The sequence below is a fragment of the Nylanderia fulva genome, unplaced genomic scaffold, assembly GCF_048542155.1.
Source record: "Nylanderia fulva isolate GAGA-0341 unplaced genomic scaffold, ASM4854215v1 Scaffold16, whole genome shotgun sequence".
NCBI classification, from domain to species: Eukaryota; Metazoa; Arthropoda; class Insecta; order Hymenoptera; family Formicidae; genus Nylanderia; species Nylanderia fulva.
Window position 1 is genome coordinate 3200537 of NW_028189835.1, and position 50535 is coordinate 3251071.

General features: G+C 41.3%; 1 protein-coding gene across 2 annotated transcripts; it reads left to right on the top strand.

Moving 5' to 3' along the window:
* Window positions 1–6121: 6121 nt before the first annotated feature.
* On the top strand, window positions 6122–42641 carry Cph (BCL11 transcription factor chronophage). 2 transcript variants are annotated; one of them, XM_029314921.2, is made up of 3 exons: window positions 6122–7326; window positions 26445–26894; window positions 36787–42641. In XM_029314921.2, the coding sequence occupies exons 1-3, from the start codon at window positions 7290–7292 to the stop codon at window positions 38973–38975; spliced, it is 2676 nt and encodes an 891-aa protein (XP_029170754.2). In that variant the 5' UTR covers window positions 6122–7289; the 3' UTR covers window positions 38976–42641. The 2 variants fall into 2 exon arrangements, with proteins under 2 accessions (XP_029170754.2, XP_085336937.1); XM_085480811.1 differs by lacking the exon at window positions 6122–7326 and adding an exon at window positions 9211–9697.
* The last annotated feature ends 7894 nt before the right edge of the window (window positions 42642–50535 follow it).

Consider the following 50535-nt stretch of genomic DNA (forward strand, 5'->3'; position numbering starts at 1 on the left):
CGATAATATCAATACATGCATATGTTCATAATCAATTAAAACAGTCAATGCGCTTAATTTATGTCTCATATTTTTCAGATATTGCGAAAAATACGATTATACCAACAATGTTAATGTATATTTTCAAAAATAGCGAGATTAAAAAAAATGACAATTATATATCAGATGTATCGAGATTTCCAGTGGTCGTCTGGTTCGATGACCTCCGAAACTCGCGCGAGTTTCCGCTGCGCTGGGCGGCGCCGTTGATGATTGTCAAAAATTTGCTTGGCGGCTAGTCCGGGGATATCCGGTTACGAGAGGGCCCTTCCAGAAATATCTCGCGGACGGGAGAAAAACGATAAGGCGATGCGTGAAGAGCGCAGGGTGGTCGATTTCCCGTGCGTGCGTGCCGATGGGGACTTTCCGGGAAAAATGGGCCGAGCGCGCGCGCATGATCGGGGCCAACCCTTGCGAAGGTCCAAAACTTCTAAACACCCTTGGCAAGGGGTCCGGTTATATTTGGTAACTGTCTCTTCTCGAGCACACACATGCCGCAGTGGCGTAGCCACGAATGGAGGATGGTGGTCATTTGCCTCCTTTTCAAAGAGGTCTTGCCTTGCTTGTCGAAGACAGCAACAAAGAAGATGCATTTAAATTTTGGATACTCTCTGCATTTTTTTTTTTTTTATAATCTCGGTGCCTTCGATTGTATTTTTTCTCTCTCCTTTAGGTATACTTTGAAATAAATCTTAAGGCTACCTTTCAGTATTCCGTTTAAAATTTTATCAAAGTAAATTTTCTACTTTTTAAGTTCTCGCAAATCCTTATTAGGAAATTGTGCATTTAAAACCTAATGATTTAAATATATGCACTGGAAAAGTAAAATTTGTTGTCGTGATTGATGTTGTTGTGATAAAAAAATATATTCTGAAACAAGGCGGCATAAAATCCATTTAATTCTATGCCGATGCAATAATAATTTTTAAAATTCTTCCAAAATTGTGACCGCGTATAAATAATTTTTTCTCAACTCGTCAAGATAGAATAAAAAAAATATCGCTATAGGGCGAACGACCTAGTGACCATCTTTGGTCACCGATATACGATTAGCAGCGCCGGCGCGCAGTCGCTTTAGGGTAGCTGTTTTGCTTTTATCTTCGGACCTTCTTGCGGTGGCATCAAGGGAGGTCGAGGAACGAGCCGCGGGAGCAGGGGGCGATAAACTCTCACGGAAAGCTGGACGCAACGAAACCATCGAACCTCCTCCTCGTCACCGCGTCTTAAGCAGTCGTCGTAGTCGTCGTCTTCGTCGTCGTCGTCGCCGTCGTCGTGGTCGTCGGTGCGAGGCACATGTGCACGTCGCCGAGTCGCCAGACAGATCTTTTTTGTTCCGAAGTAAAAATAATCTTTAAAACCCCGAACAGGATGCGTTGTTAGGGCAGGGATCATGGGGAGAGGAGTCACCAAGATGGTCCACGCAGCCACGCTTTTTTCACCCTTTGGACGGCTCGTCTCCCTGTAACGGGTGTCCGAAATTAACGGAGGTTCCCTCGTTCTCGTTTGCGCGCCGTTAGTTTCGGAATATGCGTTTGACCGCATCTGTCGGAAATGTAGCTCGGCTTGTTGATCGTCGCGGAGAGAGAGAGAGAGAGCGATAGAGATGGATGAAAAATTATGAATAATGTAGAAATTTGTCCATCATACATGATTGAAAGCGAAGCGGTATTTGTTGCACGTATTTGTTACACGCGGCAAAGAATTAGCTGAGAAGCCGCTGACATCTCGCAACTGGTGACCCATTGTGCTATCGCAGATCGCCCGGTGGTCGTATCGGCGACACACTTCGCCGGGCGCGTGACGAGTACCTACATTATCGCGGGCTGTTGGTATTGTTTGACTTAACTACGAACGAACGCATCGATGTGCGGGGAGCATATATCTTCGCATGGCAAACGCCGATTCGTAGTGTAGTTGCGACGCAACGGAAAAAAGATGGAAAATATATCGAATTTCTCTAGAAAGGACAATTGAAAAAGCGGAGAAAAATTTGTTCTATAAAGTAGAACTCTCGCACGTTCCTCGAAATCGGAAAAGTCACAAATAGGGGAAACGAGATAATTGAAGAGCCAAGTTAATTCGTTTCCTTTCGGTGTGATTTATTCATTGTTCGAAGTTATATTTTTCAGTTTTTTATTTAGGTCATCAGCAGCAGCTGTCAAATATATAATAATTTGTGGATATTCGATATTCAGAGTCTTTAATTGAGTTTTTAATTTTACAATTTTTTATGTGCTCTGCATTTCATATAATTAATTAAAGGACTGTTCTTAATACTATTTAATATCGTGAACCGTTCTTGCTTCTGAATGTTGATCGAAATTCTCGTCGATCGAAGCGTCTAAACACGAATGAAAAGTAAATTGAAAATTTGAGGAACCATGCATTATCGAAAATTAGGGATCGTCCTCTCCCGGAAGTAGACCTTCTTCATCTATTTTCTTGCAGGTCACGAAAGGAGCGACTCGCGCTCTGCCTCGCACACGGGGGAGAAGAATCGCAGAAACACGCACGAGAGCCGGGACACGCGGAGAGCGCGGAAAAAATTCTATGAACTTGCGGTCGTCCGGAATACAGTGGCCCCGCGGTAATGAATGTGGGAGTTTCACACGGGTCAACGGATCGCTGCCTTTTCTAGGGATACGCGCAAGGTGCACTCTCTTGCAGTGCATTCTCTCTGCCTCTCTCTCTCTCTCTCCTTCTCTACCAAGACGAGTCAAAGCGTATCCTAGCGTGTGTACCCATAATAAACCGCTTGATAACTTATGCATTCCGAACGGACGAGATATTATCTATCTAGCGCTGCCGTAAATAAGATATACACAAACTGGATGCGCCGCCAGTGTAATAAATTCGCCAAACAAGCGTCGGATAAATGGTCCTCTCGACGATGATGTCCGCGAAAGGCGTTCGCGAAACTGCGCGGCGGAAACTTTCTTCGTTCGCGCGATCTGGATTCGTTCATTCAACCAGATGCACCGAGAGAGGAGACGTTCTCTGCTGCTATTGCATGATGCACCGAGTAAACCGGTACATATATAATCGTGCATACAATGTACGAAGGTACCTTATAATAGATTAAGTCTTCTAAAATACATTCGTGCCACGAATCTGATTAATCCGAAAAAATGATCCATCTATCGATTTTTGGGGACGTTTTTTTATACACGAATCGAAGATACGACTGACATTTTTACACGGCGCAAAAGCCGTGTAATGGAAATGCATTAACCTTCGACTGCAAAATACCACGGGTTTAAATCCACGACGTAGACACTCGCGTGTCGAGCCCCCATTGCCCTTTACTCGTGAAAACACTCGCTACTTTCCGCGCCACGTACGTTCGATAATCGTGGTAATCGTATCCCGTTCTCCCGAGATTAATATCGATTAGACGCGCAATCGTGACGCCGCATTATGTTATGCCCGCCAAAAATTCGACGTCAAGTTTTTGAATCCAAAAGAGTCTCTTTCCAGTTGAAAAAGATTGCAAAGATATCTCATCAAATTATTCGGAATAAAGTTGAAACGATTAAAACGACTTATACTCTTGCCCGCAGCTTTTGACGACTTAAACTATCATCGGTGTGCTTTTACAGCCATATATTTCTCTCTCCCCAATAATCCTCAATTATATTTGTCGATGAATAACCAAGATGGGTTTCAGTCTCGACTTTAAATGTAAGGTTCACCGAGTTAATCGAAAAAGTAGATTAAACGTTCGTGCTCTCTGGAACCTTTCCCGTCCTTTCCCAGATTGGCCGGTCGAGATACGCCGGACGGGAACACTGTCCAGGAGCCTCGAAACACTCCGGGCTCGTAGCAGATAATTTTTTAGGGTTGTTAAAAGTCACTTCGGAGAACGCCTCCCCGTGGAACGAGCCGAGGACAGGCCGCGTCTGGGAAGCATTTTCGGCACCCATCTTCCTTCCTCTCTCCCATCTCGTACTTGGACACTCGACTCGAGGAAAGTAGGAAGAGGGAGTCCGCTAGAAAATTAAAGGGCGCACCATATCGCGCGGTCCGTCACTGCGGATGGAAGAGATGAGAAAGCGAGACGAGACGTCGTGTATGGTATATATATATGTGTGTGTGTGTGTGTATGCACGTAATACGTAAGATATATATATATGGATGCGTAAGGAACGAGCTGTACACGTTTCCTTTGAAACTTTGAACTTCCTATCGCGACCACCGCGTCTCTTTGTAGACGGATGAACGTCTCCCGGATCCAGGATAATACGAGGCGTTCTTCGCCACGTCTCTTTCCATTCCGCCTCGTCTTCTCTCTTTCCCTCTTTCTTCCTATTTCTGCTCCGCATCTTATCCCGCTAGCCTAGTCGGAGGATCTCGATCCTCCGGCGAATAATCCCGGAACGTGGAAAGATCCGCGTCGCGGATATCGATCCCACAAGTAGAATGAGGGGTTTTAGTCGCGGAATAATTAATGTGAGAGAACAGGTACTCCTGTGTGCTCCTCCGCTTTCTCTGTGATTCGACGCTACGTGTTTACGGCGAGTTCGAGCGACGACGAGCGTGCTCCGTTCCTACGATCAGTCCCTGAATCTGTCTGCGACTCCTGTATTTAGTGTCATTATTTCTCTTTTTCGTTCTAAGATACGCGATGACGAAGCAATCACGATGCAAGAGTTGAAATTAATTTCGAGAAATTAATTTAATCTAACGCACTATAATAAGCACTCGAAAATCTGTCACAATATCATATACTTCACATTTATATTTCAATACTCATCCAGATATTTTAAAAGCCAACTTACAATCTCTTAACGTATACGAAAAGTATGTCAAATTGTCACAAGAATTTAATTGAATCTTGAAATATATTTAATCATATAAAATAATATATATTATTATAGTTTGTATTTAAATTTTCCGATCAAAGAGGACCCAGAATATATTGTGTACGGCTTCTATCTATCCGGGTTTATCTGTTCTAGATAAGTAATAGGATGCAATCAGTTTAACAATTTCCGAAAAGTACTTAGTAAAAGTACTTTGTACTGGTAAAAGTAATTTGTCACGCGCGACGAAATTCTGCTACAGAAACTCATCGGTGGGTATAACGAGTGCGGCAACGATCAGCAACGAAAACTTGGCATCTCGCCAAACAACATTAATACGTTCGGAAATTACCGCGGTAACTTAAACGCTCGGTCAGCATTAACCACGTCGTCGCCACGAAGGTTATACGCTTTGTCTTACATTTTTTTAAATAAACTTTTGCATTCGCGAATCCACCAATTGGAGATTGAGAAAAGCGCAGGTATATTGTGTCAAATGTACGCGATACAACTTTATAAAAATTAAAACGAAAACAAATTGGATATTTATTTAATATCGAAAAAACGTATAGCAACTGTCAGAATTAAGAACACAAGTAGATTATCAAATATTTATACTTTCCGATCGAAAACAGAAGAAATAAATGCGAAATATCAGCTTAACGCGTATTTCCTAATTTTTTTTTTTTTCCATTTCCGGAAATTCCACATGTAGAAGACGAGTTTCCGCGCACCGGATGCAGAACCGTTGGTTCTAACGAACGAACGCGTCGGAAAAATCGTATCCGCCGCGTTCGCGAAGAAAGGGTTGCGTTTTGGAAAAAAGCGCGTCTTTCCCCTACCACTCTCGCTCCGGAGATAACCGCGCGAGAGAAGGCGCCAGTCTCTCTCGCTCCTTCTCCTCGCGGTTATCTCGCGAGCGACAAGGACGAGCTACGCCGAGTGTCTCGGTGAAGGGTGAGAGGAGGTGAAAGGGAGAGGAACGGATCTGGCAGCCAGACGGTAGACGAGAAGAGACGAACGTGCGGGCGTGTTTGCGCGGCGAGATCCGAGTGTGTGTACAAGCGCGAGTGTAGCGAGAGATAGCCGAGTGGAAGGGAAAGAGAAGGAGCGAGTGCGAGCGGGAGGGGGAGAAGAGAAAACGGAGGGGTACGCGAAGAGAGAGAGAAAGAGGGAGGGAGAGAGGGAGAGTGTTACCCCCACCACGGGGGGAGGGGGTGAAAACTACCCCGAGAGCGCGTGGGGTGTCCGGCGCCGAGGCAAACCGAGCGCGTCCGAAGCGAGCGCAGTGCCCGACACACACCAAGTCCCGGCACGGCACACGACTAGAGGCGCGCACAGTCCGGCACAGTCCACTCGGCGATACGACCCATGCTGGACCGTCGTCGTCGCTCTGGTCCACGCCGGCATCCAGCACCCGCGCCGTCACCAGGCCGCATCACGTCAGACGATGCTGTTGACGTTGCGAGTCGACGTCGCGTCATCCCCGCGATCGCGCGTACTTGAGGGACTATCGCGGGTGCACCCGCGAGTCGGCAATTAAAAATAGAAAAGACGAGAAAAATAGGAGACCAACGTAGTTGGATCGTGGAGAAGAAGGATCCGTGGACGAACGACGACCTCTCGGAGAACTCTCCGGTTCATCGAACTCGCGGCGCGACGCTTTTGGACTTGTTTATATTTACCTTTTTTTTCCGAACTCCCCGTCTTCTCGTTGACCCGTGAACCCGACAAGACTGGAGACGACGCGAATCCAGTGACTGTGAACACCGTTCGCGCGTGCAAAATTTCGGCAGACAGATATATATATACATACGTATATTGTGCGGATAGACCTGCTGTCAGTCGCGAAGGTGCCTCACCGTTTCGTCCACTTTGGCAGAAGCCAAAGCTCACCTGTGCGGGGGTTCGTCGTAGTTTATAGTCCGCGTTCAGTCTCGCTCCGTCTGTCATATGTCGCGCGTTCTATTTGTCGCGTTGGTGGACGCGGAGCAGTCGCGGAGGAGCGCGACCGACGAGGAACATGAGGACCGACATTAGTTGACGAATAAGTGTGTTTCCGGGTGACGAGTGTCGGATAAACGATACGATTTCGAGGAGAGACGGTGGTGGTTCTCGGTACAAACCTCATCTCCAAAATCGGATGGACAGCTTCGCGATAGACGAGAACGCGCGGCGGAGGTGAGAGGGAGGAGGGCGGAAGCGTGACGACGGCTGCCAAAAATCCGGGGGTCCTTCGTCCTTTGGCTACGGTTCCGTCACCCACGCGCGCTCGTCGCTTCCTCCTTCCTCATCTCGTCCCCGCGGATGTGATCCGGGAAGATATAACCCGCCGTCAACAATAACAACAGCAACAACCCCTTTCCGTCCCCCAGGAGCCCAGGCTCGAGTTTTGCTCTTCCGAGAAACAGTGCTACGCGACGAGAGTCGAAAATCGCAAACGCCACCATGAGGATCAAAATGCCCGCGGTCAGGATCGCGCAAGGTGAGTGAAAAAAAAAAAAAAAGGAAAGGAAAGAATCGCATTCCCAGGGAATTTAATCGACCGTCGGGGCCGACGCGACCGTCTGACCGCGTTCGCAGGTGTTTACATCCCGCGATGTATACAAATCATTTTTAAAAGACCTCGACGAGACGATCCGAAATCGTCGTCGTCGATCATTATTTTGGCTTTGTATTTAATCGAGTGGTGAGGTTCGTATCGCGAGTGTGAGAGGTCCTCGATTAAAGGGTCAAATTCGCGGAAATGATTTACCGTGTTTATTATCGCGCGGTTAAACGAAGCTGCAAAGTTATTTTAAATCGTACGAAGCTATACGTCTGCTTTACGACATTTTTCTCACCTTTAGGACGCAGCTGCTCCGCTTTTTGCCACCTAACGCTGCGATTAGATTAGATTCGATAATGTATTTCCGTTATAGCTCGCTATCTCGAAGCCCAAATAGTTTGGCGCGAATGTTTACGATAATTACAATTTAATTGTATTGTCGATAATGTCTGTAAGAAGAACGAATGGTTTGTTAACTTTACGAATAATTGTTTGCCTCTGTCTGTAATCGAAATTAGAAGGAGACAAAGAATCGGAACTAATCGAGTCACTTGTAATTGTAATATCTGTCGAAAAATAATGGGATGAAAATGGGATTTTCTTTCCGTCTTACAAGATTTTTACTCTACACGCATCGATCAAACATTTATATTTATTACGTTAGAAAGATATCTTTTAGTTATGGAACCACCCGTATAATTCATGTATTTTATTCCGACATTTCTCTCCCGACTTCTTTCAATATATTTATTTTACATATCGAAATTATAAAAGCAACGTTGATTAATGGAAGGGGATAATTATTCGCGGATTCGATCGATCTGTCGTCGTAGTTAGATTTCAAATTTTCCTCTCTCTCTCGGTTGTTAACCGCCGTCGACAAATCCGTTGCCATTTGTAACGAGAAACTCTCGACGCTCATCGACGGCCCGCAAATCCTTCCACGGCGATCGTAAATCGTTTTCAATCGAGTCACGCGAGTCCGGTACGCTCCACTTCGATCCCAATCATTTTATATATCCATTCCGATTCCATTGACGTTGCCCGCGTCATTTACGTTTACGCGCGAGAGAACGGTGAAAATAAAAGCGGACATTTTTTTTGAGAATCAATCTTACTTCGCGATTAATCCCCGGCCGACAAGAGCGACGGATAAAATAATCAAATGCGGTAGTCATAACGCAAGTTTTCCGCATCGAGTCGGCATTCCGGTCACGATCCGGTAATTAACTCGGCAAACTCGCGTCACGATGAAGAGGGCAACCTGTCGATGAGGTAAACGCGCGCCTCGTGGCTCGGCGCGACGAAAGAAAAAAGGGGAAAAAAGTGAAAAGGATCGGCGGTCGCGTGGCTGACGACGGAGGGAAGGTAAAAAAGCTACGAAAGACGCGAGAAAGTTAAGCGGGAGAGAGAAAGAAGGACGGAGAGAAAGAGAAAGTGTGCGAGTGAGTGAATGAACTAGGGGGAGAGAAGGAGCTCTCGAACGAAAGAGGGAAAAGAGGGATGGAAGGCCAACGTCTTCGGGTAACTCGTCGTCGGCTGAATTTTTAATTAGTCCGCGACAGCCCCCACCAGGAGAAGAAAGTGGAGGCGGCGAAGGAGAAGGAGGCGAGAGAGAGAGAGAGAGAGAGAGAGAGGGGTTGAGCTAGGAAGGGCGGCATTGTCATGCGCGCGTTTTTCAGAGACTTTTCCACCCCCGCGACTGCTACCCCCCCGTCGTGAACCACCCGCCCCCGCGAGGCACCCCCTCGCCCCCACGGCGGCGGCGGCTCCGTTTTCTTAATTACAACTGCGATATTCTTTAGTTCGCGCGATGACGCCGCCGCGAAAAGATACCGGAATATTTCTCGGCCACCGGATTATCCCCTACCCTACATTATTTTTCCATCTCGACCTGACTCGACTTTCGTCACCGGGATAACTAGAGAGGATCGTGCAAGACGCGCCGGGTCACGGCTTGTTGTAAGACGAGGAGGACCGATAATCCCAATCGATCGCTCGCGAGTAGGAAGAAGGAGACACAACTCCGATTCGCGAGTTTGCGTATCTACCACCTTGAAATCAATCGGAAGGACGGTATCAGTGTCGGGAGATGTGTACGGTCCTTTTAAACGCACAATCGATAGACGACGCATCTCTGCACAAAATTCCAAGATGTCTTTCGTGGAAGCGACCTCTCCAAGGGACGAGATCGAGAACGTCGGTATTTATCCCTCGATTAATATTCATAATGACTAACAAGATGACGTTTGTTTCACCGAACGACATCCATCGCTCGGCGATCAACGATGACATCGTATGCGTCAAGGTGAGTTCTCGTTGTTGAATTGACGTTAAGTGACTTCCTTGTTTGAAACGATGATCGGGAGTAGCTGGCAAAAATTTTGGAGCAGAATTCGACGCGGTCGTCACCTCGAGGGCTCTCGGGACTTTAAATTTGTGTTTGCAAACTCGGGATTATCCTCGAAGCGACATCGAGTGTACATCGCTCGCTTACACCTCGATTACCTGCCCCTATCCCGCGTGTTTCCCTTCCACAAACGTATCCTATAGACACGCGGCGATAAATAGATCGCGCGTTACTTGTCAAATATATATCCTGTCGCGCGCTCATCTGTAACGAGTATGCAAAACGGACGAGTGTTTACGAGTTATCTGGTCATTCGAATATGCATTCTCGCAGAGTCGACGTCGACCGTCGCGAGAAACGTCGCTGATTTTTTTTTTTTTTTTTTTCAAAGTGGAAATATTATGGAAGTTATTGATAGAGCGCGAAGTCTGATACCGCTCAAGTAATTAAAAGATTTCAAATCAATCATTTATACGGTGTAAAAAATTAAGTTTCGCTTGCATAATTTAAACACTTTTATACAAGGATTTTTTGATGAATATTCTGAAATATATATTGAATCTTCTAATTGGATTTATGTTCAACTGTAATTTATTATATTTTTAATTCAACGAAATCATTTCCTAGTTCATATTTCATTTCTACCAAGAACTTTCGGTGATATTTGAATGTTACATGTGCCACATGGCAATAACACGCGAGCGTTTTTATATATCATATATTTGTATATACTTTGCGATAATGTTTCTTAAACATCAGTAGAAAACGACATCAAGGCGACGTATTTTTAGGTACGAAATTATATATGCCGCCATGCAAGAAAATCCAATGACCATCTTATTTTCTGTTTATCGCACGTGTTTTTGCACATTTTGGATTACAAAACAGGTCACTGCGAGACGCCTAATGCTCTGTAAATCATTCGCCATTTGCGTTTTGTCTTTGTCCACGTAACGATAACCACATAATGTCCTAGTCAATAGAGTCGCCACAGGTATTCCGCATAATCCGGATCGCAATAATAACGCGATAAGCCTTCAAGTGTTAACCTTTAAAGAGAGACGGAACGATCAGTTAACTGACCGGCCCGCATAGTCATTCATCGCCGGAAGATCCTCAAACTGACCACGCAGATTTTGCGTTCACTTGTGGTTGAACGACAATTATCGCATAATTTAGACACGAGCGTGTCGTTACGATTGTTCATTTTTTTTTCTACTTTTCAACATCGCGTAATCTGAATTTCAACTGCTATCATTTTTCAATCACTATTTTCACGAGTAGCAAAATTGTATCAAAGCAAAATCATCGTTCTCGGAATTTTCTAAAATTAAATTTCATTGCACTAAGGACTGTAAATGTGCATTATATATAACATCAAATATTCCAATACAAATCTAAAATGAAGCAGCTACAGAGATGAACCTTTCGATCGATATTGAAACATCGATAGGAATATTGACGTTACATATAACGCGCGTATATAATTTGAGTCGGTATAATTTTATACAATTATATAAGAAAATTGTAATTTTATTACGATAAAAATGATTTTCTTACAATGTCCGAATAGTTACATGTTTTCAGTTTATCTATGAAAAAACACTACGATAGGAAAGTTGCTGTAGACAAAGCTTGCGATAATAAAAAATGTATATAAATAAAAAAAGATGTAAAAATCTCTGAAGTCACCAGATGATAATTAAAAATGGTAGTAATTTAATCAACCAACTCTGGCTATTTAATAATCTTTATTTAATATTCACGACGTTTCGGCCATGGGTTTCGGCCCTTATCAAGTGCTAAAACACAACTAATAAAAAAATGAAAATACACGTGAGTACACATCTTCGATACGTCAATTTGAAGCTAAAAGATTTTTGTCTGTCAATGCTCGGTGAAACGACGCGCGGCCGAGGTTAATAACGCAATTACGCCCGCCGACTCTCGCGAGAGGGGTTTCTTGCGCGCCCTATATCCAGTCCCGAGGTACTCACGAGGATGTTATTTAGCAAACAGAGAGAACGCTAAAGCTTTGCCCCCCGCCGGCACGTGCGCGGCATATGCGCCTTTCGTACGTCTTGGTACGTGTTGGATATTGTCTTTGATGCGGCCCGTCGGAAGCCCTTCTTCTTCTTCTTCTTCTTCTTCTTCTTCTTCCTCCTCTAACATCTCCTCTTTCGGATCCTCCTCGTTTTCTCGCTCGACTCGAAACGTCTCCGGCGCGACTAAAAAAGCGCTTTGATTTGATTTCCTAGATTAACGTTTGGGGCGCCGAGCGCGCGCGTGGCCGAACCCTTTCCTCTTCCTCAGGATCCCTCTTCTTACCCGTCCTTTTCTCCCCCTCCCGCCTCGTGTTGGAATGCAGCACGCGACCAGGTAAGAAGACGGGACTCTCGATTCTCCGTGCGTGATGACGCCGAGTTGGCAAAAAAAAAAAGCCCGCGTGCTCGTAATATTCATCGCGCCAGCGGCAAAAAGATATGGACTTTGGATCAACGTGATTGAATCCGGGATCCAGTATTTATGCTCTATTATCGATATTTTGCATGAGGATTTTAATATTGTATGTTAATCGAACTGGAGAGATTTCCAAATGGAGATACTCTATTCAATACTGGGGTACTTTATTACATTTAATGAACAGATAATTTAATTGGCACGCGGTAACGTATGTGTCGATCTCTAATGAAGAGAATTCGAATAAAGATACCGGATATATTGATTTATTACGGTATAACCGTGCGACAAAGTTACTGAAAATTAATGCACACGCGATATTCTCATTAATATATTTTAATTAATAATTCAATGCACATTCGATAGAAATCGATCAGTTCACGGACCAGAATCGAAATGGTATCGCTTATCATCACCGTCGGATGTTGCATTGACATTCGCTACTGAAATTGTTAACACTTGTTCTGATAAATCCTTTTCTCATCCGAAAAAAAGGAGAAACGATTCTCGTAAGCGCATAATTAGATTTTTCCATTTGTCAATTATATGGATTAAAGATAGCCAACATAATGAATAGAAAATAAAATTTGATGGTTTCCTTATTAAGACTGAAGCTATTCGTATGAAACTAATAAAAAAAATAGATTAGGAGCAAATAGTTAATAATAAATTGTATTTTAATCCTTTGATTTTACGAATTGTTGACACTTGCTCTGATAAATCCTTTTCTCATCCGAAAAAAAGGAGAAACGATTCTCGTAAGCGTAATTAGATTTTTCCATTTGTCAATTATATGGATTAAAGATAGCCAACATAATGAATAGAAAATAAAATTTGATGGTTTAAGACTGAAGCTATTCGTATGAAACTAATAAAAAAAAAACAAATTAGGAGCAAATAGTTAATAATAAATTGTATTATAATCCTTTGATTTTACGAATTGTTGACACTTGCTCTGATAAATCCTTTTCTCATCCGAAAAAAAGGAGAAACGATTCTCGTAAGCATAATTAGATTTTTCCATGTGTCAATTATATGGATTAAAGATAGCCAACATAATGAATAGAAAATAATATTTGATGGTTTCCTCATTAAGACTGAAGCTATTCGTATGAAACTAATAAAAAAAACAGATTAGGAGCAAATAGTTAATAATAAATTGTATTTTAATCCTTTGATTTTACGAATTTAAATCGCGATTAACTTCAACTTGGATCGCTAAAATTGGCAGATTCGATGACGCGTGAAAATTAATAGAACGGAGAGCCGCTTAAACTTTAACAAAGTAAGCTCGCACTATATTAATCATCGGATCGTGCGCTAAAAGAAACTAGCGATGAGGTAAAACAGCAGAGAACGGAGAGGTAGTACGTTTCTGATAAGAAGTACCGAAGAAGTTGCTGGGGAAAATGGGGCAGACTATACACGGAACAGACATTAATTACTCATCGGCCTCTCTTTCAATCCTCGCGGTCCTCTTCGAGTCTGTCAGGACAGACGACATCGATACGGTTTCCTCCCGAACTCGGCAACAACGGGGCTGTATATCGTCCATCCAATCTGCCGGTGGGCAATTTCGGCTGAAATACGATGTCGTCTGCTACATTCGCGTCGACCCGGTTTATTAGCCTCTGTGTTACACCCTTAAAAAGGGGTTAAGATCGCAAAACCGCGAGCGAATGATCGTTTTTTCTCTCGCGATGAATCCACTCTGAATTCTAAAAAAAATACGCGATCGATATCACCAAGAGATGCGAAAATTAAGAAATCTGATCGAATTAACCTTTTCTTTTTCATCGATGCTAATATCCTTTAAAGAGAACATTTTTCTTTTTGAGCTTAAAAACTCGTCTAGTATATAATGATTAAATAATGTTAGCGATACGCAAAAACATTGATCGAAAAAATATATACAATAAATAAGCAAAGCAATTTGCAACTACGTGCTGTGCGGATGAATCTTCATTCATCGACTAAATGTCGCTCCGAACGAAAATATTTGGCTCCCTTAAATAGCGATTCTATGGAGGACAGAAGAGATTCTGAAGAGGATCGGGTCGCGCTTCGACTTTTATTCAAAATAATGGATTTACAAGCGCGCGTCCACGGTGGTCGAGATTTTAGCCGGGGAAGGGACGGTCGCCGTCGAAGAAAAGCATCGGGGGAGCAGCGTCGAGTTGCACTCGTAAAAAAAGAGAAGAGGGGCACTGAGAGAGAGAGAGAGAGAGAGAGGTGTCCGGTAAGCGGAGACTGTCCGAGAGAAGGCGCTGCGACGAAAATTTATGTTGTTTGCGGTGTCGGTTTCCTGGTCCATTGTCCATTATTGTCCGAGACCCTCCTCCCGAGGTGCGAACACACCTTTCGAAACGATAATCTGCTCGTATTATTATATACGGCTTTGTCGGCCGTTCACTTGTCGGAAGAGCAGAGAGAGAGAGAGATGGATCGCACCGGCTACCTGACCAAGGGTCACTTCACGGAGCGCCTTCTTCCACTTCGGAAGTATAAGGTCCCCTTTCCGGACGATCGTCGTCGACACCTCGTAGATTACCTGACAAAAGGTCACTTCGCCGTGTCTTACTTACAAGTGTTCAACCTGTCACTGACCAATCTAATTAGGATTATTTATCGATTATTTGTTCATGAATTTTGCAGGATATCGGTATCGGAAAACCTTCTAAATTATTCGTTAAAGACTTATTTTCCATTTTAATTTGTTAATTAAGGAAATTATAATAAAATACCCAAAATTTCTATAAAAAAAAAAAAAAGGAAAAATTCGGCTACAATTTCCAAAGTTTTCGTAAAAGACAAATTTAAACGCGGAGCGGTAATTCATATCGCACGTCAAAGCACGCTCTTCCTTCCCATCTCTCTCGTACTGGGGAATTTCCTTCCTCGTGGCCACCCGTTATAATCTAATCCTCGACGACCGGCGCGCGTATGTAAACCACGTGGTGCGTACATGCATATACTCGGCGGCTCGCGGCATTTCTATAAATACGACGCGTTGGAGACCAAGTTCAGGGGAACAGGGAGGAACGTGGTGCTTTTATAGATATTCCCTTGGACCCGTCGGGTTGGATCTAGTTATGCGCTCTCTCGGCCCCACGGCGAGCGTTGGCCCCTGCGGAAACTTGGAGCGGCGAGCTACTTTCCCGACTCCTTAATGGGAACAACTCGCGGTGTCGGAAGCGCGTAATTAAAAGGGAAGAAAGAGACTTCCCAGCTTTAATGGCGCGTCCTTGAAGATTACTTTTCACGCGAGCCGTACATATACCTTGTTCGATACCTGGATGGGTTCGTTGCCTCCTGGATGCGTCGGCGAGACCTTGAGGAAGTCGTATTTATCGAGGAAGTGTCTGGAGCAGTCCCGAGTTTCTCCGAAACTGTCCCTACGCTCTTAATGTTTCCGCGCTAGAAGATTGCTATAAGGGAACAACAATGCGGCGGGGATTCTATGGTTAACTCGAAATCTTGCATACGATCTCGAGTCGTATAGATAAGCGTCCAATATTTTCTTCAGCATTCTATTCTTTTAGTTTTGTTTCTCAATGCGCTCAAATTTGCGAGCATGAATGCGTGTATTGCTCCAATTCTCTTATTTTTATTAAGCAAAACTATAGTATTAATAAAAATATATTTATATCGTATAAAATAATATATATATATATATATAATATAAATATTAAAAAAACAAATATATTGTCGTTTTAATACAATTCTTTGCGATTATATTTTATATAAAATTAAAGGTACCAAACTCGTTAAATATTATATTTTTCGTTCTATAAGCGAGAGAATATGCAATACTTATCTACGTCGAAGCCAAACAACTCGCATTGAAATATCGCAATCTGGTCTTCTTTAGTCTACGGCATAAGGAATATCTCTCATAGAATACCGGAAGAGGAAATGACGCTGTTTCGAACGCAATTTTCAGGTCGGCGAGCCAAGTCGGATATTTGCTTTAACGAGACGATAATGGAGTGACGTAAATGGTCAAAAAGACGAGGCTGAGTCAAAGCGACGAAAACAAAAGGCCGCGCGAAAAATCACGTCCGGTCGTCGACGGCTCGGAAGGCGGGTTAAAACTAACATAAGTAAGGGAGTAAAAAAGCATCAGCTTTGTAACGCGAGGAGACTTTCGATTGGTCGTGAGACGCAGAATCGCGCGGCGGGGTTCTCGATTTTTCTCGTAAGCTCGATTGACACGAGAGCGCGAAGGACTGGCCGAGGAGAGTCAATTGTTGCGAAGACTGGACCAATTGCAGGACAGATCCGCGGGGATTCCCGCGACGGGACGTAGACTCGCTATTATATAAAAAATGGGGCTAGGGTCATAGTTTCTTATGCACTTTACGCGCGAAAATTACAATGGCCGCGACGTCGCTTCATCTTGGTGAATACGCAATGTAAGATGCGAATAATATTGAAAATTCGTTAACTCTACTTTATTATTACAAGATATGATTTTGAGAGCACATTTTTCTTGATTCCCCCAAATTAATTCAAATAATTAAATACAAATGAAATTATTCGCATAAGAATCCCGCGCATGTGATCTGAAATAATAAATATGAAAAACAATTTCTTGAAATAATAATAAATATAAAAAAAATACGGTCTAGATATTTAACAGCAAAGAAGATTAAAGTTAGAAAATAATATATATTTCAAAATTTTCTACCTCAATATTAAATAGGTGCACAATAGTTGTAATCATATGTAGCGCGGAAAGTTGCGAACGAAATGTTTGGCGGTCCTAAAGTGTTGTCGAGTCCGCGAATAAATTTCCACTTTGCAAATCGAGGCACTGGCGTGTGCATAACGCTTGCAACTATAAACATCCCCGTACGAGGACGACGATGTTGCTGCGGAGACGCACAATTCGAAAATTACCGAGCTTTCGCGAGCGACGCGCGCATTAATTCTCGCCCGAGAAAACTCGCGCGATCGTTAATTATTTCGCGTGACACGCTTCGGCACTTCGCGCGTTGTCAAAAGTTCGCATTCGGATGTTTTGCGGTGGCGTAGCGCGGAGAGTTTCGTCGCGGGGGTGGAAAGGGGTGGAGAGAGGGGGACGTTTTGAATAATGTAACAACGAAGCGCTTCCCGCGCAGTCTCTCCCACTCTCTCTCTCTCTCTCTCTCTTTCTCTTTACCGCAGAACTTTCTAATTAATCGGCAAGAGCGAAAGAGAAAGGAAGTGACAGAGTGTGGCGAGAGAGAACGAGAGAGAGAGAGAGAGAGAAACCATGCCGGACAATGCAAAGCCGCGGCGCGGATTTGCGTTTCGACGCGTTTCTCAATGGCAATGGTTCCTCTCTCGTTGCTCGTCGTTTGTTTTTCCATCATTGTCGGGGATGGTAGGCTAACATGGAAGCGAACCACCGATGCGTGCTTTCATCATCATTGGACGAAAAACGTATCAGCGACCCCTATACCGAATGGTGGGGGTGTCATGACTGCGCGGACCTCTATCAGGGAATTTTAACGATACATTTTCCTCCTCGCTCGTAATCAATTAGAAAAAAAAAAAATAGATTGAAAGATATCGCGTGTTGCATACTTGAGAATGAATTTATTTTGAAGAGATTTTTCAATAATTGCGGCTCTTCAGGGTTGTACTCCCGATCGATCAGTATCATACTTTGATGATAATTTTCTCAAATTAAATAAAGTCAAGACGATGACTGAATAATTAACGAATGGAGGTGTTCTTCTTAACGTTTCAGCTTTTTCCCCTATCGATCAATTATCCCGCGTTCGACAGATAATTAAATCTCCGCGACTAACTTCGAGACCGAAATCGCGCGGAACTCTTTTCGTTCCGTATCGCTGGCTGCCTTTTTCCCACGTCTGTTATAACGCGTAGTTGTGAAAACGATTGCGGCGGCGATTGGAGACGCGACGACGACGAGTTCCCAGGAGTCCACGAGGATGCGAGAAACGTCGAAGTCGAGTCTCACGAAAAGGTGAAACGCGGACTGATGCGTCGCGCTCTAAAGGCCACATGCACGATTATGCCTGAGAAATGGTTTCGAAAACGCGACGGGGGCGCGCGGGATCTCCGAAATCCGCGATGTCCAAGCTGTCAAAGTCGCAGCTGTGTGTCCGCGATCGCGTATAACTGTGTGCATGATTTATTTATTTTGATCGAGAAATCGGGGGAAAGGGGTTTTTCTTCAAAGGAGGGCGAATGAAAAGATGTATACGCGATGGGGAGACGACAGGTCAACTCTCTCTCTAGGACCTGTTTCGGCCGTTCTCTCAATGGACAATGTCCTGCTGCTGAGCTCACAAAGGGCGACCCGCGCGGGTCTAGAGATCCTCCCACGATATACGCATATGGAGCGACGGAACGCGAGAGCGAGAGAGACCGGGAGTATTAGAGGCGCGCGCGCGCGCGAGTGCGAGAGAGAGAGAGAGATGGTCTGTACCCCATTCAGAATCCGTGAGAACCAGATTTCATATTTCTCATAACCGTCTGGTCGCCAAGCGCGGAACAGTGGAACGCAGTTTTCTAGCGATCTCCCCGGGGCCTTTCTGATACCCAATGTGGTCTGACTGATTTCACCCGTTTGTTCGGGACACATTCCGGCCTATGAGATCAAACTGATATTTTCGTCCGACTTGACGATGCGAGCCCCACTTTCCGAGACGGACACTGTACTTTGAAAGTTTGCACGGTTTATTGAATATGAATGCAGTTTTATTGGGCCGATGTGGATTATAGTACGCGGCGGTTTTATTATTGGATCTCATTTCTCATATCCTTTTTGGGACTTTTCTTTTTAATTATTAAATCATTCCCGTATATTATAACTGTTCCAGATAATTCACGTTCTATCTGTGTAAGAGACGTAAAAAGAAATGATGTAAGTTTAAATTCAAGAGAGTGCGGTTAGCATGATGCGGTTATAATAGATTTATACTCTGTTCTTTTTTATGAGGATCGATTAGGACACATTTGGCATACTTATATCTTAAATTAGGTACGTTATTTAACATTCTGCAATATTCATGAAATGTGATTACAGTACTCATTTCGGGTAATTTTCAAGAAAATATAATTTGCGTTCAGTTTTCAGAACGAGATCTGTAAAGACGCAAAATAAGATATGTATATAAATACTAAATTAGTTTCTTAATATTTTATAATATTTGTAAGACGCAATTATATATTTAATTCTTATTCTGAATTGAAGAAAGTTATTTGCATTTATTTCAACATTATCATTCTTCGATCAGACAGCTATGCACGAAATATTATATATCGACATCTTTGCGGGATTCAAGAGGCGTATTTAATTCGAGAAAATTACCTGTTCCAATTTAACACACCCTCGCTATATACGGGCGAGGTCGATGATCGGCATTAAAAAAAAAAAACGCTCAACCTTTATTTCGTTTGAAAAGAGAAAACCCGTTAGAGGTACCGTTTGCGCGATATCGAAGATATCCAAAGGGGAGCCTCCCGGATCGAGAAAGGTGGCCAAAGAAACTCGAGAAAATCTCTATGACGAGAGAAAAAAAAATGGATCCAATTGTGAGAACGAGGTCGATGGACCTTTAGATCTTACCACTGGGTCTGTCTCAAATCTAGCTCTCAAATGGATTCGTTTTTCTGGTCGGTCCTGTTTTTTTTTTCTTCCTTGACGCGCGCATGCACGCGAGAATATGCGACAGGGTGGAGAGGATCTGTAAAGGGGCAAAAACTCGGCGGTACGCGCGCCATTTTGGATCCTTTGTACGGAGCATAGGTGCGTCTTGAGCAGAACGAAACGCACGGACGTGGAACATGTACGGGGTTAATTCGAAAAACTCTTTGACGCCGCGCGAAAAACCCAACGAAGGGTTCTCGAAGAAAGACAGAAAGAGAGAAACGAAAGAGTGGAGGAAACGAAGAAGGAGAACGCGCCCTCGAGAGTGAGAGAAAGAGGACGTATGGGATATATAAAGTGGGGGATATTGGTGTATAAAAATTGTCCCCTCCATCGGCACGCGTGGTCCTTTCTATTCTTCTGATATCCTGTCGGGGCCCTTGGCCGGCCCTATACGCGCCCCGATGCTCCAGTCAACATCCGAACATGGACGAAATCAGATCTCGAGCACGGTGAGATGAGAATCGTTTCGCGTCCCCCGAATATCAAACGAAGGCGTCGTTCGCGAGAACGAAGGGCCCCGATCTCGCGTCGCGTTTAATCGGATCGAGTTTTGCTCCCGATAATAGGAGTCTGGACACATCGGAAGACGTAATAATCGACGACGAGCGATGGCGCACAAAGGTAATTATATGGCAAAGAGAGAGAGAAAGAGGCGAAGAATCATTCGCGGATTTGATAAGCGAGTGCTTATGAAATCTTATCTCTTATCAGCCGCGATTTGCGCAAGGCATAAGTACAATGGCGATAACCAGCAGATAACTCGCGACATGAGCGCGAGACACAAGAAATTACGTGAACATGATTTTGCTACCGCGACGATTCCAGACGGTAACGCACAACTTCGGAGAGCGGTTTCCGCATGAATGTTATCGTGCGAATGTTCAAAGTTTCAATTTCGCACTTGCATTCGGTACAGATTTGTTGTGTCGCTATTATACGTGCATTACTACAACTTACACTCTCTTACATATATATTGAACTAACCCTAAGAATTTCCAAGATTGTAAACATGAAAGTAAAAACTCGCTTTAGAGAAGATTATGCGACAAAATTTCAACAGAATCAAATTTTAATATAAAATTGCGTTACAAAATGATATATAAGTAGATGTCTATCTTCAATTTCGTCGCTAAATTATCTAAAGTGTGTTCAACTAGGAATTATATCGAATGATTGTAAAATAACGTCAAAAATGCTTACTTTTGGATAGGTCGAAAAACGTGAGACGCCGCGCAGCGATAAATGACGCGACGACGTTCTATTATGGATAAGAAGGTTTGCGATCGCGTCACGGATCTGTCCGTCTTTGCGAACGTGTGCCTTGAATCTATCCGTTTCCCGATCGGTTTCGCTGGGAGGATCGGCTGCTATACACGTACGCGACGGCGTCCGATGCCTCCTCGATCGGCGAAGGAAATTGCCGCGACCCAATACTAATGGATAATGGAATTATTGGTTACGGTCGGAGCTCGCCCTGGGGATGATCGTAATTCGATTGCCCTGATGTGTCCTCTGGACGTTTTGACAGGACGGGTGTCCTAACAAGGACACCGCCTCGGGATACATCTTCGCCCGTTTCTCCGTTTCCATAGACGACGCGAGGCTCGCATAGGGAAAAACATCGCAAACATACTTGCCCCATTTGTATGGTTCAACTTAATGCGAGAGATTCATTTCTAATTCAATTTTTTAATCGATTCGAGAGAAAGAGAATTTTATCGTCTTATCTTTCCAATTTTTTAAAAATTCTTTTCTCAACTTGAATTTAATTAAAATTTGCACGTTAAATACATTTGAAAAGAATTTGCAATCGTCAATCATCGCATATCATAAGATCTGAATTGGATAGATTTTCAAAGGTTGGAATTGTTTGCTACAGGGAAAATAACTGACGGCGTCGTCGAGAATCGATTCTCCCGATCGGCCTGGGTGTATCTCGCTAAGAGAACATAAGAAAGAAAATTAATGTGGAAAAACTAATAACACTCGGAACATTTTCTGCAGAGATTCCCGCACGCGCGTCCTTCTCCCACCCGTAGATAGAAATTACGAGGACGCTGGCAATAGGGGCCACCGGGCTTGGTGATCGCAACATTACGGATGTATAGGCCAATTTGTAAGCAATCCAACTTACATTCGCCAGGCAATATTATATCTTAACGTTATCTCTCTCTTCTTGTGACTATATTCTCTCTCCCCTCTTTCTTGTATCCGCATGCAACCGTCTTCATTTTTATGCGGGAGGTAATTGTCGTCATCAAAATCAGAAATGTGTATCGCGTTGTAAACGTTACACGCAGTCCGATAACTCTAGGATAATGATAATGAACACAAAAGTTGCGTATCTCATTTTTTACTGTTGAATTAAAATTATTTTATTTTACCGATAATATTTCGTATCGATTATCATGAAATATAATTGCGCAAAAATTCGATTTCTCAGAATATTTGATGAATATTTTTAAATCACTTGTGGTATAACAATTATTTAGAACTCTTAATATTAAGAAATTTTGTAATTGTATTTTATATCTAAACAAAAAATTCTTCATAATTTTCCATGCATCATGTAATCGTATTTTGAATATCCATATTTATCTTGATATTATTTGTACACATTGTGACATTAGAAAATTTTGTTAAAAAGAGGAAAGTTCGCGCACAGAGAGATTCCAGCGGAGAAGAACAATAATCGAATACATCGAGAGTCCTATACGTCGCGCAAAAAACGACACTTTAAACGGGGGTTGGAAGACGCACGCGGATAAATAGGCGGGTGATTTATGAAGTGGCGAAGAGACACGTGTCTCTCCTCCGTTCTCCTCCTTCGCTCACCTTAAAACCTCGACGAGGCTGCCACAAGCCTCCGGTCCTCACGCAGGGGTTGCGGAGGGGTCTCTCTCTACCGACGGTTTTGGACCAACATCTGCCCCCGAAAAAACAAAAGCCCATTGTCGCTAACGACCGGTCGCGCGTCTCTTGTTTCTAACCGAGCGCTTTTGAATCGTAGGCGAATAACGGATTCGAGAGAAGCTCGTCCATTCAGACTACTCCTTCCTTTCGCTCTCTCGCTCGACCTCTCCAATCCGTCCAGCTCGGCCGATTTTTTTCCCCTTTTTTTACCCGCAACAGAATGAGACGTGGCCAGACGTTATATCAGAGTCGCCCGGGGTTTTATCGAAAATTTTATCGGATTTTTACCGTCGTTACTTCTCTCGTGTTCGACTGTCAGTCGAGCGACCAAGCGGACAAGCGCGATTAAAATCTCGCGTTCCTCCGAAGAATACGGGACATCGTCGATTGTCTCGTCCAAACGCGTCCCGACACACGGGAGATTTTGCGCACTTATCTCGCTTCCTGTGCTACCGTCATTCTTCCGGTGAAAAACGAGAAGCTGTAGGATGCACAAGAACGGCGAGAAAAAAAGCTCTACAATTCTACCAGACCGAATCTGAATGGTAAAGGTCCCTCCCCAAAAACAGATTCTTATCGGAATGCTTAGATTCGTGAAAATATTTTCCGACTTATTGAAAAGAGTTCTTGGTCCATCGTCAAGAAGGAAACGTGATATCGGAAATGTTTCAGTTGAATTATCTTCGTTATTGAAAGACGCTGACAGAATTACATGAGCACGATCAATTTTTGAGGAGAATAATTCTCGTGATCAGTAAACGCATGCAAAATATGATACGGTAGGATCGTATCGTCTTAAAATATGTATACACATTGTTAATTAATCGAAGAATTTAACGAATAATTACGACAATTTTATTTGACAATCAGTAACAAATTCAAAATGATTAAAGTATTTGATGTAAGAAAAAATAAGAAATAAATGAATTCTCCGCGTGCGAAACAAATGAAGATTTTTCAAATGACGGAATCGATCGCAAACTTAAGTTCGGCCCACCGATCGAGGTGCAACGTGGATCCTAAAGGGTTGAAACCCGCTCGAGTTTGCGCCCTGGCCAATGGTCAAGCGAGCTCCGCCCAGAAAGAATCGAACGCTGTCGGCGGCGCCGAAGAAAAGCGCGAAACGAACGAAAGAGAGGAGACCCTGGCAGCAAGCTATAGGGGTAAACAAACAGGGGTTGGCGCAAAGGCCGCAAAAAAGAAAGAAACGCACGAGAAGAAGAAGAAGAAGAAGAAGAGCGGAGATCCCTCGAGAGAATCACGCTGTATAGGAGCGAGATGGGGATACACGAAACATATTCAGAAGAGAGGGAGAAACTCTCCGAAGGGTCGCAGAAGGGAGGCGAAGGAACGGGGGTAAGAAAACGACTGCCAAGACGGTGGAGGGTTTTTCTCGTTTCGTCGCGAGCCTGGCAGCCCCATTTCGGATAGAATATAGATACTCTCGACTCGTCGAGCCAAAGAGATCGATGTATGAAACTACACTCCTGCCAATCTCTATGTTAATGCGCGAAACGTACGAGAGAAAGGAGACATAAGACGGTCGCGGGAAGACCGTTCCGCTGTAGTTTCTCCTGAAGGACACTCAAAAGTGAATTGTTACGTCTGCGGCTGACCTCGCGGGCCCTCTGCCCCTCGGACGACGGTGAATTATAACGGTTGCGTAAAGGGGAAATTAGTTCTGTTTGTTACGGAGGAAAGTCCGTTCGCTCGGATTAGGCGAGCGCCGTCTGCGAACGTTTGGAAGAAAGGAAATTACGGGGAAATTGTGAATCACGCGAAAAAAGACATTTCTTTAATTCGAGACCAAATTTTTATAGAACATTTTTATAGGATATTTTTTATTATAAACAATGATAAATTATTAAATTAAGGCCATGTGTAACGAGCAATACGATATTATTTTATTATTGAGAAGAAAATTCTTAATTTGAAATAATAATTATACAAACGTTTCGAGCTCTACTTGCTCCTCTTCAGTGCGCAAAAAAATAGTGATAATAAATAACGATAATAAATAAATACATAAAATTCTAATAAAAAATCCGCAATACATAGTCAATATAAGTTATATAGTTGAGTCATAGTTAAAACGCAAAATATATTTACAATGAATTGAGACCATTAAAATAGTTCAACAAAGTAAGAACCCAATTAGAAGCAGAATGATTCGTCCGGTTATTCATAAAATATATTAGAATTATTAATAAAAACTTGGAGTGACACTTATACATTACTCCAAATGAACCACTTATCGTTATTTGACGAAAGTCCCTCGATCTGGCAATGATTATGTTCATCCTCTCCAAATTATTTGATATTTGTTAAAAATTGTTCCGAATAACTTGAGATGACGATGCTTCTAATTGTTGTTGGCCTTATTGTTCTAATATATTTTATGAATAACCGGACGAATCATTCTGCTTCTAATTGGGTTCTTACTTTGTTGAACTATTTTAATGGTCTCAATTCATTGTAAATATATTTTGCGTTTTAACTATGACTCAACTATATAACTTATATTGACTATGTATTGCGGATTTTTTATTAGAATTTTATGTATTTATTTATTATCGTTATTTATTATCACTATTTTTTTTTGCGCACTGAAGAGGAGCAAGTAGAGCTCGAAACGTTTGTATAATTATTATTTCAAATTAAGAATTTTCTTCTCAATAATAAAATAATATCGTATTGCTCGTTACACATGGCCTTAATTTAATAATTTATCATTGTTTTTATTGTCATACGAGCTTGAGCATTGGTATGTGATGTTTTGATTAGGTATTAATTTTGCATTGTTTTTTATTATAATTATTATCGTGCTTCAATTATAATTTTACTTATATAATTTTTTTTTTTCAATTTTAGTAGATAGAAATGTAATAGGGGCAAAACTAACATTTTCAATTTCGCTGAAATATCTGTAATAGTTTTTACTTCATAATTTAATTAACATTTATTAAAAGTTCTTTACGACTACCGGCGAAACGAAATCACACAGAGCCGTTCGTTTTATACCTCGTCAACGGGATTACAGCTACAGCCGGTTAATATAAGTATCGTAAATCGTAATGATTAATCGTCATTGCGAATAACGAGCGAGTTACATGTGTCTACATTTGATTATGCAATGGTACCTATAACACGTAAATATCGATAGTAATAAGCTGATAGTGCGATATCGCTTTCACCATGATTCGCAGCCGGAGCCGGGAAACGAATAATTGAAAGGTTCTTTGAGGCATAATTGCAGTAATACGTTGTTATAACACACACAATTGAATACCACACACGACGAGATCCCGCATCGAGCGTATAACTTTATAATTGCTGATATAGGAAATTACTTCTTTCTCGTATACTAACTTTCTCTAAAGAAATGAAATATCAAAATACATTAAATTCCTTTAGATAGAAACTCCCACACAAATGTCCGACGCCTTATTTTCGAAAAAAATCATTCAATTTAAAAATTTCAATAGGATTCGATAAAAAAAAAACAAACGACATCGTTACCTAGAAACAATTAAGTTTAACTGATTGCGAGTAAATTAGAATTGAATAGGAGAAAGCGTGTGGCGAACTTAATCAAAGTAACTCCGCTTAATCAAAGTTCCAACGCACTTCTCTAAAGGAAACGCGCGCCGCTTTCTGTTGCAGCGGAAACCTCGCAAGGTACCACGTCCCCAGACACCGTCCAATGCGGGGGCTGTAGGGCGTCCTACCCCCTCGGCGAGATCGTCCGGTTCATCGAGCACAAGGTCAACCACTGTCGCAGCACCCTCCAGGGTTGTCACAGTCCGCCGGCGACGGCCGCGCCGGAGGACTCCGATCCCGAGGACGCTCTCACCCTCAAGACCGCCGATCCGGACTCGAAGTTGAACTCGGTCCCCAGTATCTCCGCGCCCATCAACAAGAGGAGCGGCCGGTTGGAGAGTCCGCCGACACCTCAGGGCCCGGGCCCGGATACCGGGAGTCCGATCGACCTTAAGGCGAGCGCCAGCTCGACGCCAAAGAGACGGACGGAAGCGCCGGATGAGGACAAGGAGGACCTTCCGAAGAAGCAGAAGACAGAGTCCGTGGACGCCGACACGAACACGGTCAATTCCGGTAAGTTGTCGCGTTTATTTCGTCTCTCGTTGAAAACAGTTAAATAGAAAGCAATATCTTTTTTCACTTTTTTAGCGATTTCTTTGGTAAATATAGTGTGTAAATAGTACAAAAAATCTTATGTACTTATTTTGTTAATATTATATATTAACAAAAATAAGAATTATGTAACTTGTCTTTAAAAAGAATTAAGTTGTCGCGTTTATTTTGTCTCTCGTTTAAAACAGTTAAATAGAAGTAAATTAAATAGAAAGCAATATCTTTTTTCACTTTTTTAGCGATTTTTTTGGTAAATATAGTGTGTAAATAGTACAAAAAATCTTATGTACTTATTTTGTTAATATTATATAGGTATTAACAAAAATAAGAATTATGTAACTTGTCTTTTAAAAAAATTAAAAAATATACTTGGAATAAATAAATTCGACTTAGATATCGCAAGTTAAAATAGTTTCGATAATTAAATTATGACACTGTGATATATATTATTTATTGCGTAAAAAGAGAACTAATTAGCATTTACATCGAAGCATAATAATATAACAGCTTCAAGAGATATTGTAGGTAGAACTCTAATTAATTCTAATTAATTCTTTGGCTATAATGATATTAATGAGCTTACTAAAAATAGTTTTACTTTTTCGTGCCAAAGTATTATTGCATATTTTATTATTATTGCAACATATAAATTATTGCACTTTATATATTGGAATCGCTTGATTAATCCAATTTTGTATCGAGAAATGAGATGTGTAACGAGACTTAGCAGCAATAACGCTAAAGCGAATTGATTCCGCTTTCCAATTTCACGTCCGACGTCTGTACCATAGATTTTGAAATAGACCGACGGGAAAATGGGTCAGGGTTTTTTTTTCACGCTACAACAAATGTGCGTGAATCGAGGAATCCGTTGTGCCGAGTCCGAAATCACATGCTGGTTTGGCGAATTGTTGGTTGCTCGAAGGGGGTTGGGGGGGCTAGAGGGTGTTTTAAAGTACAGTTATAGGGGGCTGTCATGTGATGTCGAACCTGGCCGAGCGGATACGAACAATAGATCGGTGGATTCGATTTTTGAATTTAAACCACCCGCTCGGGAATTGGGGTGAACCTGCCCCCCCCCCCCCACCCCTTTCGTGTCTTCCCTCGCGTCGTTTCTCTCTGACCCCCTTTTGTTGGGAGCTACATTGTCATACGTCGAAGGGTTTAACGTGCGAGCGTCCTCAATCGGCGACGCGACACGTTGGATACGAAAGTATTACGTTATCTACTTTGCGTTCGGTTTCTTTGTGTAAAATCGAGTTCAATGATCGAACCGATCGCTGTCGACTCTTTTTTGTGACCTGCGGTTTACAAACTCTTTTTAATGATTGTATTCCTATAGAGATTCCGATAAAGATTTTAGAAAAATATTCCTTTGAAATTTTCTATTAAATCTATTAACAAGTGAAACAAGATGTATCACTGATATGATAATTTTTTTTGCGAATTGTCGCAAAATTATTAAATTTATGTTTAAAAAATTTATATTTGAAAAAATATAAAATATTTTAATTTATTATAATTTTATATAGCGAGATTCCATCGTGGTTTCTAATTTCACACCGGCGGCATTCTCGATGTGAATCCACTGCTTCCCCTTTGAGATTCTTATACAGTGCTTAACTGTGCAAATTGACGTAAGAACCTGCTTTGCAACGCAGAGTTTCGCCTTCGCCCTCGATAACAGAGAGAACCGCTGGCTCTTTTATGTATTTTCCTTTGTAATTAAATTATTTTCATCGTATGTTATTTATTAAAGAGAAGTCTACATTACTCTCACGGGATATATTCCCGATTATTTTGAGCTTTACGCGTAATTTTTTCAAGATACATTTTCAATGAAATATTGCATCTCGTCGAGAAGGAATTTTTATTATAAATAATAATAGAAAATTTCAACGATTAAGGAATATTTTATAATTAATTTTACAAAAAAAATTATACTGATTCTATTTACAATTATATATTTTTAATATCTCAGTTTATTATATTAAGCAACTAATCGTATGATAAAAAATCAATATTTTTAGACACACACACACACACACACAATGTTTTTAATTCTAAAACTTTTCCGAAGACAATCTAAATCTGCTCCCATATATCGAAACACGGACGTATATAGTTAAATTCGTGTCGTCTCGGGGAAACAAAGGCGGCCATCACGAACAAACATAATTGTGTCGCCCGAGAAGCAAAACGCATCGGCGGTCGTTCGTACACCGGTGTCTCTTTAAAGTTTCATCACGCTTCGCGACGCTCGTCCCAAACCCTCTTTTGCCAGCATGTCCCAAAGAGAGAGAGAGAGAGAGAGAGGGAGTTAACCCTTTACGAACTGGTCCACGATCGCTATAAGAATACACTCGCTCGTGCTCATCCGTTCGTCCGTCGGGGATATTCCCCGGTTAAGCCCCTTTTGTCGCCTTTTTTGTCGGATTTTTTGCCGGACCGGACAACCACGTCGAAAAGCCCAATTAGAATCGTCCTATTGTTCGGCCACGTGGTCCGCACGAGCCGTCCACACGCTCGCGTGTGTGCTTGCACGGCTGCGTTGCACGAGGACAGGTAAAACGGGTATCAGAAACGCGCAAGTGGGGTGGCGTCAGACAGGATGTGCTGGAACCTTCTGTTCGGCCGCAATCCCTCTTTCGTGATTTTTTATCGATCTTTTTCTTTTGTGATTATATATACACGCGAATCGTTCGAAAATTGGTGGCAAAATTTTCTCGCGAGAGAGATACATTTTCCGTGTCATTTTTGTCTAACCGCATTCACGGCGGATGCGAGTTTAGAAAAATCCGTGATGCAAGGAAAATTCGGTTATAGAGGAAAATAGAGAGCGACGGGTGTAAGAGAATATAGCGTTTGGAGAACCGTGGTGGGACAATATACATTTCTCCGAGAAGGGCCGAAGGGAGAGAAGAAGGGAAAACGACGAAAGGAGAGCGATAATCCGTCGAAATTGACACCAACCAGCGCTCCCGGTGAGATGCAGATTTGATCTATCTGTCACGTTTGTCTCCGGGAATATTAATTCTCGTCCGCGGGTGAGGTTTTTCCCCGGCAGCTTTATGGTTCCTTTCCGATCCCCCTTCTTTCCTTCGTAGCAGACTCGACGACTTCCCGGACCGCCCGAGGTGAACGGAGAATTGCTTGCGAATTGGCTGTCGCTCGGGATCCAGCGACTTTTTCGTCCTTCTTCCTTCCGTTCTTCTCCCACGGAAGGAAGTCGACAAGAACGACGCAGCAACGAAAACGTCCGAAAAGTGACGTCGGAAACTTTTTCGGCCATATATTTTGCATATCATCGGAACCAGAGAGAGAGAGAGAAGTTGTACATATTTTAGCATTAGTTTTTCAGCATTTCTTTTTTTTCGATTATTCAAATGTCTAATGAATAACGCGAAATCTGATCGCGCGCGTTTACTTATAGACGAACACTGCCAATCTTATTGTCGATGGAGATAGAATGGCAGAATGTGAGAAGAATGGCACATGCTATTATAAAAATCAACGTGGAAGCCTTCAGTATGGCGGATCCTCTGAGGAGTTTGCTTCCGTTTTGACTGCTCCCGGTTCATATTTTACCTTCTTTCTTCCTCGACAATGACAAGGTAGCTGCGTTCTCCGCTTCCTTTGCACTTACTTCGCGTGCTTCACATAAAAGAACCCCGCGAAAAAGAAGGAGAGAGAGAACGTCATCAAAGCTTACAAAGCAGAAGTTCAATATACGCGACTTCAGCGCGCTACGACGCGTTTAAATTACCAGGTCGAGTGGCTTTTTGATTAATTTTTTCTCTTACGTCCTCTATGTAAGACGAGTCCGTCATCCGTGTTTTCCTCTCTTTCCTTCGGCGGTGTAACACTGCAGAAAAGAAAATTGAAGTAGCTGTAAAGGCAAATTTCTCGCGATGAGAAATCGACGGCATTAAACATTTCGTCGAAACACCTAATCCTCCCGTAGAAAAAAATGTTTGCGCCTCGATCGTCGAGCAAAAATGATCTTGTAATGTTCTTGAAATGAAATCGAATAATATGTGAAAATGTAATTTTAGATTCACACTCGGCGGCTATTGTCCCGGTTTAGTCTTTGTGCCAACTCATGAGAAAGTCGAATAATAAACTCTTTTAATAAATTGAGACTCGACCCTCGAAGGGTTAATAGCCCACGGTGGTGCATTCGCGAGATTTGCGGTTTGGACGGACAAACTGAGTAACGGAGGACATAAAGGCTCGGTGAAGCGCAGTCTGACCAATCTTTTCGCGGAACTATAGTGACCACAAGGAGTATGTTACGCGACCATTCCAATATTCGTTTAGAGAGAATGGAATCGCGCCGGTCGCTATATTCGCTCGATTTTAACGGCTTCGGCTCTTTGCCGCTCAACCCACCGCGACACTCTGCGGTGGGTTGAGCGAGTCGTAAATAAAAATTTACTGGAAAAGACTGCTAGCTACGGTTACACGCTCGATGTAGACCAGATATTAATAGCGTATGTGTATCGTACATACATAAATAGATCATTAATTTCATAAATTATATACAACTTTTTTTCTTTCGATGTGTTATAGTGTAAAATAATCATTATTTCATCATTTCATATAAAATGGTTTGTCCTAAACAAATATAATTTATATTGTGTATCTTTTTGCAATATTTTCGTTACTTTTCATTGTTACATTTTCAAAATTTGTATATTTTATTTTTCATGAATTTATTTGTTTTTATTGATTAATCTGGTTGAATGCGTGCCGAATATTTCTCGTTACTGCGTGAAATTGATCCCGGTTGGTTATTTAATTAATGGGTCCAGTAAAATGATTAAAATCACCCGCAAACTACCCACCTGGACATGATCCGCTGCGCGTTGTCCCTTTTAAGTGCAGCCCTTGTATCGACGACAAAGTGCATACGTCGCATACGTCGGCTAATCGATATTTTAATATTGTCACACGCCATTCTGGATTAAAGGCCTTTGTGTATGTTTGTATGTGTATATCATGACGTCACTGGGCGGCAGATGTATCCCGTCCAAAAAGACTTTTCGAGAGCACGTTACAACGTCGCTTACACGATTAAAATTCGTTCATGGAAGTACGCACAATACTCTTACGCTTATGTGTATGTGTGAGATTATAAATAATTTAAAGCTATATATTTCTCTCAGTCTCTATATATATTTTTCAAGCATTAATATCGCATAAAAATTTTAATTTTTGTTAATTAATATACTAGTATACATTATATTGTAGTTTCAGAGCTGTTTAAGATAGACATTTGTTTGACAGCAAATGCCATTTATTTTTTATTAAGTTGAAATTGAGAGAAATATATAACTTAAAATCGTATCTTGTAAATGTTAGCAATATTTAATTATAATTTTATTTATCGCATAAACATATTTTTTATTCACAAATTTTGTGAAAAATAATTTATTTATCGACTCTATCTTTCTCTCTCTTTCTCTCTCTGTCTCAGTATCTCAGGAAGACATACTTAGACGACCAAGGGAAACGTATTTTCAAAAAGTATTGCATCGCAAGGGGCGGAAGGGTAGATTCGTGTCAAGTCTTCCGTAAAAGAGTTGAAAGGAAGTATTCGTAGGATGACCAGGCTCGAATCGTTGTTAAACAATGGCGTTCCAAACGATTTGCCCGTAAACGTCGCGCAGGCCAATTTGTCGGGCAATTTCTGGAGAAAATCGTTCGGTCACTATCGTCGGAGGGCCAAATCTCATGTGCAGACATATTGTTCATTTGATTCGGCTGCCCTTTCTAAGTACGAATCGTTGTCATCTTTCAAACGTTCTCCACGACTATATGTTGTGACAAAATGTTGGATTTACAAAGTATTTATTTTTGCGTATTTTTAGGAGGTGAAAAAATGAAGATATCTATTAGCAGACGTCTTAATTTCGTTCCAACATTACTGTAGTCTTCAACATAAATAAAGATTCTTGAAAAAGAACTTGTAGCAGAGTGTGCGGTGTAATTTATTGCGCGACATTGCATCGAAACGGTGCAATTGTGTAACGTATATTGAACTTTCCATTTATTCGATAAAAGAGTCGTCGTAAACGATAGCGCGCGTAGCACTCGCGTTTTTCCAGCTAGTCTGCCATTTCTCGCGGACACACGCGGCCGGGGAAATCTGAAGAAATAATCCTAACGGATGGCCACCCGCGAGGTTTGCATATGAAAAGCGCCCGGCCGTGAATCGATACACCTTTATTATGCCCGAGCACTTGCTTATCTCCCGCTTCTCTCCCTGTCTCTCGCATTTTCCCTCCCCGGGGAAGTCGGCAATATTTTCGACTTCCGGGGAAAAAAGGCCCGGTCGGTTCGGAAAAGGAAGACTCGGGGGAAAGCAGCGTGAAACAATAATTGTTCGAATTTTTGCGCTCGGCGTCAATTCCGAAGATGACTCGACTTCTTTTTTCTTTCTCTTCCTATTTCTCATTTTTTCTACATTAATTTCTAAAACTCGAGCAAATTTGTACTTCACGCTTGTCTCGTCAAGGGATCAGGCTGGAGATGACTCGAGAAAAAATCGAAACCCGATTCGAGCTACCGATCTTTCCTTAGTATTTCTACCGCCGTTGAGCAGTGAAAATTCTGTGAATCTTTTAAATTGCTTTTTAGCTTGAAAAAACGCAATAATATTAACGAGTAGACAAGTTACGAGAAATCTATTTTACAAAAAAAAAGTTTTGAAAATTTTTGATTCGATTACACTCACATCTTTGCAGGAATTACAAATTTTTTCAAAATGTTACTTCTGACTAAATTACATACAAGATATTTAATATCTTGAGTCTTTTTTTAGAAAAAATGAAGAAGTATAAGATATGTTTCGAGAAAGAAATTATTTAAAACTTCAATTAAAAACACATGATAAAACTTAAAAAAGACGATTTAACTAAATAAAATTGGAAGAGCAGTCGCCCGGCAAGCGAAAGGTCTCGGGTTCGGTTCCCGATTCAGCGACTTTCGGATCTATATTTTTCTCTTGCATTTATTTATTTTCCGTAGGGGGGTTATAGGATTATTGAAATTAAATCTCAAAAATGAGATTATTTTATATTTTAAATCTTAGCCGTGACCAAGTAAAATTTGGTGCCCTGTGCACAAGATATTTAATTCTAACGAGAAAATTTAGTATCGTTAGGATAACGCACTGTCTTCCGCGAATGGCTCTTATTGCCTATCTTACACTTTAAAATTTATATTTATATTACAGAGCCGTGTTAAACTCTTATTTTTAAATAAAATTGGAAATAAAATTCTTTTGAAAATAAGATTGGAGCAGAATAAAAAAATATACTGTATAAAAATATATTTGATATTTTATATTACACACGCTTTCCCCTGAACGAGAGAACTTTTCAATTCAAGAAATCGTCGAAGATCTCTCGCCTGTTCCTCGACGATCTTTGCGTCTCATTCGTCCGCGACTTTCTCCTCGCTGTTTTCGATTGAAAAATCGCGCGCATCAATGGAATGAAATTGTGACTCTCAGTCTCGCTGCGACGATACAAGCGTAATCCTAGTGAAAGGTCAGCAAGACGCGAAAGAAAGATTCCTCGCCCACTATCGGGCTCGTTATTCTACTTAGCACCTTGTTACATACGACGAAATGTGTTCTATTGTGTATTGTCGCGAGATAAACTATCATTTACCGGCGTTGACGCGCCGTCGAGTTGTTCCTAATTTTATATTTAAGATTCATTGTCTTCACACTTCCTGCCATCATCGAACGATCTCTTAAAACCACGCATTTCTACGAGCTGCTTTGACATGAGTAATTTCATGTCAATACGTTGCAATGTAAAATTACGATTACATCAGAAGACAAGGAATTGACTGTGTCAAATCACTGAAAAAAAATTGTTTGTAAGATTCATGCGGATTAATTAATATATTCTTTTTGCAGTTTAAATAAATTATTTGTCTCTATGACAAATAAAAAGAATTTTTAATCACTAAAAAGTAACGTTTCTAATTTCTAAGCACTGGTACAAGAAATATCCCTCGATCCGATTGTTCGGCTTTAAGATGATCCTGAAGCTTCATTCAAACAAAGATCACTCCTACCCCGAACGGCCATTTAATTAGGACCACTTTATTTTGCTGCAGCCTTTTGTCTCTCCGTCTGACTTGTCCTTGCCGTCGCCCAAGTATCGCGAGACCGTGAGGAGATATAATGGGGGAAGAGAGGGCGAACTTTTTAATCTCTTACAAGAGGAAGTACTTCTCTGTCCGCTACAACGCGTATTTATTTATTTCGTCTAAGAAGTTTCTTCCCGAACAACACGGCGTGCGTATTTATTCGTCCGATTGTGCGGGATTGCTCGCGTTCACAAATTCGTCAAGTCCGAATTGAAAGAGAAAGGAGTCCGTCAGAGAAAAGTTTTGTAGCTAAAATGTTTCTTTAAGATGCCCAAGACGTGCCTTATTCACGTTGCTCTGTAAAGATTGTATCGAAAACATACGTAATTTCCATATTCATGGACTAATTCATTTAGATATACAGCAGAATTCTTCTTTTTCTTTTTTTTTTCTTTTTTTTAAAGATTGAGATAAAAATTATTGATGAATAATTTTACACAAGATTGTAATGTGAATATTAGAGAATTGTATTCAAATTTTCCCATATCATAATGTCAATCAAATTCCAAAGTACACGTTGTAAAAAAGTATTTCCATAAGAATGATTAATCGTTACCTTAGGCAATTCCGTAGTGTTTCTCGAGGCATGAATTTAAGTTCCTTCCCTCCTCGGGAACCCTAACGTCCGGCGTTACGATCCAAGAAAATATGCTTCCCGGGTAATGTTTCGCGGTGCTTTTACTCGCAAAATGAGGGTCGTTCTTAGGCGCGTGATGTCCTGCATCCTCGGTCTGTTATTTCTCCTCCTTTCGAGCGTCTATTCTTATCCTCGCCGTGTGTTGGGGGCGACGTTGGAATTAATAAAATCCCACGGATTCGCCCCAAACTTGCGGCACACGATGGACGTCTATCGCGCTGTTACGTGGGGCGTGAAAAATGGGCCGAAAATCTGATATTCCGGATTAAAAACATTGAAATTCAAAACCCGTCCCTCCCGCGTCATAAGCTCGCGCCATAAGGGGAAGGAGGGTCGAGAAGTCGTTAAGGGTCAGTTTCAGCCGCATGCCGTATACTAACCGACCCCCACGACCAACGAGGATATTATTTTTAAGCCCCCCCGCAACTCGTCGGGCCGAACCGCAATTTGACACAGACGCGCCGTTTGAATTCCGAATTCAATCGGCCGAGGCCGTCTCGATTCCGCGAAATTAAGGGTGGTTCGAAAATTGATAGCGGGACCTGAGGGAGGAGGCGTGCGCGCGCACATGTTGCACGTATGTTGCGTGCGTGTGCGAGTGTTTTACGAGCTGCCATCACATGCTCGTGAAATCACCGTGAAGTCTCGAATCGTCAGATTATTACGATATATCCAGGGTCTTATATAATCATCTTATTCGTGGTTCTAATCCACCGAATCATACCCTGATTTTACTAGCATAATTCTCCCTCTCCCGCTTTCTCCTTTTCAAATAAACTTTTATTTCCAAAATAGCTAATGCGCTGGAAAAATTCTCGGTTTAGAACTTAGGTAAATAATATTAAATATATGTATATATGTCTATTTTTGTTAAATATATGAGAGAATTAAATACGCAATTAATAATAAATTCATCTAGATCTTCAACAACGTGCAAACTCACTAAATCTGTTTCTATGAAATTCTGAATGTTAAAATAAAATAGTCGAAATGCGTCAATGACAGCAATGACTCTTAACCAGCGCGACGTTCGTATATCTGTTTCAGAGCCCAGATGGCTGCAGTGCTCGCAATGTTCCCGACGTCTGTGCTCGGCGTGGGAGCTTCTTCAGCACGTACAGAGCATGCACGGTGCTCGTCTGTACTGCTCCTCCTCTTCGTCGACAAACTCATCGTCGAACACCCCGGCGCCGAGTCCACCGACGCCTACGCCGACGCACGCGCATCATCTTAGCCCGCCGAATCATCTGAATCTGAGCGGCAAGTCAACCGGAAGTTCCTCGGCGGCGAACTCATCGGGCGGTACAAATACAAGTGGCAGCAGCGGTGGTCGACAGCAGCTTCAGACCTCGGCTTCTTTAGTGGGAGATCCTCTGCACAGTTTCTTGAGGCTACCCCAGCACTTGGAGCGAAGTTTTCCGCCTATGTTCAGGCCCGACTTCCTCACCCTGAATCCTCTGGCAGGTTACAGAGGTCTCCAGGAACTGCAGACAGCCACGCGAAATCTGCAGAATCTCGGCGATCCGCTTCGCGGTATGGACGGCTTGAATCTCGGCGATCCGCTCGTACGCAGCTCGTTGGATTCGCTCAACAACGCCCGGAATCTCGCCAATTTGGCCGAATTGTCGCACGGTCGCGGCCTCGGCGGCCAAGCACATCCACCGCCACTCGAAGCGAACCTGGATTTTTACTCAGCGCGCCTAAGGAGCCTCGCTAATCCGTCCTTAGGCGCGGCTCCACCTACACCAAGCGGTAATCCCACAACAAATCCCCCTCCTCCTCCGGTACCACCAGTCCCATCGGTTCCTCTTGCCAGTAACGTTCAACAGCAGCAGCAGCAGCAGCAACAACAACAGCAACAGTCGCAACAGCAACAATCGCAATCTCACTCGCAAGTTCATTCGGTAGAACCGCCTAGTCCGGCCTCGGCCAACCCCGCGAATCTGAGCCACGGTAATCATCAGAAGGAAAACTCGCCGCCCTGCTACAGCCAGAGTCCGGTGGGTCATCACAACAACAATAATTCGACCGACAGCGAGAAGACAAGCCCGCCGGTAGCTTCGACGCCGATAATTACCGACTCTTCGTCGGAAACAGTGTACACGTGCGAGGTCTGCGACAAGAAGTTTCGCTTCCAATCCAACCTGATCGTCCATCGTCGCAGCCATCGAGACAAGGAGAGACAGTACCAGCAACAAGAAAGCACGCAGGACGGCCAGAGTCCGCCGACAAGGTGCGAGGTGTGCGAAGTCGAGGTGACGAGCTTCACCGAGCTGAGGAAGCACATGAGGAAGGAGCATCAGGAGCATTTAAACTCGGCTGCCAGTCCTCAAGGTAGCGTCGAAACGGTACCGGACGACGGGTCCAGCTGTGACGAGAACATGGATCTGGACGAGTTGGAGGAGAACGAGCAGAAGACCGAGCGCGAAGACGCGGAGGAGAATACACCCGAGGATCTGAGCACCAATCAAGGACAGAGCGGGGAGGAGAGCGGAGGTCGGATAGAGAAGCCGGCCAGTCTGGTAGGTGATCTTATGGAGAAGTTTGGATTGAGCAACATCGCCCAGTATTCCGAGGCGTATCGACAAGCGCTACAAGAGAACCATCGCAGCGGTTTCCTGAAGACCGATTCGCCTTGCAATCTCGCAAACTCTCTGAACAACAACAAAGAGAAGGAAAGCGCGCTCTCGCCAACCAATTTCAACTCCTCGACGACGCCAAATATTTTTTCCGGCCAGGGGTTTCCTAGATCCTCGGGGCCGGACTTTGGCGGTCTCTGGCTACCCAGTCCGCACTACTTGGAGAACAACGAATTTCGGAAGGCATCCAAAGCAACGACGTCCAGCCTGGCGCTTCAGGGTCTGCCCAGCCCGTTGCTGAAGAAGGAACGGAGCGGCCGAAACGACACTTGCGAATATTGCGGCAAGGTCTTCAAGAACTGCTCGAACCTGACGGTGCACAGGCGGTCGCACACTGGCGAGAAGCCGTACAAGTGCGAGCTCTGTTCGTACGCGTGCGCCCAGAGCTCGAAGCTGACTAGGCACATGAAGACTCACGGCCGACACGGCAAGGACACGTACAAGTGTCGCTTCTGCGAGATGCCGTTCTCGGTACCGAGCACGCTCGAGAAACACATGAGAAAGTGCGTGGTGGTGGTGCAGCAGGGCCCCAAGCTGGATATACCGTACCCGGTGATCAAGGACGAGGATTCGTCACTCAGTAGCAAAGATACTTGATCCTGGAACGGAAGCCTACCGCCGATCCCGCCGTTGTGGCCGCACAGGCCGCCTTACCCGGTGTACTGAAGACGTGGATCTTCCTCCTTAGCGACCTCGAGAAAGGGAGAGACACGACTGAATCGCGCAAGACTGTCTCGATCTCTGTCTTGAAGACGTCGACGATCTTGACAACGCGATTTCGGAAGAATCTCTCGCCGCAAAGTATCCGAGGTCACCTCTCGAGGAGAGGTGGTAGGTCGATGCGCGATCTCGAGAATCTCTCGACCAAACGGCCTGGAAATGGCCCGGAATTATTTAAAAAAAAAAAAAAGCAACGGGAGATCTAGCAAAGCTGGAGTTTCGACTGCTTCGAGGAAGAGAGGATCCTCACTCGATCGCGTGGACGAAGGCAATGTTCACGTGACGCGAAAACAAGGAGACAGTATAAAGAGAAAAGGTGCTCGACGAGAAGAAACCTGCTCCGCGTTTAACTAACTAAAAAAATCGAACGAATGGTTACCAGTTTGCGAGTCTCAGCACAGCTATTTAAATTATGTATCGCTATAAATAGTTATAAATAACGCGGAAAAAGACACTATATAAATATAAATCTGCATATATATACATACACACACAGATATAAAGATATAAATATATATATATATATAAAAGTATATATATAATATAAATATGAAAGGCAGATACAAATATACAAAATATAAATATTATAAATAAGAAAACGAACGTAAATAAGTTCGTGACTTTATTATCACATTTGAAGATTATTTATTTAATAATAGATATATATACATATTGTATAACGTAATATATATGTATAAATATATTATGAAAACTTGCAACTCGCCGTGTATGTAACTATATTAGAAACAATCGGAGTGAAGTTCTTTTTGTACATTACACAATGTCGCTTCGTAAGAACGTGTCAATGGGACCGACGCGTATTTTTTTTTTCGAATGCATCGATTTCCTTAGCTCGTAAGAAAAATGGCGACTTTGATGATCCTGTACGTATTATACAATATACATAAGTATATATACATATACACATATATTTATATATACAAATATATTATATATATGTATAAGTATGTATCAATACTTAGGATATTGAGAAAAAAATATCTGATTTAAACAATATATGAGAGAAGCTAGTATCTCTAAACTCTAGCTCGATCCTATGTACAATATATTATATCTATTATTATCGGCGATTCTATTATCTTTATTAATATTATTATTGCCCCTATTATATTGTCTTTATTATTAATATTATTATTATTATTGTTTTGTAACATGATTATTATGTCATTATTACTATTATTATTACTATTATTATTATTATTATTATTAGCATTCTATTATTACGTTTGTCACTATTATGATTACGGTTGCACAGTGAGTTCAAAAGCGCCGCTTTCATTATTTTATTCCGATATTAAATTATTATCGCAGATGTTTTTAAAGATTAAGAAAATGCCAAAGTTGTTTAGGTTTATGGTTCGCTGATTTTGCATCGCGCGCGACGCGTTCGTCGAGGCGAAGGAAGTCGTTTATTATAATTAATCGCGAGTCTGCGGTTGAAAAATTCGGAGAAAGAAAGAAAAAAATTCCAATAATCGTGAAAATTTCACCCTCCTTCGACGGCCACGTCGGGACCTCATCATCAGCGCGCTTTGTTCGTTGTAATTATATTTATTGCCGTGTTACGGCTGAGATCGGACCGCGGATCCGGCTTTCGCAGGATCGACATCTCCGTACGTTGATCCTGCGAAAATCGTCCCGCGGCCGAACTCGAGGCGCAATCAAGAATCGAATTTCCGTTTTCTCTCGTCCTCGTCTGAAGACTGAAGCTTTCGCGGGCGACGTGACGATCGTTTTTCAAGTTTTTGCGTTCCATTTTAAATTTAAATAGTAAAATAGTCTTTTTTTTCTTTTTCGTTCTCCTCAACGACGCCTCGTCGACGTAAACGTTTTCGGAGGGAACTGTTCCTAAAGAGATATATATATATATATATATATATATATATGTAGACAGTAAGGGTAAAAAAATAACTTTGCGACGTGTGAGAGATGAATGCGAGTATCGATTGCGTGTCTTCTTGTGATTTTATTGTGCGTGTTATCCTTCTCGTTCCGAGGATGTGAATGTTGCGCGTGTGTGCGTGAGAAAACATAAAGGCGATTTAAAAAAAACTCATATCAGATAGTTCTCTCGGTGTTAGACGTGTACGGCCCTAGATAAAAAAATCTCTCGTTATCTAGTTAAAAGTTTGTTAGATCGATTCCTGAAATACGTACATGCCAGGCTCTGCGTTTATACGACATACTGTAAATAATGACACTGCCCGTAGCGATGAGATTCGAAAGCAGAGAGAAAGAGAGAGAGAGAGAGAGAGAGAGAGTGAGTCGCGTCGAAAAGTTGTTTAATGATTATAACAGAAAGAGAGAAAAAAAAAAAAGATCAACGTGGTGATTCCTCTTTTTCTCATATAATGACGCGCTCCGTCATTCGCGACGATCGAAGAGCGAACGTTTTTTCAGGGAAGGGCGACCCTTCTCTCGAAAATTTGCGAGAACGACTAGAGGAAGAGCGAGAGAGAAAAAATGTTGGACGGAGCGCCGTATGTGTAAATCGACGAAATAAAAAAAAAGTCCTGCGGCAAACGTCATCATACACGAATACACGCATACTTTGATTTCGAAAAGTTCTCCCTCCTTCTCTTCTTGCCTTTCTTGTTCGAGAATTCATCCCACATAGGACCAAGTTCCCTGCCACACCGAAACAAAGGAGTGACACATGCAAATCTCGCGGCGGGCGATCATCGGGGCCGGCGAGACACGACGAGGACGAGAGAGCGAATTTTTATGCGAGGAATATATATTCTCGCGTTAGGGACACACGCAGCAAGATGCTGTAACCGCGATGAATGCGAATCCAGCATGGAAATTGCCACGGAGTTTTCTGCTCGCGTCAATCACGGGACACATTAGGCGTTTAAAAAAGAAGAAAAAGAAAAAAAAGAAATCCGAGAAATATGATATTGCACAAATTTTCCTCGATATTTCGATTAATTGATAATATTGATAATATCAATCCCGTCGTGTCTCCCCCGATCGATTTCTAACATTTCTACAGGGTAAATCATCGTAAAATGCTAAAGGATAATCCCAGAACGAACGTCAAGAGTATAATCGAGCGAAGTATCTAGGCAGTCTATATAATTTAAAGCTAACGAAATATTTCCTATAATTATAATAAGGAGCGAAGATCACATACAAGAAGGAGATTCACACACAGAGTCGATTATCGGGAGATAAATAAAAAAAAAAAAAAAAGAGCGGTGAAACGATAATATCGTAGCAGGGAAATTGGATTTTTAGGAAATCTTCTGATCCAGGGTAAAATATAATCCGAAGCTCGGTTTCTAGGGACAGTACGTGACCGGGTTAAACCTGGCATTGAAACACTTTTAACCGAGGATCGACATTAAGGCAATACAAAAATAAAAAAAAATAAGAAATCCAGACATCTCCGAGTAAATTCCGGCCAAGACTGGCGACAAACGTTGGCCGAGCTTTCCTCGCAGGGGTCCCTAATTGTAAACATAGCAGATATGGTGTATGTCTTGTGCGATTCAAATAAACGACATTGTTTTTAAATAATCTACACGAGTTTCGTTTCAAGTATTCTTACACCTCTCTTTTCCTCATTGATTACTCTCTTCCCCCATAGATTGTTCAACAAACTATATATAACATTCGTATATCTGTGTATATACATATAATTCAAAGTTTTCCCTCCAAATAAGCTATAAATATCCACGAACAGAATTTCTTGTTTTAAAATGCGTTTTAGATTCTGAAACGATTCAGATACAGATACATAGATCGTTTATGATTTCTTGCAATTTTTTAATTTTCGACATAATATTTCAGAAATAATAATAAATAGTGTGATGAATTTATTAAATATTCAAATTTTATATAAAAATTTCATCAATTTAAATATAGAAGTTATAATTATAAAAAAGATTATTTAAATGATATTTTGTGAATTTCTTTTTTTTTGTATTCATAAAATTGTAATCGACTATATAATTTATAGATAATCATGACTGATGGATTATTCAGGACACGAAAGATTCTCCCAGCCATCTGTCTGCGCCATTCGTTTCCGATATGCCTCTGTCAGGCGTAGAAAGCTCGTTACATAAATTGTTTAATTCGTCGTCGAGTCACCATTATTCGCCGCTCATTGCATTGCATAAGGTGTTTTGCAATGGTTTAAAACTCTATTAAAATCGATTCGTCGCGTAGCATTTTATTTAGAAATAAAAAAAGTTTACACAATTCACAAAAGAAAATTCACACAATTTTTCGTTTATCAAAAAATATAATATAAATATCTGATTCAAAAAATCTATAAACATTTTTATAGATTTAGTTAATCTTAATTTGTCAATTTTGTCACGTATAATTAATGAATGAAATTAATGACAAACATATGTTTAAATGTCCTGCATTTATCGAATTTTTATTTATACAGCTGTCGTTGTAAATTGTACTTGTTTAATGAAGAATCTCTTTTGTGCCATCTAGCGTGAAGGTGTAACGATACAAACGAAAACTCAGGTGAGAATAATCATGTGTAGGGAGATGAATATGCTCTGTTGCATGTTGGGTTGCCCTTCTAAAGGGTGTCCAGTTAATTCATATCCTGTTTCGTCATAGAAAGTGAACAATACTTCAAAGATTCCTTTTTTTCCTCTCCTTTAGTATTTAATAATTTTTACTATCAAAATATGAATCGTTTATCAAATATACAATATTTTACTGCATCCATAATATAAAACGATTTATGCATATCAAATAAAAAATGATAATTGTGATTATGATAAACGCTGTGGCAGAAAATGACTTAATTTTATTAAAACATGAATATGCATTCAGCTATTATATTTACAAATTTATATAAGAATTAAAAATTATAATATATTACTGAGAACAAAATTTTTATTTCCAATATCAAATAATTTCCTAAATTTATTATTTATTATTTTTGCGCAAAGATAGATTAACAATAAATTATCCAATAAGATAATTTTAGTAAAACCACTAAATAATTATAATGTGTAATTCAAAAATTCATTGTTATAAAAGAAAAATGTTTAAACAAACAGAGTTTCAGAGTTATTGCTAAAATTAATATCGTGTATCAAAGTTATATCTTTCCCAATATTAATTACGCGTGTCTTCTTTTATTATTTTTTTTTTTATAAAAAATCTTTATGTAAGAATGAAATTAGAAACTCGCTTCCGTTTTCTATTCACTTCATAGACGTAAACTACAAAATATGCACATCGAGACTCAATATTATCGCTATTTCCACCCTATTTTCGTTTGCTCCGCTTTCGCATTGAGATCATTCCGCGAATTCCTCGAAAACCTCAAGCGAAATATAGATCACGAAGTCCGGGATCCACCGTCAACATCAGATTAATCCACCGCTCGGTAATCGAGAGAATGAGGGAGGCAGAGAGGGGGATGAAAGAGAGGGAGAGAGAGAGAGAGAGAGAGAAGGAACAGCTTTCAGAGCTTTCTCGGTACACGTCTGCCGGTCTCAGTCCTTGTTTCGCGGCAATCGACTCGGCGGGAGCAAACAGCGGCATCAGAATGCAAAGTTAGGACAATGCCGTTAATTTTTGGTCGGCCCCCATTGTTCCCTGGGCATATTCATCTGTCAACTGGCGAACCGACTTCTGACACATTCTGCAGTCGACGCATTCGCGCGATCGAGTCGAAAGGACATCCCGTTCTAACCGCTCTTCCTAATTCCCCTGCTGCGACGTATATCCCCGTGGCATTTCGCGAATAATGTCGAAAATTCCGTCTCAAATGAGCTTCGGGAAAAAAAAAGAGGAAGACCACGCCGTGATTGCAATAGCGAGAGCCCGAGAGGAAACTCACAAATTTCCACGAGCGATCGCGATCAATAGTTTCGCTCCAGCCTCTTCGGACCGTTCTGAATGCGTGTTAACTATAATGACGTCACTACAATGGCGAACACTAATCTGCACGTCAGAAACAGAGGTGCCTCTGCATTCACTTCCTCCGCCAACCCTTTCCGCGGCGCCGCTTTCGTCCCTGATCTGTCGGTTTCCCGGACAAAATATGTCAAACACTTGCATCTCCCTCAAATTCCGTTGCGGCCATTTCCGTGTCGTAAATAGCAGAGATTTATTCCTCCATTGCAATTCGTATAATCGCATTTCTGCCTCAATAATAAGCAAATAGCGGCAAACTGCAAATCGCGACAACAGAATAATCAATATGCAAGGTTTCATAAAGACATTGCCTGATGTCGCAGAATTTTTCCACAATTATTCGAATCAAATATATACAAATTATTAAACGACATAACATTGCGTTAATATCCGAGGTGTGATACGCGAAACAAAATTTAAATATATGTATAGATACTTGAAAAAAAAAATTATGTATGGATCGTCATATCGTTTACCTCTTCTACTTGCACAATACGTAACATTTTCAAGTATAATACATGAATACGAAATCAAAAACACGATTCAATTTAATTAATTAGGTTAATTGACTTATCTACCGCAGGGTCTTATTAGACGTAATTATGTTTACGTTCATAAAATAAAGTTTCGTCGGGGCGAATAATTTCTGATTCGCGCGCGCCAATATGCTATTGGTCTACCTTGCCATTTCTGTTTCTCGCACCCGAAACACCCGAACTCGAGAAGCACCGATGCAATACACGGTTGCCTGCTAATAGGAGATACAGTCCGGTATAAAACTATCGGTGTAGAACGAGGTATGGGGATGGGGTTGCTATACACCCTGCAGTGAAAGAGACCCTTACGCGTTAGGGCAGAGAGCTGATGGCCCTATTGCATGCAGACTGATGAACAACAACTGTTTGTTAATACGTACACTTTTGCGATTATACGTGTGCGACATTTTACATCGATTTCAAACAATTATTTTACACCCCTAGTTTTATAAGAAAAGAATAAAAATAATAAAATATTCAAAAGGAATCGTCAAATAAAATGTTATCGCAAATTAACCGTGTTATTGATACACGCAGTAAGTACTTAGTAAAATATTATATTATATATAGTATTTATATAATATATTATAATATTATATTTAATTATTATATGGATGATTAAAATAAGTGAAAGAAAATTGCATTAAAATAAATGTTATCTAACGTTTAAAATAATTTAATATGCAACATACTATAAAATAATCAAAATTAAATAAATAAAATAAAATAAAATTTACAGATTCATAGAGCATTTTCAGAAGAAACCCTTTGAAGATATAAGGAAAAACCCTTTTTTTATTGCATTGCAAAATTTAATTGGACACTTTTTCCTTGTTAAAAGTTTATTAATGATAAATAATTGTAATTTTTAATTGCAATGTTCATCGTGGAGAAAGTTCACGCAGGAAGATATATCCAGTAAACAAATGAATAATTAACCAGTTATAGAGCACTAGGACAATTTCATTAAACATAATGGCTCTTTATCGCGCGTTACCGCGGTGCGTTGTTGCCTCGATGTGTCTCGGTGTTGTTATCTCGCAAAATTTACAATTTTAATTTAGCGAGTCGCTTGCAACCCGAGACGAAAAACTCACGGGTAACGCAGGTTAAGTGCCTAGAGAGACCATGAAGCTCGAAGTTTGTTAGATCGCGGAATTAGTCGGCTGTTAAGCCAGATAAGCAGTCAACATGGACGAAAACAATTGCGCCGGATTACTCCGACGACGACGGCGCCTCGTTCTCGGTCAAAAGATTAAGTAATGATCATTCGTCTTCCGGTTAAAGCGGCCGCGCGGCTTCGTATATATCGCCTCCCATCCGAGAGGCAAGAAAAAGAAGCATATGAAAGAGAAAGAAAGAGGGAAGAGGCGTTTTATCTCACGATATCTCACTTGGCGAGATCTCGCGGAGTTACTCTCGAGCAAATTTGTCGAATTATCTTATCGTTGAACATCTTGTCGTAGAAAGAGAAAGGGGTGGGAGAGGATGAGAGAGAGAGAGAAAACCCGGTACCGCGCGATGTCGAATTAATTTCAATCTCATTACTGCCGATACTCCACTCGCAACTGTCCCTCTCGGTTTCCCAATAAAGAACTCGCGGAGAAATATTGTCGACGGGGTTTCTCGATCTCGCGGCTTCTCCTCTTCTGAATTGAACGAATTAAATTCCTAGATCAATTACACTCGAATATTCCGGTACGCGCGTCGTTGGAAGGTATAAAATAATATTTGTAATATTTATATATTGTTTTCTATTGCAAATTAATGACGTAAAATTTATTTCATCAGGTACATATATATTTCACCTGTTCATCAATTATTAATGCTAACAAATAACACACATTTCACCGATGCAAAACATTAAAGACAATTCAAACGTGTTTTTCGTACGAAACGGAGAAATTGCACGCTGTACACAATAGTTCTTTTCGCGACGCGCTATATTTGCGTGCTTTACGAACGTCGTATGCAGTTTGCAGCCACTCGGGTAAGTATTCTCAAACGATGCAACACGAGGTGTTTTCCTCGCGTTGTTTTCACCGCGCGACCGTGCAATTCAATTCCCGCGAGCGTGTATCGTGTTTAAGGTACGATATTACCCAACGACCAGAATCCACCCCCGAAGGGTCAGCATTCGTCTAAGAGAAGGGTGGATTTGACCAATCGGACGCGTGGGCTGGCCACCCCTCAACACTGACCAATCGAGATTCTCTATATGTTTATTCGCATGGTCCATTCGCACGTAGAGAAGAGACACGCTTCGATCAATTGACAATGTCTGAATTCTTGTTGTATAGATGATTGTGAGAGAAAATAATTATCGAGAGAGAAGGGAGCAGAAATTTATACCTCATAAACATTATTTAACATTTATTTATAATTTATGAAGATTTTTATTTAAATAATGCAACGGTACTTCTCGATATATGAATTGTAAATGTGAATTTAATCTTCAATACTTGATATTTATTTTAAGATTATGGGAATAAATATTTAATAAGATCCCGTTAAAACTGATTGAAGAGTTCAGTTGTGTGATATCTATATTCAATTATGTATAATTGTATATCAAATATTTTTAATATACATTCGCACTTAGATATTTTTCGATATTATAGTAAGTAATTAAGTCTCATCAGATTATGCTGAACGTTGGCAACTTTAAATTAACTCTCACCTGTTAATAATTAAATTTCGATAACGCAATTACAGCGGTGAAATCAATGTAATTGCAATGAGAAAATAACATTAAATTTAATTAAAAGTAGTCTTGTTTGCAATTTGAATTATTAAAAGAACGTTAATAAAAAATAACAAATTATAAGTTTCATGAAATCGTGTCTATGTTCAAACCCAACGCTATTATATAGCAAGTATCACATATTATTGCACGTAAACATTTTTTTCACAGAATGTATATAACACCGCATATAATAATAAGTACAGGATACCTAGGCAAACATATTAAAAATGATCCTCAAGAAAGATGGAATTAACTCCTATTTCAACTAAAAAAAAAGAGAAATAAAAATAAATGCGTGTTCAGCCAGCCGCAATACATGCACGATTAATCCAAATCCTCTGAAATTTCCGCTTCAATATTATCATTAGAGGCGCGAGTGCCGTGTGGCTTTTGCAAAATTCAAACCCGCCGGTAGGAAGGTAGGTACACCAGGCCGGCGAGATAATAATGATGAAGTTCGGTGTCCGTGTAGCCCGAGTGGCTGGCGAGACCGGGGAGGGTTGGAACCCGGGGCGGAAGGAGAAAGGCAACTCCGTCCGGAGGAGCAGGGGGGAGAGCGCGGTGGGTTATACATTTGAGTACATAAATGTATGTAACTCCGAGTTTGTGTTGGAGTGGGCGTCGGCCATCTTGTCCGGTGGGTATTGACCGAGGCGACCGCCAGGCGAGAGAGACATGCCATGGCGGGCACAAGCCACCCTCTCTCTAGCTACTACCTCCGGCATTAATTGCTCTTATTAGTTAAATCCGCGCGTCGTCAACGTTGTCGTCGTCGACGCGAGAAAACAAAATATCGGTCCCGTCAGGATTGTTGCTCGTTTGCTCGCGTGTATTAATATTGGCGCGCGCGCGAAAAGGGGTTGATCGGGTTCGTGTAAATATGTATAAATACGGTTATTTTGCGATGGAAAATTCATAGTGGAAGACTCTTGCTTCTCGTCATTTTAAAAGACAGATGTCGACTTGTCTTTTTTTTTTATGGCTATCGTAAATCAGACAGAGAACTATTAATGTTATTACTAATTATTAAAAGACTGGAAGCTATTAAACTCTGATTATATAAATGTGTGTCTTGGTTTAAGTAAGTATCGTTGTTGAAATTATTAAAGCGGAATATATTGGAAATTTTATTACTGCTGTTTCCTTTGTGGAATATTTAATGATGTTACACCAACTACCAATATTGAATTTTCAATATGAAGCTCGTTATCCGATCGCGACTTAAAAAAAGAGATAAATGTTCGCTCTATAAAAAAAAAAAAAAAAAAAAAAAAAAAAAAATCTTCTGATCTGGTAGGATAAAAATGCGATTCGTTATATCGTATGCTAATTGTGATATTCGTCCTCGATCGATTATCGTGGACGATAACTCGTTGCATCTGCGTTTAAATTTAGATTCCGCTGCGCGATACCAAAAGTGGAGTTGTCCATCTTCCGCGGAGCGACGATAAATATGAGATGAACGCCGAGGATATTAGATTCAAGATCTCCTTTATAAGGTACAATTATTATACGAAATTAGAGACGCGGTTAAACTTGACGGTAACGAAACGCCTGACAAGTCTCCGCAGCCGCGTCCTTAAATAAAAGTTTCACCCGTCGGAACTTTACCGATATAACGCTCAACCATCCGCTCAATGCAATTTATCCCACTGTTGCGATGTACTTATTAGGGTGTTTAATACATTATCGTTATTCCGAAATTATTCGGACTCGCAACTATTACTGAACTCGAAGAAGATTTGTAATGCATTAAAACTTAATTAATAATAAATTCTTACAATGAGATCACTAGATTTTATATCAATCACTATTTCAACTATATAATCGTGCGTATATACCATTTTATATGATATATAAAGATTGCCATGAAATATTTTTAATAGACTCATTTAATTATTCACAAACTCTATAATTACTTTCGGTCTATATTATTTCTATCGAAGAAACGACTCGCTTTCCTATGTTTTTTATTTAATCTATGATATTACAGCAAAATCTTAATGCCTGCATCAGTCTTGCGTTTTGGAAGACAAGTTAAAATTCACGGTATATCCTCGATTTCTACCGTGATCCATTCGTCTCTCGACGCTCCGAGACAGATTTCCTCTCTTTTCCTGCCGCAGAATCGAGCGATATTCTATCGACAACCAGATGCCTGTGTATTTTCTTAAGAAAAATGAACATTTCACAATATGCGCGAATAAGAGAAAAGGATGTTTAAAAACAC

Bases quoted from the DNA above. Each gene is read 5' to 3' on its own strand.
- Cph (XM_029314921.2), top strand. From the start codon at position 7,290: ATGAGGATCAAAATGCCCGCGGTCAGGATCGCGCAAG. The intron at 7,327-26,444 runs GTGAGTGAAAAA...TTTCTGTTGCAG, and splicing joins CGCGGTCAGGATCGCGCAAG to CGGAAACCTCGCAAGGTACC. The intron at 26,895-36,786 runs GTAAGTTGTCGC...TATCTGTTTCAG, and splicing joins CACGAACACGGTCAATTCCG to AGCCCAGATGGCTGCAGTGC.